Below are 72,089 nucleotides of genomic sequence, written 5' to 3'. Positions count from 1 at the left end.
ACCAGAATTTCAATAATCAATCACGCCATGGTAGCAACCGAAACCAAAATCGTGGAGCTGCACAGAATCAGACACAACAGATGCGTGATGTTATCCCTCCATGTGCAACTTGTGGAAAACCTCATAGGGGAGTATGCCGCCGAGCCGAAGGCCTTTGTTTCTGATGTGGAGAGGGTGGACACTTGGTTAGGGAGTGCCCTCAACGTGACCCTCGAGCTAATACCAGGGGAGACGCTAGGCCTGCTGCAGGAGGACGAGTTTTTGCTCTTGCGGCTAATGATGCAACTAATGCCCCTGGTACGAAACCTTTGATCTTTTCAACGTGATATGTTTGGCCATTCGTTTTCAGTTTTAATATCATAAGTTGCGTGTCTCGGTTTACCAAATAAGTTACTCTTTTCTATTCGGCATTATAATGACTATGAATTTCCTCATTTGTTTGTTTTATCGCTCCGAAATTCTGAGTATGATTAGGTTTCATTCTATGTTTATCTCTCATGTTAGAGACTTCATATTTTAGTGTGTCGTATTCGTATACGTGTACTTAAGAAGTTTAAGATATGATATGTTGTGCATCCGTTACATCCGTTTTGACTCACTTATGTTTCGAAATTTCGAGGACGAAATTTTTTTTAAAAGGGTAATATTGTAATATTCGTAAATTTGAAAAATTAAACAAATAAATAAGTAAATAAATAGAATGAAACAAGAATAATAATAAAATAAAGGGATTTATAATTATGGCCAACTATTTTGACTTTTGACTTTTCGATCATTATCCGAATTCCATTCGTTATCAACTTATCACCAACTAAATTCAAATTTTGATTTCATTCAAATCAAACTAACCAAAGATTTGACGATTTGCACAAACCATTAAGCCTTTTTAAACACTAGAATGCCTAATTGAAGAGTTATTCTGAACCGTTTCTCAATCTTAAATTTCACAGTGTTTCGCCGAGACGCCACCACGTGCTGTTGCCCTGAGCCACCGCTTGCCGTCGGTGAACCATCACTTTCGCACTTCTCTGCCTTGGCCATCAATCTGAAGTAGCCGTTATCCCGCATACGTGCGCCATCGCTCGTCTCACACTTTGATTGTTTGGTTCGACTATTAAGGCACCGAATAGAAACCTCCGTCTGATTTAAACTTAAAGATAGAAATTTTGGTATCCCTTTGATTGGTTCCGGCGACCGTGGTTTCATTTAGTTTTAGTTCAACGAAGAACATGTGTGTGTTGGATGGGTGCGGTGTGTGATGCATGTGTTTATCATGTTTGAGTATGGTATGTGTGTGGTGATAAGTGTATGTGTGTGTTAGCATGTGTGTAAATGCATGTGTATACTGTGTGTGCATGGTTTTGTTCAAAAGTGTGGGGTTGTGTGCATGGTGATTGTATGTATATAGAGTTGTGTCTAGGTGTGTATTTGATTGTGTGTTTTGGTTTTCTATCTATACAATCAAATTAAATAATGATAAAATAGTTTATTTTATCAACTACTGTGAATCTGATTTTAAGAATTTAATAAGTTGCTTCACACCTTTTTAACAAAAAAATCGTTTGTGATGTATTCTTTTGTTAATATTGATATTGTAGGTCTTTTGGGGAACTTCAAATCATAAATGTTTTTTTTAAACACTTCAGTCAACATACTTTATTAGTGGCACTTAATGTATAGATGAAATAAATTGTGGAACTTTCAACCATCATGACAAAGAAAAAATTTTAAACGCCTTCGTCGCCAGAGAGGAAAGGTACCAACGAATAAAACAACTAAACTAAGTTTTGTAAATTTAATTCAAACTATAAATAAAATGTAGGTGCTAGTACAAGTTAGCGTGGCTCGACTTTGCGTGCTTACTTATTGACAACTTAAGGTTTCTGGTTTCTTTCACTCATAGTATTGATTATATTCTGTTACTTCGTAGTACGGTTTCTGTTTTCGTTTACTTACAGTATTGACTCTATCCCGTTATTTTGTAGTACGGATTTTCGTTACGCGTCAGTTATATTTTGAGTTCAGTGATTTTATGTAATATATTTTTGTAGCATGCAATAGATTATTTATTTTGTACTCTTTATTGCATGTTCCGGTTTTAAATATATTTAGTTATATGCTTTTAGCTTTAGTACTCCGTTACCCGAGCATTTTCTGACTTGTTGTTGGGGCGTCAACGGCATAGCACTTGTTGTGACAATGCGTAATAAAAGTTCACGGCGTCTCTAACTAGTACTTGTGTAGTATTAGAGCCACTTAGGGGCGTATGGATCGATCCTAGTTATGTTCTAACTTCTAACTTCTGATTTATGGGGGATGGAACAATGCGTCTACGCCACACGTACCATCTTATCGGTGCATGGATTAGCTAACTGTGTACCCCTCTATTTCTGGCTCTAATGCTTCTGTGCACACGACTTATTTTGTGGATATATCATTGTCGTGTAGTTTGATATATGTTTCTGCATATGTTTCTATAATGATTATTATTATTGTTTTATATCCGAATATGTTATTTAATTTAGTAGATTAGGTTATATCGGCATCTGTATTAGCATTATATCTAGTATCTGTTTCAGTTAGTTCAGTTATGGTTCTAGTGCTTGTTCTATTTCTTTTGCTTTTTCGTAAGCTCGTCTTCACATGTACTATTATTCTATTCGTTACTGGGCAATTTTTGGCTCAGTCGTGTTTTCTTTGTCTGTGTTTTACTTATTTGTTCACAGGTAATCCGGGAAATCAGGGAAATCAGTAATGAGAGTAAAATGAAGTTCAGGAATAAAGACTTATTTATTTTGTTTATTTCAGAATTTAATAAAATTTGACTTATGAGTTTCTTTTGGTTGTTTTTAACTCGTTGGTTGTTCTTGGATTATAATCTTTCTTTTAAATGGATTGTGTTTGATGGTGACACGTCAGCCTGCTCGGGTTGTGGTGTTACAGTTAATCTGGCATCATGTGATGGCGTTGATGGCCGAAAGAAAAATGTACATGCACCAATCAGCTGGTGTCCGAATGGTTGAGTGTTATGTGTCTTATGTCCAAGGCTTGATGCAAAACTACTATCAAGCCGTTGGTCTCACCGGAAGCAGCCTCTCTATTCCTAGGGGGTAGAGGTTAAGCTGTCTACATTTTACCCTCCTCAAACCCTACCATAGCTTTGGTATTTGTGTGATTTACTGAGTACGATGATGATGATGTTTTATTTAGTTTACTTATAACACATAAGGTAAATCATGTATCGGTCGTGACCAAGATAGATTGATGGTTCATTAGAATTCTTCCTTCTTCCGTCTCGAATATCATCAACGTGTTTTGATGGGCTCAGTTGATTGCAGAGTAGATGAAATTATTGAAAGAGCTAAGTAGAAAATGTATGTGTTGAATCTATTATGATATTAAAATCCTTTTGTGGTTCAATACAAAGATACTAATTCATATATACTTTATGTGTCTTTATATCTCCTCCCCTGCCAATCCTTGTTATTTGTTGAGATCATTATTCGTCAACCATCCACCTCATGAACTACTAAAACATTCGAAATCAGTCACCAGAAACTATTTTCAAGTTGCAACCAATTTTGACATTCGCAATTCATTACCCAACTTGTGGCCGGTATGTTTTGCGACCATCTGTGACAGAATCACTTCACAACCAAGCAATCTGGCTCTACATTTGCCACGATCGATATAAGATCAATTCTTTATAATATTTAGTTTTTACACTGCACCAATGTGCGATTGTCGACGTTTGTGACTGAGTTTTGGTTCTTTATTTTGAATTATTCCTGACCAGTTAAAAACATTCTGTATCGCGACGATCAAAAACAATACTCTAGTTATTTGTTTCTTATAGTTCTGTTTATTTGAATCGACCCGAATTTGAATTTCTATATTAAAATCGGTTTTTCAAACTCCCATTTGATCGAATCTAATTTAAGTGCAATGTAAAAACTTTCAAACTTGAATAATAACCCGAATTAAACAATCAACCGAATAACTCGAATTTGACCCTAAGCAGACCTGCAACGCAATTGTGGGAGTTTGGAATTTTATTTGAGGAGGGGGTGGGAGTTGTTTGGTGATGGTTTGTAATTTTGATTGCAAAGATAATAATTGTAGATTTAAGGAGGCCAAAATTTGTCTACAATATCAAATTTGACCTTAAAAACTTGGTTGAGGTAATTTCATGAAATATGAAAAGGAATCCCGAGTTTATTAACTACATTATTTGAAATATACTCCGTAACAGTTATGATTTAAAGTCGATCAATGTTCAGTAACTAATTAGATATCACTTTCATATTTTAAGTCATATCAGAAAATGACACTTTCAACCATTTAGTTTGTTGTTTTATATATACATTTATTCAACAAAACACCACTACTTTCCCATTTTATATCGTCCATTCGATCACATAAAAAATATTTTAAAAAATGTAGCCATGCTCAACACATTCGAAATTTTAAATGAATATTTTTAATGTCTTACCCGCTAAATTGGACCAATAATTTAGAACAAAAATAATAATAATACAATAAATAAAGAAAATAATTAATTTTCATGGAGGTCAATTTTGATTTTAGACTTTCAGTCATTATTCCTACATGAACATTATGATCAAGAACAACAATATAAAGTAAAAAAATCAGTTTATGTACAAAAAAAAATCGGATTTAGATAGCAAAGGAAAATCAACCCGAATTATGAGTACTTGATCGAATCACCATGAAATTAATATTTGTAATAACAGAAGTTGTACAAACCCTAAACCCATATTAAAAGCCATTGTTATGGACAATAGCTTTGATCTTGAGCAGATGCAAACTCTGATTGTCTGTAGAGATTAAGAGCGTTGTGACATAGAGATGGAGCCGAAGGTGGCACCGGGCCTCGTGGTAGTCGGTTTTTCAACAACCGTTCATATTTTTCCAACCAGTCATCTTGTTTGAGTACCCGAGCGGCATCCGTTGTTAAAGATGTACCAAAGATTGATAGTAGAATGATCATAAGAGTTAGAAAAAGCTTTAGATGCCTCAAAACCTGCATCCTCGTACTTCTTCTTCTTGTTCGGATGATATCGATCGATTCAAGATCTTGATCATGCCCGCATGTCTATCTCTTGTGAGTTATATAGAAACAAATTAATTTTATGTGGTAGTTGATTGGAGAGCTTCTGTTTCTGTTTATGTGTCTCTCCATGGATCCAAATGTGAGAGTGGTTGAACTTAAAAGTTTTATATATACACACACATAAATATATATAGATAATATTGTGTATATGTATGTGTTGTGTACACAATAGTTGAATTTTAACGGCGTTCTAATTTGCATGTGTAAAATATCGTAGTAAGACTCTGATTTCTTTTTTGTGAGTTTTAATTAACTTTGAAAATGGCAGTTATCCCTCTGGCATGGGACAGACGAGTGATGGTTAAAGTTTAGGATTTTACAATTTTAGGTTCGGAACCTAATTTAAGAGAGTTTTCTTCTTGGGTGAGTCAAACTTGGTGCGTCAAAACCTATATAAATGGTTGATATCCCGTATTAAAAAGCTAGGCTCACTCGTATATTGCAGTAGTTATAAAAGCTGTTGAAATAAAAATTAACTTTGAAAATGAATTGACTTTAATTTGTTTGCGGCAGGCCAAATTGGACAAAGAGAATGACATGATTTAACCGATAACGTATTTTAGACAATAAAAAACTATAGATAAACAACTAGTGTAAAGTTTGATTACGCAAATTCGTTATAATTGCTAGTTAGTAATAAACTTTGGAATTAAAAGTTTTAGATCACTTGGCATTGGGGCTAAGCCACTTTAATTTGATATGCCATCATAGACTTTTTATACATAAAGAGGAAAATCTTCAAAGTATTGAAGAACTTGTTGAAAATATGCAAATTGAATGTGAATGCCATTAATTACATATATATGAATATCCGCAAGTTTATATATAAGTAAATATAAATATAATGTTTTTTATATGTTAACATTATTTATCATACTTTTATATAGCGAAAAATATTGCTTGTGAAAAGTAGTTACATATTTAGTTTGGATATTTATTAATTAACATGATAAGCGCGGTGGTTTGTTAAAGACTAACATACACACCGTCTAATCAAACTATTAAATCCAACCATTTTTTCATTACGAGATTCGAATCCTCAACCTTTTAAGAAATGACACCATATGACATAAATTGATAGCGCTAAGCATGAGGCCTTTTAATATCAAGGTGATTACACATTGCTTTTCTTAAAGGTGACATAAAATGTTAATTTTACTAAATTATTATTTTAATTTAGCTTTGCTCAATGTTATAATCAACACGAGAAACATTTCGTGGAGATTAGAATCAGAAAGGACACTCTTGTGAATATGAATCAATTTGGATTCATGCAAGGACAGTCCGCTATAGAGGCGATAGAGTTTAAAACTAGTATCAGTCAACCTTTTGTAAATTAATATTTCGTTATAAAGTTAAAAAAACGATGACAAATTTGGATAATTTCTCTATAATATTTTGATAATTTTGATAAAAGAAGCTTGATGGAAGGGAGATAGAGATTAGATATTTGGTGACGTACATTTTCGGTATTAATCCACGTGAATCGATCTATGTAAGATTTTATCAAGTAAAAAAAGTTAGAAAAGAGGGGGGGGGGAGAAAGAAGATAAAACTAGTGTTAAAAGACTTTAAATATATAATATTTTACTAATAATTAGTTACTGATAATCAAACATCAAAATATTTATTGAGGAATTAACACACATTGTTTACTATGGTTGTCGTGTAAGAGTATACTAAAAACTCAAAAAAATATACCTTAATAGTTAAAAAAAAATTTAAAAAGGTATTTTTAACTTAATAGTTAAAATTTAAAACAAAGGTCATCATTTGTCGGAAAGTTGAATTTATCTATAAAATATAAAATTGTACTAAACTTAATAGTTAATATATAAAATATATAAAATAATATAAAATATAAAATAAAATAAAATATAAAATAAATTGTACTTGTTTGTAGTGAGGGTAATATTAAATTGAGAATGACATATTTTTGTTATATATGATTTCATCATGTGGGTTTCACGGGACAATATATTAGTCAAGCTTCTAGCAAACCAGGCGTACGTGTTATTATTCAATTCTGACTTTTGCCTTTGTGCATGTTTTTATGTATCAACAAAAAGTTTTATTTTTACCCAGCATTTCAATTTTCAATCACAATACAAAATATATTTTTTTAATATATCAATCAATCATTTCAATTTCAATTTTCAATTTTATATTTTTTTGTGCATGTTTTTATGTATCAACAAAAAGTTTTGCCTTTGTGCATGTTTTGATTGATTTTTTTAATATATATAAAGATAAACTGAACTGGTATATAGTATTACCAATTTTATTTAATATAATTGTTAACACGTAAATAGATAATTTAAGATCAAATATTTATACTAAAAAGATGGATATATATGTTTTGAGTATTCACATTTCATAAATTTTAATATATGTATTTGCTTAAATGCTCCAAAAAAGTTATAATTTATAATGATAACAAGAAATAGGAATTATTGTGTGAAGTGCGGGGAGAAAATAACGCAGTGGCGTTTGGTAAATGCACAAACAACGTAATTATTCTACAACACCATGTATAGCTAGCATAGGAAAGTTACACTATGGTATTTACAGTTAGCATAATTTTGTTACGCTAATGTTTTATTAGAAACGTAATTTTTATGACGTTACTCGTAATAGTCTAGCGTAATAAAATTACGTTAGTTGTAAATACTAATTACACTATATATTTACTATATATTGTGTTAGGAGCATATATTATGTTTTTTATTAAATTGCCATCGTATATTTTCTCTTCATTCGTACACGTTAAATGTTAAATTGATACGTACGTACGTGAACTCGATCTTATATATTATGATATCATATTCTTTTATGCATTAAAATCTTACAATCCATATCAGAAAGAAAAACATACAGGAATATTATTTTTTGGTTAACATAAAATAAAAATAAAATACTTTTTCTAGAAGATATAAACATCTGTTGTCACGTCTTCTGAATCCGTTCAAATAGTTATTCCAATCCAACTTTACAAAACGACACTTTAAATTTTTCACCGTAAGTCTGTGGTGCCAATAGCCCAATATTAATCATAAAACTGATAAAAAGCATTTTGTTCCTTCTTGATGTAAAAGTCACCACAAAAGGCAATTTCTTTTTGCCAATTGTTTAAAGTTCCTTTTTATGTTGAAAATACTAGGGGTGCGCATGGGTCGGTTTGGGACGGTTTTTGGTCAAACCCATAACCATAACCGATATAGCGGTTAATAGATAAGCATAACCATAACCGATCCGTCATGGCGGTTTCGGTTAATCGGTTATAACGGTTATAACGGTTCGGTTATGGGTCGGTTAACCGTGATTAAAATAAACAATCCTTCCGTATGATTGTGAACACTGAGTAGTCGCTAATTGTATTGTAGAATTCAAATATATTTTTCTTTTACTGCAATTTATGAAATATACATATCTTATTGACATATTAAATAATTGAAATGACAATTTGGACGGAAATTTAGAATGACAATTATGTAACATTAGAATGAATAGGGTAACCAGTATTACCAATATTATTATTATTATTGGCCTAAATCCTAGTAGGTCCGGATAACTCTTTTCTGTAACGGAAATAAGTGTAAAAGTGTAAAAATATCCTGCTCATGCATTAATTCTAATTTTCAAACCCTTATATTTTGATTAACAAATACATAAATGGGGCGGTTCGGTTATGGTGGGTTTTGAATTAACATTAACCAAAACCGACCCACGTTTGGCGGTTTTCAAAAATTCATTAAACTGACCCATCGGTTATCGGTTAAAATCGGTTCGGTTATGTCGGTTATGGTTCGGTTTGCGGTTATGACGGTTAATTTGCTCACCCCTAGAAAATACATATACCCTTAAATGGTTATTAGTTTTACTTGTTTTGTATATTAACTGAGCTAAAAAGATATGGTGAAACTCTAATTACTCTTCATCAAATCGATTTAGGGATTATTCGATTTATTTGAATCGGTTTCATAAATTTGAAAATTTTGAAAGTGAGGTAAAATTCAAACTAACTCGAATTAGAATTAGAAAAACCGATTCGAAATTGAAACATGAATTAGGTTGGAAGTTTGGTTGATTGAAATATAAACGAATTATAAAAGTGAAACAATTACAAAATAGGCAAATGATCTCAAGCATACCACTAACGGTGAATCAAGATCAATTTTCGAAATGTATATGTATAGTATTAAAATTTGACCCCCTACTTTTTCAAACGTTAACCCATCTAAGTCATCAGTGAAGGTTTTTTTTAAAGTCTCTTGACATAAATAGCCCATTTTTAGATTGGGAATGCTAAATAACCCAAATTATTGAACTTTTCATAAAAGTCAATCCGAAACCGTTGGAAAAGAAAATTTTGAACCAAATCCGTCTTCGCCGACGGGTTTCACTTGAGCCAATCAAAACCATCCGTGTGTTCCAAACCCATCAGCTAAGGCAACTTTTGAACCAAACTCATTGACTCAGACAACTTTTGAACCAAATCCGTGGAAGACATAGTTTCCACCAAATTCGTCTTGTGAAAACCTGTCCCCCTCAATACCCACTAACTCTCCACTATTACTTCAAGCTCCTCCGGCGACACAATTTTTTCCGACCACCTGCAACTTCTGGCGACGCCATTTTTTCGGACACCATTTAACCTCAGATTCAGAAGCACCAGGATGTATACTCAAAGTTCTATATGGATCTGACGTAACCAGACTGGTTGAAACACACGTAACCTCATATTCAGAACTCGAAGGCACCACACTCAATGTTTTATGGCGTCCACCGGAAGTTGCAGGTGGTCAAAAAAAATGTGTCGGAGGAGGGGCTTGAAGAGGAATGATGGAGAGCTAGTGGGCGTTAAGGGAGACAAGTTTTCACAAGACAGATTTTGTGAAAACTTTGTCTTTCACGAATTTCATAAACGAGGGGTTTGATTCAAAATTTGTCTGAGATGACGGGTTTGGTTCAAAAGTTGTCCGAGTCAACAGATTTGGAATATGTGGCCGATGTTGATTGGCTCAAACGAAACCCGTTGGTGAAGACGGATTTGGTTCAAAACTTGTTTTTTCGACTAGGTTTAACCCAAGGGAGGGTCTAGGAGGGCGATGGCCCAAGGCCCAGTCATTCCAAGAGCCTGAAACTTTTTTCAATTATTATATATAACATTGAGGACTTTGGTGCTGCAAAGCATCCCATTGGGCCACTTTGCGGCACCTTAGAGGTGCAAGTATTTTTTTTTTGTTTAGGTTTCGGTGTGCAACAAATGTAACGAAAACCGACCGAATGTTAATTTTGTTTTCTTTTAGTAATGGTACCATAACGAACTTAACGAAACCGACCAATTTCGCGTAGATTCATCACCTTTTGCTTTAGTTTCAGTGGGCGAATGTAACGAAAACCGACCGAATGTCAATTTTGTTTTGTTTAGTAATGGTACCATAACGACGTAACGAAACCGACCAATTTCGCGTAGATTCATCGCCTTTTGCTTTAGTTCCAGTGGGCATAACGAGCGTAACAAAAACCGACTAATGCTGATTTTTTTTGTTTGTTTTAGTTCTGGTACCGTAACAAGGGTGATTGAAACTAGCCCAATTTGCGTTGACAGGCTGCCTCAACGCACTAAATCGAGTTTTACCGACCAACTTCACCCCCCATTGGTCCACCTTAATTTTTATAGTTTCTTTAGTTTTACTTTTTTGTTTTAGTTCCGATACAATATCGCGCGTAACTGAAACTGACCGAATTCGCATCAACTTACCACCTCAACGCTAGAGACCGACAACGTTTGGGTTTTACCACCGTCCGGGTTTTACCAACCTGCACCGGCGCAACCACCGTGTAAACCACTAGTATATATATAAAATCTGTTTTGGACAAATAAATCTAAGGAATGTAAATGGTGGACTGGGAAAGGATATTTGTTTGTTACTTCCTTTAGGTAGCGTTTGGTATGGAGAAATGAATGGTAGAATTGAATGACCCATTGTGAGGGAATGAAGAAAAATGTGTTTGGTTGATCAAATAAATGTAAACCAAAAATACCCCTAAAATACCCATTACCTAGCTAGCCCATTCCATTCCCTATAAAATACCTCAATTTCATTCCATCCATACCTCATATTATTTTTTTTCATTTCATACTCTCTTTCACCCTACATCACCTCCACCACCCTCCCAACACCATCAACACCCACCACCCACCATGTAACACCCCTAAATTCATGTAAACCGAAAGACACGAGTGTAGAGTTTGTAAATTAATTTCTCAAGTTTCGCTTGAGGGCTCGACGACCCATGGACATGTCCAATAAGTGTTATATTCAGTTTTGGAAAAAGGAGGATGAGATTACAAAGTGCAAGGGCCAAAGGATAACATTTGAAGATTATAACATAACCCTCCCCCTTCCCATAACCTAGCTTGCGGCCGCAAGTTTTCCAGCTAACACACCCTTCATTTTTTATCAAACTAAATCGATTCCAAACTCCTAGAGGTCATTCAAGGTGTGTACTATACTCTCATATTCTTTAATTGTATAACTTACGTCGTTATAATGGTCAATTAATCCGTTTCTTGAACTAGGGACAGATTTGGATTGATATCATTTGGCACGCTTATCGAGGTCCAAATTTGGGTTTTTGGTGTCAAAAGATTCTCAGGTACGTCTAGTATATCATACTAAAATTTCATGACCATTGGAGTTGTTTTGATAGGTCAACTGATAAAAACCGATTTCTAGGGTTCTTGAATGTTGAAATCGTTAATTGTTGTCATTCGGGTATTATTTGAAGGAATGGCCAACTCGATCAGTTTGAGGGGTCTTATATTAGTGTAAGAATAGTATAAAAATTATTTTTTTGGTTATAGGGGTTGGTTTAGTTGGTTATTCCTTAATCGGTTTGTAAGAGCGCGTAAAATCCGTTAATTGCTAATTAATGAGGTAAATGATGAGATTTCAAATCCCATAAACTTGGGTGGTTAAATATTGATGGGTAGGCTGTAATAATGTCAAATGTTATCAAAATGGGGTTGGTTTGGTTGGTTAATCGGTTCGTTAATTCACGAATTCGACTCAATTAACGTAAAACGAGCATAGTTTGGGAACCATTTGTGGTGATTATATTGGAAGGGAGTTTTGGGTAATTTAAGGACTTCGGGGGCTGATCTGGATGAATATGAACATTGGGTGAGGTCATGGGTCAATCCAATCCCGTTAGGACGTCTCGTAGAGTAAGCGAGTCGTCGCGGTCTAGTTAGTTATTGTTGTGTGCTTTAACTTGACAGGCTTGTGAATTGTGAGTGATTAGCTAGAGGATCCAATTGTGATATTTTTTTGATTCATTTCTGGTGAGTTTCATGATGCCCCTTTTGAATTGTTTTACGTTTTGGGCTAACATGCATGCTTTATGACGATTTTACCCTTTTGAACCGTTTGAATGATATTGCATAGTTTATGCTATTTTTACTATCTATTCTTGGAAGTTTGTATGATTTATGATTGTTTTATTTGGATGTGTGTGTTTGGCCACCACAAGGATTTTTTTGTTAAGCCGTGACCGGGTCAAAGAGATGTTTTAAAATTCCTTGGGGTTAAGGCGGAGGTGTCCCGGGATAGTTTGACTGTCCTTGGGGCAAATGGATGTTTAAAAATCCCCTAACAGTTTATCTGTCCTTGGGGTGAAGTTTATTCGGGTCCTTAACATTGAGTTTTGGACTTGAGAGGATGTGACCAGTGTTATGTGCTTAACTGAGGAAAATTTATTTATTTATTTATATTTATGGAAGTCTATGTTGAATGTCTTGATCGTTCTTTGATAACTTTCAATTATAAAAATATGAACTCACTCAGCTCAAGCTAACTTTGTGTGTATGTTAGATTGATTTCAGGTTGAATGTGGATGTAGCTTACTGCTTGGAGGTGCTGAAGACTACCCGAGGTCCCGAGGCAATTCTAGTCGAAGCTCTTTATCATTTTAATAATTAAGACAATCATAAACTACTTTGCTCGTCTTAAGAACAGTGTTTGGATGTTTTGTTAACTTTTACGCTACAAGAATACTCTGTGTTGAATTTTTGAATTACATGAAACTGGTTTATCTTTTAAATTAGACTTTGCTTGGAATGATTGTCAACTGTAGGACTCCCGGGTTTTGAGGTCTTACAAGTTGGTATCAGATCCAACGTTCTAAAGATCCGGGTATCCGTCGGTGCTTGGACTTGAACAACTACGAGAGGGACTAGAATTGTCAATCGCGGTAGCGCACTCCAAGAGGTAACCTTTCATTTTACAAGTATTAGAAGTTATGTTAAGTGTTTACAATTTGCTTTGAGTGTCGGGTAGAATGTTGATATGAATAGGATGGGCGGGTAAAGTAAACAACTAACCATATGTGCTCAATGTTATTAGCAGTTACCATTACTTTCCATATTCTAGACACTACTTGTGCTTAATTTTATTAAAATTCTATCCGTGTAGGGATAAGGCATGGCCAACACTCGATCGACTAGAAGGGGTCGTCCCAGCAGACGTCGTCGTAGACCTCGCGCTGAGGCTGAAAGGGAAAATTCAAGTCTTGTGCGGGAAGAAACCCCGGTTCGCGAAGATGGGGAGAATACCGCCTTAGACCCGTCGATGCACGCGACAATTATGGACAACGTCTACCAGGTTCTTCATAGTGCTATTCCCGAGATTGTTGCTGAGGTTATTAAAGCCTTAGAGGAGACGTTTTTGGCGAAGGGTTCTGGTCAGGGAGATAGGGCTAAGAGGGGCCGAACGGAGACCGAATTGATCGAGTTGAGTGAAGACGATGGCAGGGTTCGAACTGCTAGAGCTACTGCAAGGGGTTGTTCATATGGAGATTTTAAACTTTTGATGGTACCAAGGATGCGTCCGCAACGCACCAATGGGTGCGGGAGATGGAAGTAGTTTTGAAGATCAGTAAGTGTAAGGGGGAAGACATGGTTACCTTTGCTACAGGCTCGTTCGGTTCTGAGGCATTATGCTGGTGGGATAATTTGACCCAGACCATGGGAGATAGGGTAGTGAGAAGGATGACTTGGGGGGAATTGAAGCAGCTGATTACCGATCAGTTTTGTCCTCCGCATGAATTAGATAAAATTGAACAGGAATTCCTAACCCTGGATAGGGGGCTTTGACCCATTGGGAGTATACCACCAAGTTTAATCAAATGGCTTGATTGAGTCCGAATCTGGTTACTCCTGAGAGCAAGAGAATCAAGAAGTACGTGAAAGGTCTTCCGGTGGATATCTGGAGGGAAGTGATGACCACTGACATGAGCACCTTCCACTCGGTGGTTACCCTGGCCAGTACGTTATATGAGCAATAGGAGGTCGTGAAGTCGACCGAACCTAAAAAGCGTTGGAACTCGAATATTGACTCCAATGGCAAACGGTTTTGGGGGGCACTAGTTTTTCATCGGGGGAAAAGAAAGCAAAGACCGAGGGAGACAATCCTAAGGGGGGGAGTGAAGTACGATAAATGCAAGAAGTGTGGGAAAGGGCATAGGGGAGAGTGCAAGATGGGGTCTTCAGCTTGTTTCCGTTGTGGGAAGACGGGACATTTTCACTATGAGTGTCCATCCTTGGCGTGCTTTTGGTGTAAGGGGTCTGAGCATTTGGAATTTGGTTGTCCTGAAGTGAAGGCGGAGAGTTTCGAGGGGTGTAATTCTTCTAAAGCAAAGGTGAATGACAAGCCGAGAGCCAAGGCTAGGGCGTTCAATATTTCAATGAAGGAAGCAAGGGAGGACGCGAACGTTGTTTCAGGTACTCTAATTTTTTTACTTTTAAACATTTAAAACTTTGTCGATACATTTATTTTGCGTGCTTGATTAGTTAAGAATTAGTACATTAGTACACTACCTCTCTAGGTACCTTTTCACATAATGAACTACAGGCTTCGGTCCTGTTCGACTCGGGTGTTAGTAGGAGTTTCGTTTCTACCATGTTTTGTGCCACGTTATATAAATCACCCGAGCACGTAGATGATGTGTTCGAAGTCGAAGTTGCTGTAGGGAATTCTGTTATCGTGTCTAGGGCCATTCAGGGTTGTCATATCGAGTTGTCCGAATATAGGTTTCCAGTGCGGTTATATCTAATGCCTTTAGGTTGTTTTCATGTGATTCTTGGGATGGACTGGCTCTCCAGTGTGGATGCTCATATTATTTGTGGTCAAAAACTCGTACGTCTCAGGGCTCCGGATGGGAGTGAGATCACTGTTCACGGGGACATGAGTGGTGCAGCGCCACCCCTTATATCGATGTTAAAGGCGGCAAAGTGGATGCAGCAGGGTTGTGGGGCATATATGGCCTATGCTTTGAATGTGAAGGCCGATGTTATTAGTATAGGGGAGTTCCTATTGTTCGGGACTACCCGGATGTATTTCCTGATAATTTGTCAGATGTGCCGCCGAGTCACAAGGTTGAATTTCATATCGACCTTGTGCCTGACTCCAAACCTGTTGCACGAGCTCTCTACCGCCTAGCTCCTAATGAAATGAAAGAACTCATTGCTCAGCTGGAAGACCTACTCGATAAGGGTTTCATCCGTCCGGGCATTTCACCTTGGGGTTCCCCGGTCCTCTTCGTTAAAAAGAAATATGGTAGTATGCGTAGGTGTATCGATTACCTAGGGTTGAATAAACTCACGGTGAAGAATAGGTACCCCCTCCCGAGAATCGATGACTTTTTTTTATCAACTCCAGGGAGCTAGTTGGCTCTCAAGAATCGATCTTAGGTCGGGGTATCACCAATTGAAGATTAGAGAAGAAGATATTTCAAAACTGCGTTCCTCATATGTTACGGGCACTATGAGTTTCTGGTGATGTCTTTCGGATTGACTAACGCGCCGGCCGCTTTCATGGATCTCATGAACCGAGTGTGCAGGCCGATGCTTGACCGTTCCGTTATTGTTTTCATTGATGATATTCTGGTGTATTCTAGGAGTGAGAATGAGCATGCCCGCAATCTTAGGGAAGTTTTGGAAGTCCTGAGAAAGGAAAAACTTTTTGAAAAGTTCTATAAGTGTGCTTTTTGGTTACACGAGGTGCAACTTTTGGGTCATGTCATAAACCCAAACAGTATTTTAGTAGATCCCGCAAATGTGGAAGCAGTGATGAAGTGGGAACCTCCCAAATCTCCGACAGAGATTCGCAGCTTCTCGGGTTTAGCTGGGTATTACCAGCGGTTTTTCCAGAACTTCTCTAGTATTACATTGTCATTGACTAAGTTGACCAAAAAGGGTGTCAATTTTTTTGGGGAGTTGACTAGGAGAAAGCTTTTCAGGAGTTAAAGGAGAGATTAACGCACGCCCCGGTACTTGATCTGCCAGATGGTACCAATGATTTGGTTGTTTATTCTAATGCGTCGTATCAGGGGTTGGGATGTGTTCTTATGCAGTGTGGCCGAGTTATCGCGTATGCCTATCGTCAAGTAAAGTCTAATGAAGTAAACTTTCTTACTCATGATCTTGAGTTGGCGGCCGTCGTTTTTGCTCTAAAAATATAGCGGCACTACTTGTATGGCGTTTCCTGTGTTATTTACGCCGAACATAAGAGCTTGAAATACTTTCTCGAACAAAAATAGTTAAACATGAGGCAGCGACTTATGCTAGAGTTGATCAAGGACTACAATTTGGAGATTATGTACCACATGGGTAAGGCAAACGTTGTGGGAGACGCGTTAAGTAGGTAGGAGAGGCCGAAACCTATCCGTGTTAAGTCCTATCAGCTCATTCTCAAACCCGAGGTCTCGAGGCAATTGTAGTCGAAGCTCTTTATCATTTTAATAATTAAGACAATCATAAACTACGTTGCTCGTCTTAAGAACAGTGTTTGATGTTTTGTTAACTTTTCCGCCATAAGAATACTCTGTGTTGAATTTTTGAATTACATGAAACTGGTTTATCTTTTAAATTTGAATTTGCTTGGAATGATTACCAATTGTAGAACTCCTGGGTTTTGGGGTCTTACACACCACAACCACCAACCACCGGCCACCACCACCACCGTTGCTGCCATCAACCACCACCATTGCCGTTCACCACCGCCGTTAGCGCCACCACCACCAACCATCGCCATCAGTGCCAGTCGCCCACCACCGCCATACGCCGGCCCCCGCCCACCATCACCGCTACCCACCACCGCCTGCCACATCCACTGTTACCGCCATCACCCACCCCAACCCCACCACCCACCTTTAACCACCATTATCTCCCGTCGCCCACCACCACCCACCATCGCCCACCACCACCCGCCACCGCCAACCACCGTCACCGCCCACCAATGCCACGACCGCCATCTGCCTCCCACCACCACCATCACTCACTACCATTTTAATTTTATTTTTTCTTTTTTCCGTACCTACCAAATAACGCAAAGTAATCATTCATGGCATTCCCATGTGGTAACCAAACATCTCATTGGAATGGTAATAACTCATTCCATTAGGTAGCGTTTGGTATGCATGAATGACAAAGGGAATGAAATGATTCATTACGTGGGAATGAAGAAAGTGGTGTTTGGTTGCTCAATGAAATGGAATAATCCATTACACATGGAATCTCATTCCATCAAAACCTTTCCTTCCGACCCCCCTTCTTTTTTTTTCCATTCCATTCCTCCCTCACCCTACTTTTTCAACACCACCACCACCTAACAACAACTACCACCACTACCATTGCCACCACCACCACCTGAATGTCACCGTCATCGTCGCCACCACCTTCTCCATTACCATCGCCGCCACCACCACCACCACCACCTTACCACCAGCGTTGTCACCGCCACCTGATCATAACCACCACCACCACTGTCGCTGCATGACCACCACCTCTGTCGTTGCCACCCTACCATCGCCATCACTACCGATGCTGCCACCGCCACCCCCACCACCACAACCACCCCGCCTGACCGGCACCACCACCATTTTCGTCTCCAGAGTTACCACCACCACCATCGCCATTTCATTTTTTTTTTTATTTTTTTTAGTAAAAAATATATATTTTGGGATAGAAATATTTTTATTATTTATATTTCATTCCTACAATTTTTTGGATACCAAACAACATAAAGTAATTATTCATTTCATTCTCATAGGTTAACCAAATAAGACAAATGAATGATAATGATTTATTTCATTCCCTTGTTCATTTCATTTCTTCTCTAATTCAATTCCCTGTTCATTCCATTACTTCCAACCAAACATACCCTTACTTTGTCCATTCCATTACCACGTTCATTCCATTACGCCGTCCATTCAATTGCTCAGGTTCTAATCCCCTTTCATGTAAATTTTTATAACCTTTTTTAACAAAAAAAAAAGACCTAATTTATATCCCAAAAAACTAGTCTTCGTTTTTAGTCCTATAACATATTTTTATTAAATAGCTTAACCGGTGACTACACATACAAAGAAAATCATACAAATTGGCATTTGAAACCCTCTAGCTATATTTACTAAATTAAGTTGTTTGAAATCCAAATTTTATGAAAACTAAGTTGTAGTTATCATGTAATAACAAATTTAGCTCTCCTACTACTTAGAGAAAATCTATATTCGTACAAATGAAATGAAGTTATTAAATTCATATCTTTATTGTTTTTTAGTTGTTGATTATGTATTTAGTTATATGTGATTTGTTTTATGTAATCATGCTGACTCTTTAGCCCACTTAAATCATAATTTTATCATTATCATTAGTAAATTTAAATCATTATTGTCGTTGAGAATAATATATCGGAGAGTATGAATTACAAAAAGTTGATCGAGGCCTTTACTTCCAATAATACTAGGGGAAGTTCATGATTCCTTTAAGTTTATAATGAGATCATTTTGCTATGATGTTTTTATTCCGTCTATTGTTATCACAATTATATATGAGTATTGAGGTTATATTTTAGAATTTTTATGGATTCTCGGGGACGGCCCTGTTTCCAACGGATTTAGATGGTCATTTGTAGAATTTATACAATTTATACAATATTTCAATAATTTGGATCATTTGGGTTCTCTCTTAAAAAAGGATTATTTAGTTTTTTTTTTTAATTTATGACACGTTTCAACCGGTAAAACGAAATCTGTTACAAATCTAGGTCTTAAAGTTACGATACCGATAAAACAAAGCATTAACTTTATCAAAATATAAAGTGAACAAATTACAATAATATTAAAGATATTGTTATAACACAACATTATAACACAACAAAGTTGACATTAATGAATATGGAAACAATCACTTTTTCATATATCGGCACATTAATAAACCATCACTAGTCTTTCAAATTAGGTTAGATCAATGGTTGCAATACCAAACTATAAAAAATGGCATCTGAAAGTGACAGAAGGTAATCAAGTGGCAAAAACCTAGCATTTTATCACAAAAGTAAGAAAACATTAAACAAGTATTAGCTAAGTATCTGTTTAGAGAAAAACTGATAACCACATTAGGAAGAGAGAAGTATCAAAAGAAAAACAAAAATTGAAATACTCTATACTCATACAGTAACTGTATTGTACAATTATACGACATGTATGAATAGTCTTCTACTCCTCTAAACATACCGACAACGGCCACGATTTATTTGAAAGTTGTTTGAACTTTTGCACACAAAGGGATGACATGGGCTACAAGTGTCGTGTAGGGTCTGAAACATCCGCACGCCGCACGCTGAGAGACAAACTTATGATATAGCGTTTAGGAAAAGAGCTTGTATATTATATATTACTAGTCAGCTGCCCGCGCTATGCAGCGGAGTACGTGCCCGATAACGGTGCTTTCGTAACTCGAAATTGGACGCATAACACGTGAAAAGCCAGTACGTGTGTAACTGACAGTTGAACACGCATAACCGGCACCTGAATGCATGTTACATGCATTAAACATGCTTAACCGACATTATGTGTGTAACTCACGTTGATTACTTGTGCGTTACGTGGTGTTGGGCGCTTACCAAGGTTGGGTAATGCTCATTACGTGGTGTTGGACACGTGTTTTATCAGGTATGGTACGTGTAAACAATGTCATCACGGAACTGATGCCTAAAATGTACAACAAATTTAAATAAATTGATTTTCAAACCAACCCGTATTGACCCGAAACCCATCTGGACCGGACACCGTTTTAACTCGAAACTCGTTTCGACCCGATACCTTTTTGACATGACCCCTTTTGACCTAAACCCATCCCGACCCGAACCAAATTAACCAGCTTTTGTATTGACATGTTCCGACTCTAAATCATTTTGACCCATGATTCGAACTGCCTGACCTGACACATTGTCGTTACAAACCGGTAATCACGTAAATGTTAAGTTTTTTAAATTAATAAACTCTAGCAATATCATACTCAAAATAAAGAGAATAAAATGTTCGTTTTTATAGTATAATTTTCTTAAAAATAATATTAACGTGTGAAAAAATTATGAGCTTTTAAAAGTCGTGAAGGTAGTTTGTTTTAAATAAGGGGTAGATGTGTAACTATCTTATAAATTAACAAAATTTTATTAAAGTTAGAGGACTAAAATTGAAACTATTATGTAAGAAACTAAAGTAACCGTACATGTAGATGTTGTGATATAAAGACAACATTACCCTTGAAATTTCTTAAATCTATGCATAATATGCTGTACAATAAGCAACAAGTTAGATACCTCTTAAAATTTAAGAGGTCCCTAACTCATGCTTGATATATAGTAAAGATATAGAACACTCAGATTGTAGAAACCTAAATGCATTTTAGTTCGTTTTGAAGATAACAAATTCAAATTGTTAAACAACCAAATTCAAAAGTTCTTACTTTTTTTAAGGATCATTTTTAATTAATAAACACCCATACCCTTAATAAATGAAAAACATTGCTAGGGTTGTAAATGAGTCGTACATTTCAAGCTTGACTCGTTTTGACATTCTAGAGCCCTAGTTCAACCAGTTTCAAGCTCTCTTTTCTAAAACTCAAACTCGGCTCGTGAATTGTGTTTTCAAGTTTGTACTATGCTAGTTTACCAGTAATTAAATTATTCATGTTTTTTTATTAACTTTATATATTCTATAAAAACCTTAAACGAGTCTAATCAAGTTTGTGTGGTACCTTAAACGAGCCAAAACTCAATTTGAGCTCAACTATGTAGTGTGAAATTTATACATAGAACTCCAAAATAAAAAAAAGATAAAACTTAAAAATACACAAGGCTCGACAAGCTAAACAAGCTTTTTATATAAAGCTCGAGCTCGGTCTCGATAACCAAACACGATTTATTTTAGGCTTGAGCTCGAAAAAGTAGAGTTTGAGTGGCTCGCTAGCAGCTCGTAGTCTCTAAAAAGTAGAGTTTGAGTGGCTCGCTAGCAGCTCGTAGTATGGATGAGCAAAATCGGTATTGGTACCGGTATCGAAATTGGTACCGATTTGGTACCGTCGGTACCAAAGTTTTGAGTTTCGATACCGGTACCAAAAATTTGTGATTTTCGGAACCGGTCCCGATCTCATCCCTAACTCGTAGGGACTATAAGCAAAATATTAGAAGAATTACATGGACTAGATTGTATCTTGTTAGCTTTAAACACCACTCCTAAAAATTGGTACCCGCAAAAAAGAATAAAAAGGTTCTTCAAATTGCTTTCGAAGCTTCTTCATAATCAAAATTGTGAGTTATTTTTTTGTTAATTAGTTAATTTGTTGTGTATTATTGCAGATTCAATAGATGTTGGGAATTTGTAACTCGCAGTTAGTTGCACCTGCTACTCTACTTGTTGCTTCTTCAAGGTTTCATTGACTGATTTCATTTTATTCAATTACTTATTATTTCATTCATATACAATTTCATGATTTATGTTTACTGTATGTAAACTAGGGCTTGACCTCCGCTCGTTTATTATTTATTAATAATGAACTAGTTAACAAAACCCGTGCGTTGCGGCAACGAAGCGACGTCAATCTAGTCGGTATTGATTATAAACATTAATTTGTTAATAAACGCCCATCAAAATAACAATTTTTTTTCAAGAAAAGCGATGCGGGAAACAAAAGGGAAAAACACCCAGCACTGATACTAAAAAGAAACGCCCAAAATAGTATCGGCACTCGTATAAGTTATGTTGACCCTAGGGCTGCCAGTCTGCCACGCGAACCAATGAACTTTCTGCGCAGGCACCAACATTGGTTTTTAATACCAAGTATAATTTACATACATTTTTCGTTATTTTTGTACATTTTTAGTTGTGCAGTGTGATATTAACACATAGAAGTCCAAAAAAATATACACCATGCTTGTTAAGGCTCGACGAGCCCAAACGATCTTCCCAGAGCTCGAGCTCAATAAGCATCAGCTCGTTTCGAGCTTTTTATTGATCCGATCTCTCGAGTAGCTCGGCTCTTTTATTGTGTATGAAACTATGGTTTTTTTTGGGTGATATAGGTGTTGCTCCAGAAACAGACTGGTTGTTAAAATGACAGCAACTACAAGCATGAACCATGTAAAATCAGTTGAGCCAGTTATTGTGAAGCCTCCTGTTCACCCGACTTATGATTTGAAGGGTGTCATTAAGCTAGCCCTTTCTGAAGATGCTGGAGATAAAGGTTTGATTTTTATTGACTTTTTGTTCATTTTTCAATAATTGCCAAGAATATTGTTACATAGTTTCATTTAGCGATAGTTTGTGCTCGTTTATGCAGGGGATGTCACCTGTTTGGCCACCATACCGACTGAAATGGAAGTTGACGCTTATTTTCTAGCAAAGGATAATGGAATTGTTGCAGGGATCGCACTTGCTGAGATGGTATTTAATGAAGTTGATCCTACCTTAAAGGTATTGGTTGGCAAACAATACACCGTACCAAAATATAATAACTTGTGTGAATTTACTGAATATAAAAAGGTGTCAGGTGGAATGGTTTCAAAGAGATGGAGATAATGTTGTTAGAGGATTGAAGTTTGGCAAAGTGCATGGTAAGCAATAGACATGATCAAGCAATATTTGTTCTTTGAAATTCAAAATTAATTTGATTAAAACTATTTTTGTGTTTCGTCTCTGAACTTAATAGGAAGGGCACACAGTATTGTTGTAGCCGAAAGAGTCGCTCTCAATTTTATGCAGAGGATGAGTGGCATAGCCACACTCACAAAGGTGCGAATATTAAGCTTTGTTGACTATTTTTTAATCATTTGTTAGAAAGGTTTTCTTAAATGTGCAATTTTGTTACAGGCCATGGCGGATGCGGCCCACCCGGCAGTTATTCTGGAAACAAGAAAAACTGCTCCGGCTTTGCGTTTGGTGGATAAGTGGGCGGTGTAGTTCACTTATTTCTATTTTATTTTATTCACATAAACTCTTAAATATTTATTTTTTGTGTGCATTTTTTTCCCTGATAATATGCATTTTTACTTAACAGGTACTTATAGGTGGAGGCCAAAATCACAGGATGGGTTTATTTGATATGGTGATGATAAAAGATAATCATATTTCTGTAGCTGGAGGTGTTTCGAATGCCCTCAAATCTGTTGACTTGTATCTAAAGAAAAATAATCTTCAGATGGGTGTTGAGGTAACTAACTAACTAACTTAGAAATTTATCTTTCAAATCTCAATGAATAAATTCCTGTAATTGTTTAAACAGGTGGAGACTAGGACATTTGAAGAAATACATGAGGTCCTGAATTATGCTTCCAAAAACGAAACTTTGTTAAGCAGAATAATGCTGGATAACATGGTTATGCCGCAACCTGATGGAGATATTGATGTATCCATGCTTAAACAAGCTGTAGAGATTATTAATGGCAAGTTTGAGACCGAGGTAAAACTCTAAAACATCATTTTTATAATTAATTAATTATTATATTACTTTCTATAATCAAATGTATTGCAGGCGTCTGGAAATGTTACCCTGGAAACGGTACACAAGATTGGGCAAACTGGAGTGACATACATATCCAGGTAAAAAACCTTTTAAATTTTTTTGTACCCATCCTTCTATTAAGTACTAGTTTGATTATAATTAACAAAATTACGTGATTTCTATAGAAAGCATTCTGATTTATTGTGTTATGTATGCAGTGGGGCGCTGACACACTCGGTGAAAGCACTTGACATATCCCTGAAAATTGATACCGAGCTGGCGCTTGAAGTTGGAAGGCGCACAAAACGAGCGTAGTCATTGTTAAAAACTTAAAATGAGAGTCGTTTTTACCCTTCTGCAGGTGTTTCGTTTCATAATTATGATATGATTTTCTCTACTTTGGTTGTAGAACAAATTCAAGGAATAAAGTCAGAGCATGACCTGTCAAATTTCAAAAAGAAATTATATTTTTCTAACATATGTTTTCTTTCCTTTTCTAACAAACAAATATCCATTGATAATTTGGTTTGTAATCTTATATTTAATAAAAAATTTATTAATATCAATTGTAACCACTTTATCAATTGTGCAAATGATTAGATAATGTATTAAGATTTAGTTTCTTGAAGAGCTAGCAAATAATTTGAATGTATTTCAGTTTAGAAGAGAGAAGAAATCCAAACAAAAAGACATTTAATAAATAAATGGGTTAAACAAGACAATTTGCTAGGCAAACCCAAACCCATTTGTTTAAATGTGGTTACTGGTTTGACCAGAAACTAATCCATTTATACTAAGCTCCAACCCAATAATTTGTAAAGACATGCAATCTTTATACACCACTCTTGATCGTTTATACGGCTTGTATAGGTCTATACGAGTCATATAGGCCTTGGATCGTGTCATTTTTGTTTATGGTGCCTCGTATAAACCTATACGAGTTGTATAGGCCTATACGGGCCGTAAAGGCACTTTTTATGTCTAATTAAAATTGTAAATAAGTAGATAACATCAAAAATAGTTATAGATTACAAAACACGTTAAGTTAAAATTACACGAGTGTTTCTGGGTACCGACCTTCTAAAAGTCGTCATGCGATCCGTGCCGGTAGCTTTTTGAAATATAGGTGTTATATAATACGGGTGGTTAGCTTTTGAAATATAAACGTTTTAAGCTTAAATCCCGATATTACATTCAGTCAAACTGCTTTCGACACAATCTTAAAAATCATCACACAAATCTTTCATGTTTTAAGCTTAGAAACTTGAAAAGTCTGCCTATACGGCTATTATAGGCTCGTAACGCGTATCAGTCAAAGTGCATTATGACGTGTTCTGAAAAGATTCTATACGGTCGTATAGACGCTACGCTATACGAGTCTTATAGGTTTTATGTTATGTAAGGCTCTGTACGAGCGTATAGGGCTATACAGGTCGTATAGACTGCAAAAAGTTATTTTCTTGTTCCCTCCGTACACTTGTAAGTCACGCGTGTCCTATACGACTGAAAAGGTGGCATCCATTTGTAAAATATCACACCATTAGTTTACCGATATAAACCCCCATGCAATAATTTATTAAAAAGACAGAATAAAAAAGATTGCAATAATCATTATGCAGGCATTACTGCATTAGACAAGCATAGCATACAGCATATAAGAAATGTATAATAACGCAATCAAGTGTATAAAAATTTAAATATTTGGTATAAATACATCTGTAATGAAATACAATCGTTATCTCAAATGTAAATCAAACAATAACAAAAAAAATCAAATCAAATGAATTTGCAGAAGACTATAAACCAAGAAGAACACACAAAGAAAGCACAAGAAGTTGCTTCAGCTCTCTGTTTTTCTTCATAAACCGAAAAAAATGTGTATAAATAAAAATCAAGAATCAAGAATAAGATAAACCAATTACCAGAAAAAGTTAGTCATCACTCATCAACATGTTGAAATTGTTGTTGAGACCTTTGAAGATACCCCAATAACAAATTAGCCTTCCGTTTAGCCCGTTCGGTACCATTATTGGCAAGCTCCATTAACGGTGCTAAAACCCCGAGCCTGCTTATAAGCCCAAGATTCTCATCATCTCTTTTACATAACGAAAGCAAAATCAAAATAGCATTCTCTTGGTTTCTTGAATTGCCAGCTGTCATATGTTGAACCAAATTAGGAATAATGCAAGCACTTAACATAGCAGCTTTAGCTTCTTGATGACTAGCAAGAATTGAAAGAATAGTCAAAGCTTCATCAGCCATTGAACCACCCGAATCAGTCAACATGTTGACCAACACAGAAACAATTCCCGCTCGAACCGCCCTCCCTTTATTCCCTTGATAAATACACAAGTTAAATAAAGCCGTTGCAGCATCATTTTTTCCTCTTTTGCTTCCATTTGCGAGAAGTTGAACCAATAACGGAATCGCACCCGATGCACCGATTATTATCTTGTTTTCATCAGCAAGTGATAAACTAAAAAGGGTAGCAGCTGCATTTTCCCTTGTTTCCATGGTTCCTGTTTGAAGAACTTGCACAATTGAAGGTACCGCATTTGCAAGCATTATGAGTTCCCGATTGTTTTCATATATCGAGAGGTTGAGAATTGAAGTAACCGCTTGCTGTTGTGTAATATCATCTTCAGAAGATAATAAACCAACAAGAATTGGAATGGCTCCCGCTTCAGCAATGAGTATTCGGTTATCCGTGCTTCTTTTAGATAAACTTTATTGCAGCAACAGCTACTCTTTGTTCTTCAATAGATTGGCTTGTGAGATTATGAACAACTGTTTCAATTGCATCAATATATGATTTGTCAATATTTGTCAATATTGACTTTGTTATTAAAGTTCGGTGATCAACATTGTGAAGGGTACACCACTGAGTGATTAAACTTTTTAGAACATAGTTGGGAGTAAGTGTGAGGTTTTGAAGCTTTTGCTGAGTTTTTGGGCATGTTGTATTCCCACTATTTATCCATCTTTGTATGTATGATCTCTCATAAGTCTGCAAAATAATATAAACATTTCAATACATAGCAGCAATAACAGTAATAATAATAATGCTATAACCGCCATACCTGTCCTGTGGACACAATAACAGGATCTTTGATAAGCTCTAGTGAAATCGGGCAAAGGAAGTCATCTGGAGTCATAGGCTTCTTATTCTCCTCAATGTTGTTTACATCATCAGCAGGTTTTAACAGACGTGATGCATCAGATGAAGCAGTTGCAGGCTCATCACTAAGTTCATCAGAATCAATTAAAACACTTTCATTCGAAACATTTCCCTCTTTTGATTCAACTTCATGGTGATTATGGTTGATAGGATGACCAGAATCAGACTCTTTCGCCAGTGAATCGGATAAGCTGCTAGATAACATGGTCAAATCTTGTGATCCAGTGTATCGTTCTAGGGCTCGCTTTAACTGAATTCTCACTAGATCAACCTATAAAATCAGATGCATCAAAAATAGAATACCTAGTCAATAACTAAATAAGCATATGCATACACAATCATGCTTGTATAATTGCACGTCTTACTTGTTCTTTTACTTCTTCTGATATGTCAAAATGATCATACGGCAAGCTGGATAATGCGTTTTCCAACTTTAAAGTAACGCAATGGAATTGGAATGCGATTTGCTCGGCTGATCCGTCCTTTAATTAATTTAAAACATGAAGAATACTAATGAACATTCGATGCGATAATAAATAATCTCTTTATAGTAGTACAGTAAAGATAATAACAATAATTAAATATCACACCTAGGGTAGACAATTTTTGACACAAACCTATTAACATGACGCGAAAAGACACGGAATTAAGTAAGTTTGGGTTAGGGCTTAACAGGTTTCATGTCTTATACAGGTCAACACGTTTAAGACCTGTTTAAATTCGTGTCTAAACAAGCTAAACGCCTCTTATTAATGACATGTTTAAAGTTTAAACCTGTTTATACATTTTAATTTTTCTAAAAAAAGAAACAAATATATGACCTACTTAGTTTTCCGTACCCTTAGCCTTAGTGTCTTCAACTTTAGACAATACTCGATAAGCAATATTAGGTCGTGTCATGTGTATGCTCGTGTTTGGAAAAATGACATGCTTATTAATCGTATGGTGTTCGTGTCTTATCGTGCCTAATTAAATTATATTTATGGTAATTATATAACAATAAACCCTAACAATATACTCCCTCTGACACACTGAATTCTAAAATTGGAAAATTCAGTTTGAGTAGTTAAATGCAGTGTTCTAGATTCAGATTTATTAACCGGTTCACCAACAGACTAAATCTAAAATGCATTTAATTACCGCAACATTAATATTGTGATCGAAGCTTCCTGCGAACAGAATCAACCGTTTCGCAGCCTTAAGCGCCTCCGTGAGCTCACACAACGAAGACAACGACGAAGAAGTCGAAGCCGATAAATCCAACGGCCTCAAATCGCCTTCATAATCTCTAATTTCTTCCAGCAAATGCGACAGCAAGGCAACTCTTCTACAGAGGTCCGTACAGTCCTTTTTAAAGGTTCCGGTGAATCCGGAAGCGGATCTCCGAGCAACGTCTCGGACTAGCCGGAGAAGAGACTGGATTCCGGCCACAATGGCGGCGGTGGAATTGTCTCCGGCCATGGAGTAACAGTAATGGTGATGAATTGAGAGCTAGCTAGCTAGGGTTTATAGAATCTGATATTAATAATAATAATAATGAGAAATGTGTTGTGATGAATGATTGAAAGTTGAAGCGTGTTTCTGGTGAAAGGAAAGAGGGGGAGAAGACAGTTGTATTATTATGATTTATGAACAAGAGAAGAGAATATAAGTTTGTTGGTTGGTTAGGTAGTCTTATTGCATATAAAACATATCTTTAATTATTATTACTGGAATAATTAATTTATTTGCCTTCTTATTTTTTAAAGATAAAGACAAAAGTTTTCTAAAAATAACATTTTTTTTATAAAATATAACTTTAATGAAAGAAAATAACACCTCTTTAAAATTTTCCTTCATTTTTCTTTCTTAAATGAAACTCGGGAACACAACATATTTTTTCCAACCCTTCTTTTCCTTTTCTTTCATCAGTTAAATGAAACTCGGGAATATGGAGATTTCATGTTCAATTTTATAAAATATTAAATTGAGCATGGTATAGTAAATATATTACTGTACTTCTAAAATATGTCAACCATTCATTCAATGGTTGTATACGTAGGATTTGGATAAGATAAAACTGGTTTTCGCATGAGATGTGGAGTGTTGGGTGTGCATGTTTTTGAATTGGTGATTACGAAAATATAAGCTGAATGTTATTGATGAGGTGTTAGCGACCTTAGAGTTGGTGCTGAAGGGATTGTTTATTGGTATTTAGTATCGCGAGAGTTTACCATTGTCGAGTAGCTACCGATGTGTTTAATGAGTTGCTATTGCTTATCTTGAAAACGTAACTACATACAAGTTTGAATAATTCTTATTATGAGAGATGTGAAGTAAAGTTGATAAACAAGTTGTTACATGTGACAACTTGCTACTACATGGGTAAAGTTACAACTGCGTGGGGGGGTGGGGGGGGGGGGTATTGAGCTTGGTTACCATTAATGAGATACTATTGACATTCAATTGCTAGTTACGAGACACAACCAATCAGTATTCTATCAAGATCAAACTACAATGGAGTTATGATTCTTAACTTCCTATTAAGATCAAATTGTTACTATGCCAAACAACTACTAAAGATTGTAGTTACCGTTGATGTGTTACTATGCCAACTTGCTACTAAAGATTGTAGTTACCGTTGATGTGTTACTATGTCAACTTGCTACTAAATATTCTAGTTATCATTGATGTTGGCTTACAGATGACCATAAAGTTCAAACCAAATATAAAACTATCCACTGACGATGTGTTTTCAAAGTCAGTTCAAAGAAGTTACAAAGAATCATTAAATGGCGTCAATAGTGGCATATAAGGAAGGTTTATAGATTAAATCAAGAACGATTGACATAAATATCGCGTAATTGAGTTAAATCGGAGAAATGTCCAATTATTGTTTTTATGATTTTGTAATTGATATCGAGAATATAATGTAGATTTTGTTTCAGGTTGATGTTATTGGTTCCAAAATTTTGTAACGTACGACAAATGATCAAGAGTAGTTTAAAAGATATTCTTTGTGTGTTCTTGCGTTCATTCATTGTTCTTCAACCAAATAATAACTAAAAACCCTGACCGTGTTTCCGGTGCCTAATTGATTTGATTCAATCAATTTTGTTAGTATGATTGCGAACCGGTCTTGACTCGAAGGAAGTGACTAGATGCTAATCTCACTATTCTAATGAATAAGATTGAGGCGAATCCAAAATAATATAAAGTAAGAAGTTAAAATAAAGTGAAATGGTAAAATAAACAAAAAAGGCATGAGAAAAATGCTAATTTTTCTTCTTAGATCCAGTTTCATTAACAACTTTTGATAAACTTATTTTTAAAAATTGTAATATAAAAAGAAGAGTTACATTTACATTATCTTTAATTTGAGTATATTATTACCACATCTGAAAATTAAGGTTTTATCATGATGATGCAATTCGCGGCAAATGTTTATCTAAACTCGTTATAACAGTGCACCTTTCATAAATGATGAGTTTAAGCTGTCAAGATCTAACGTATGAACAATCTTTTTGACAACCATTGAAACGCTCCACATTCTTAAATACACCGAGTCTTAAATACATGTGTCGCATTCTGGATAATTGTAATACTTCGTCCACTTAAAAAATCAAGTTTTTACATATGTACTTTCGTTATTATGATGTGAGCATTTCACTTTTAGATCATAATATTATTCGTGCAAAATGATTATTATTATTATTATTATTATTATTATTATTAACAAACTATTTAAATTTCGTATTAATTTCCAGTCGACATATTGATATTGTTGAGCAACTTGATCCTCATCGTTTATGGCAAGTTGCCAATTGCAACATGAAGACGAAATGGTCATTTTCATTTGTTCTCCGGCTTTCGACAATTATCTTCAAGTATAACTTTATCTATACTTTTTAATAATATAATAATATAAACTTAATAAAGGAAAAGATAATCGAATTCTATTCACGGATCTAAATTCTAAGCAAAGGGCCAAAAGAGAGCACCAAAAAACAAACATAAGTTGAATATTCACTATATTGTTTAAATAGCGTGTAACCTAGGGTTGTCCAAACTGCTCGTCGCTCGTTCTTCGTTCGCTCGAAAATTGTTCGAAAAATGCTCGTTCGATTTCGGCTTGGTTTGGAAGTGAGCCGTTCGGCTTAGTTTGGTTTAAAAGCAATCCAAGCACGAGCAAAGCCTCGCTCTGTTTGGTTCGGTTCGTTTTGCTCGAATTATTTTTTATTTATTAGTTTTATATGTATAAGTATACTATTTTTTAAAGTTTTTAAAATTTCCCTCTTTTGTGTTGAATTCAAACTTCAAATTTAAACCATAGCCACTTGTTTTATATATGTTTTGTTGTTAACTATGAGCTTTATACATTTTAAAGGTGAAAGTTTAGACAATTTAGAGTTGAAAGTCTTGAATTAATGATATTTTGAAGTTTTAGAAATTTAAAATTTGAAACTTTGTACGAAATCAAGCAAAACCAAACCGAACCAAGCCGCTCGGTTTCGAAAACAAACCAAGTTCAAGCATAAAGATATCGCTCATTTCTTTAAATTCAATCCGCTCGGTTCAGCTCGCTTTCAAACCAAACCAAGTATGAGCATGTCCGCGTTCGGTTCGGTTCAATCCGGTAACAGCCCTAGTGTAACATGAAGTTAGATGAAAAATGTTTTTAGATAAACTCGTTCAAATGACATATATAATTTTGGTGCTGAACTGAACCGATGCGTATAAATTTTGTAGTGGGGCTCAAGCCACGATGAACTCGGTTGAATAAAAAAATAAAAGCCCACCTAAGTTTATTATGTTTTTATAATTTATAATGTACCAACATAAGAAGTCCAAGATCATTGGTGAAAGTCTAAAAGACAAGATGAACTCGGTTATAAATTTGGATGCCGGTGGTCCCCGCCACCACACAGGTGGACCTTCCCTGGTTCACGACGTTGACCAATACGCCAACTCCCATGTGCACGATACATGAGGGAGCGATGGTGAGTGCTAGGATGAGCCGTTTATTGTCGTTCCCTGATTTGGAGCCATACTACGAGAAACCAAACAAAAGTAAGTCTATTATTACCTTTTGTTTTTAATGTTCCTCCTGAGTTCTGACATCTATTCATGTTTATACAGGCGAGGGCTCCGTCTTTAGTACGCTCCTAGACCGTGAGGAGGGTCTGATGGTGCGTCGACCGATTGATCCAAAGGACGCACCTATCTTGGAGCGTACCCACAATAATTTTCTATTTTCCACCGCACTCCGCCCGGAACCTGTGGTTTCCGAGGCGATGTATGCTAAAGGTGAGGAATTTGTTCTGAAAGGTGAGGGCATTTTACAACCCCGACCAATTACTGCTGCCACTTCTAGCGGGGTGATTGTACTTCTTTCGTCTAGCGAAGAGTCATCACTCTGTGAAGGAGGGTTATCAGTTGATGCTACTAATACCCTACATTAGACTGTAGGTCTGACCCGCAAGCAAGACCAGAAAACAACCACCAGCCAGGTGGCGGGTGATTAAGGTGCTGACGTCACCGCCGGAAATGAACATCGAGCCACTGACGATGTCATCAACGAAGGTGATTATCTAGCCGTTGATGCGGGTGCCTCCAAGGTATCTGGGAAACGGAAGGTGCAATCTACTAAGCCTGCCGGTACCCAGAAACACAAGAAGACGAAGTCTTCTAAGGATCTTTTTGATCCACGGGGCTCAACACCACCTGCTACACCGCCAACGTCTTCGACGACAGGTGTTCAGGATCCAATTGCTATTGTGGATACCCCTCCTTCTGGAGGTAAGAAAGACGGTAATCCTGAGGACCCCTTCATTTCTTCACCTTTCCAGTTTTCCTACTGTTTTAGGGATCAAGGAGGGGTTAGTGCCTTTGGCCGCGGCCCACAAACGTTTTAGTCCCAGCACGAGGAAGACTCTTCAATGTATCGTCCGCGTTGGTCCTTACGCCAGGATTCAACTTTTTCCGACGCGGTTGTCTGCATGGAATACCTGCAGGGAAGTCTTCCTCCCGCAGAAAGGGAACGCCAGCGCGGGCGTCCGCGCCAAGAATTACTAAACTCCTCCTATAGCCTAGCCAACACTATCTCCACCACTCAAGAATTATGTCGGGACTGGCTAGGTATGAATGAGGAATGGAAGGAGTTAGAGATTAAGGTGTCCGAGGCGAAGAAGGAGGCCCTAGGGGCTATGAATAAAGCCAGGGACAGCCGCCTGGCTGCTGAGACTGCAGAACGGAAATTGGCGGATGCCAAGACAGCGCTAGAGGCCGAGAAAGCTCGTCGATCTGTTGCTGAGGAAGCCAATATTGCTTTACAGCAACAATTGAATGAACGCGACAAGCTGATAAAAACTCTGAATGCTGAATCAGCAGCCAAGCATGAACGCCTTGCCGCCCTTGCGACCAAGAACAGGGAGCAAGCCTTGGAATGTGCTGAGCACAAGATGGAAATTTTCCGAGCCAAGGTGGACAAAAAATGGCTACTGGCGGAAGGGGTTCCCCAGGTAGTTCTTACTCCGCGAATTCTTTTTAAGGTAAAAAATTATAGTCAAAACAAGTGCTCATATTTTAGGCTTGACAGGTTATTGCCCATATTCGGGAAGACGATGAACTTGGGAATTGCCTTGCCGCACTTTTAAACGCATCCTCTCAAGCCGGCCGTCAGACGGGTTTCCAGGAAGGCTATAAATTTGCTGAAGAAGGTAGGCTTCCAGAGGAATTCGTCTTGCACGGCCAGGATACTGCTAAGATTCTTAATGAGAAGACGAAGACTTTTGATAATTTGGAATTCACTATTGAAATTCATATCGTAAGGAGGATGGGATTGAGAAGTTGAAGGGACTTCTTGCAGCTGTTAATGATGATCAAGAGGAGGAAGAAGACAATGCAGCATTGTAGCTTTATATTTTTGTAGCTCGCATAAATCTGTCTTCCTTGTAATCTTTTGTAATCCCATTTGCACATATATAAAAAGTTTGTTTATCCGGTACACTTTGTCTTATGTTTCATAATATAAGTGTTTGTAGGATCTTCTTATTTGTTAATAAAGGATTGCATCACTCTTGTTGTATAGACGTAAGAATCCCATCTGGTATGCGGGCTAGAGCATATATGTTACATAAAACTAGAATGTGGTAGTAACAGTACTTTTCATAAAAAAGGCATACGCCAAAAGAAATTACAAGAAATGATAGTACATGTCCTTCACTAGCTATTAGGCACGCAGGCCAGAAATAAAAAGTAAGCAACATGTTAAATGTAACATTTCCTCAACTGTGCCACATTCCAGGTTCTAGGGATCTCAGTCCCATCCAACTTTCCTAACTTGTATGCGCCCTTAGATAACATTGCTTTTATCTTATAAGAGCCTTCCCAAGTTGGAGCTAACTTGCCCGGAGGTTCCTGTCCGGAAGCCTCGTTACTGCCGAAGACAAAATCTCCCTTATCAAATGTGCATTTTCGAATCCACGAGTCATAATATTCCTGTAGCTGGCGTTTATAGTTATGCTCGCGGATTGATGCCAAATCCCTCCTTTCTTCAAGAAGGTCAAGATTCATCCACAACTCTTTATCATTATCACTATTCATTAAGATTCGTGCGGATGGGATCCCAATTTCGGTTGGGATCATGGCTTAAGTGCCACAAGTTAAACTGAATGGCGTTTCAGAATTGTTGGAATTCTTTTGGGTGCGAAAGGCCCAAAGTACATGGGGTAATTCGTCGACCCAACCGGCTCGTTTAGTGCCTAGTCCTGCCTTGATCCCTTCCTTAATCATTCGGTTGGTCCGCTCGACCTGACCGTTAGCTTGCAGATAAGTTATGGATGTGAAGATTTGAGTGACATGAAGTTCTTTCAGCCACTCCTGTAATCCGGTATCCACAAACTGAGTTCCATTGTCACTCACAAATTCTTGCGAAAGGCCAAACCGGTAGATTATGAATTCCCAAAGGAATTTTTTGACACTTGATGCCGAAATGGATGCGACTGGTTTAGCTTCCACCCACTTGGTGAAGTAATCAATAGCCACGATCAAAAATTTGACCCGTCCTGGGGCTTCTGGGAAAGGTCCCATATTGTCGATAGCCCATTTTTGGAACGGCCAAGCGGATGTTACTGGAACAAGTTCGTTTTTTGGACGCAACGTGTTGGGAGCATGACGCTGACAATAATCACACTTCCTGATTTCTTGCACAACATCCATATGCATCCCTGGCCAGTAATATCCCGCATTCATAAGCTTTGCTACCACTATCCTTGGGCCTGCGTGTAAGCGACAAATGCCTTCATGAACTTCCCTTATCAGGTAGTTCGCATCTTCCGCATCTACACATCGTAACAGTGGGCCCAGGAAGGATCTCCAGTACAAAACACCCTCATTCATTTGGTAATTCAAGGCCTTGTGTTTAATTTTTCGAGCCGCGATCTGCTCTCCTGGCAAAATTCCTGACGACAAATAGGCTATAATCGGTGTCATCCAGGATTCTATGCCAGTCTGAATTACCAGAACTTGATTTTGTGGAATAGACGGGTGATCAAGGACTTCAACATGAATATCCTTAGCGAAGTGCTCAAAATTTGTTGAAGCCAACTTGCTAAGGGCATCCGCTGACTTGTTCTCGCTCCTCTTGATGTGAATAACTTTGAAAGAGGAAAATTGAAGAATCAAGTCCTTTGCTTGCGACAGGTATGAAGCCATGACGTCATTTTTTGCTTCGTAAGTTCCATTAATCTGTCCCGCAATCAACATAGAATCCACCCGTGCCTCCAAATGCCTCACCCCAAGCTTTTTGGCTATCCGCAAGCCTGCCAGAAAAGTTTCATATTACGCCTCGTTGTTAGTACTTTTAAAGTCAACTTTATGGCTTATGTGAACTCATGGCCCTCGGAAATGAGTAGCCTGAGGCCTGCGCCAGATCCCTCACTTCTTGAAGCTCCATCCGTAAACAATGACCAAATTTGTCCCTGTTCAGGAGGTGCTTGGGGTTGCTGCTCAATCAAACATTCTTTTTCTTTGTGCTGCGGAACTTCAGTGACGAAGTCCGCCAACACCTGCCACTGAATTGCTGGTCTGGGTTTATATTCGATCGCGTGTTCACCCAGCTCAATGTCCCACTTTGCCAATCGTCTAGACAATTTCGGCTTACTCAGCACGTTCTTGAGCTTGTATCCAGTTAACACATTGATGGGATGACCTTGAAAATACATGCGGAGACGATGGGCAGCATAAACCAGTGCCAAGACTAGTTTTTTGAGCATCGAGTATCTGGTCTCCAGGTCTGACAATGTTCTACTGACATAATAATTGGTGTTTGAACATTTTTTCTATCCTTCAGTAGTACTGCCCCAATGGCAATATCAAACGCCGACAGGTATAGTGTCAAAGGTTCTCTTGCGTATGGTGCTGTCAAGGTGGGTAATTCCATCAAACAGTTCTTGACTTCTAGGAATGCTTGTTCATCTTCCGCGGTCCACTTGAATTGTGCCTTTTTAAGGCAATTTCTCAATGTTGAAACGAACGGGTAAGATTTGGCTGCATGATTTGCTAAGAATCGATTTAGTGCAACTAATCTCCCGTTAAGTATCTGAACCTCTTTGAGGGAAGAAGGAGAAGGCATGCGGGCTACGCTTGAACCTTGTCCGGGTTAGCCTTGAAACCCTCACCCGTACCGAATACACCGAGGAATTTTTCTTCTTCCATCCCAAAAGAACATTTAGTTGGATTCAGCTTCATATTGATGCTTCTTAAGGTTTCAAATGTTTCTCGGATGTCTCTCAACATCTGATCTTCCTCAATGCTTTTGATCACGAGATCATCCATATAAACTTCCAAGTTTCGACCAATCTGTTTTTTAAATGCCACGTCCATTAGGCGTTGATACGTAGCACCAGCGTTCTTTATACCAAAGGGAATCATCTTATAGCAGAATGTGCCCTGGTCTGTGCAAAACGTTGTCTTGTCTTCATCGCCTGCCGCCATGCGGGGTAGCCTTTGTAGGCATCAGAAAGCATTTAAATTTAAATGGGGCTACGGCATCAACTTTGAGATCGATCTCCGGTAATGGATAACAGTCCTTGGGACAAACCTTGTTCAGATCCTTGAAATCTATGCACATCCGCCATGTCCAATTTCTTTTAGGGACAATCAATGGATTGGCGACCCAGGTCTGGTATTGGATTGGGCGGATGATTCCAGCATGAAGGAGGTCTTGTACTTGCTCATTCATAGCTTTGGTTTGTTCAGGGCCCATCTTTCACTTCTTTTGAAAAATTGGTGTAAACATCGGGTTTACCCTCAATTTGTGTTCCTCAATGTTCCGTGGGACACCAATAATGTCCGCGGGTTGCCAAGCGAAGATTTCCATATTCTTGGTTAGCAATTGATTCAAGAAAGTTCTCACTATCTCTGAGATAACTGGTCCAATTACGACTGTTTGATCTGGAAATTTCTTGTTTAAAACCCATTTCTCTGGTTCGGTCCTCTGAGTTTGCTTTGGAACTTTGCTAAGCTTTGAACTTTCTGTTGCGAAGCAATGTCGATTGACATGAATAATTGCTATGCCGGTGCGGGTTGGAATTCCTACCGCATCGTGAGCTGTGGACGGGTGAGCGTTAAAGTCACCGATTGCTTCCCGCCCCAAAATGATGTCATGTTTGGAAGTTGCTGGTAGAACCAAAAACTCAACTTCCTCAGTTCTTGAATGAATTCCATCACCAAGAGTGACTGGAAAAGATATAACCCCTCGCGGATGCATCACCTCACCTCCAAAGCCTGAAACAGGCGCATGAATTGGTTTTAACCGCTCTTTGTCTTCCTCATCCAGTTGTTCGAAGCATTGTCCGTACATAATTCAGATGTACTACCCGTGTCGAAAAAAACATACTTCAATCGATAGTGACCAAAGAGGGCGGTGATTATTAAAGGATTTTTATTCCACGTCCACCTTTGACTTGGGGAAAAATCACAGGTTCGTTTTTCCATTCCTCGTCCAGGAACTCTCTCCTCTTTCCTCCAACCCTATGCCCACCTTGAATCATGTGGACGTTCAAATCGTTAACTTGTTTTTTTGGACGGACCCTGGTTGTCTCGCGCGGGAGCTTTATCAATCCCTGGCTTTGCGCCTTGACCAAATGTTCATGTATGCCAGACTTCACGGTTGCTTCAATTTCATTTTTCAAGGCCACACACTCGTGAAATGAGCAGTGCTTCTTGGTATCAAGGAACGATTTCCTCGGTAGTGGTTGGGGTTTTCTGAAATTCACGTTTTCAGTCGTAAGAATTTCTAAGGGTGTTTTTGAAAATGGAGTCCAACTATTGGAAGACCGTGCTGAAGAATTCTGCTTATTCTTGTTACCAATCAAAGATTTGGCATCGAATTGCTTTGATGGTTCTGCTGACGGTTGGAGTCTTGACCAAATCGTCCCTTTCGCTTGTTTGTTCGTCCGCGGAGTCTGGAATTCAACCTTAAGGTTTTGTTTCTGACCAATATTCTCCAAGGTTATCTGAGTCCTTGCAAACAGTTTCGTTGCGGTCATGATATCATTCCAAGACGTCGATATTCCGTCTCTGCACATCAGAGTCCAAATTAACTTATCACTCTTCACATTTTTGCGGAAAGCTCCCCACAACATGTCCTCGCTTGAGCCACCGATATTGAGACTTTCATTGTTAAAGTGGGTTATAAAGTCATCAATGGATTCATTGTTCCGCCTAACCACATCTACTATCTCAGACGGGTCACGAGTGTGTTTCCGCTGTTGACTGAAATGTTGGGAGAATTTGGCAACAAAATCATCCCAACTCGTAATTTGTTCGTCCGGTAACTTTTCAAACCATTCACGTGCTGTACCAGTGAATGTTAAAGCGAACATGTGACACCAGTAGGGAAGAGTCTAGCCGTTGACTCCTCCCACGGCCACAAAGTTCATTAAATGATCGCTAGGATCAGTCATTCCATCATACTTTCCAACAGATGTTGGGATCTTTGCGATGACCGGAAACGGAGCTGTTGCAATTTGTGCAATGAATTTTGACTTTTCAGCAAACGCAGCTGGGCGGTAAGGCTACGAGAAGTCTACCTCAGCATTGCTGTGTTACTCCGCATGGCGGACAACTGGTCGCAGGTAGCTGGTTCCTCCACGTAGATGAAGTCTGCTATCACCGCTGTAATAACTGCCATTTGGATGATATGTTGAATCATGACTTTCAAATTCTTCCACATAGGCAGGTACACGCAAAATCCTGCGAGGACGTTCACACCTTTCCCAAGCCTCCGCCGGATCTCTTTCCGTCTGAACACTTTGACGAATCTGGCTTCTCCTCACCGTTGGAGGAGGAGAAAGAGACCTCGTGGGAGATTCGTCATAAGTCAGAGTTCGAGCATAGAGTCGCGCTTCGCGCACCCTACGCTCGTACTCGGCTGCAACACTTTCTTGTTGAATACAAAGCCACTCATCCGGTGATACGAGTCCCTTAGACCTGGAACTATGGTGATGAGTTCTCGCCAGTTCAGAATCACCGGAATCTTCTTCCAGACCCAATTCTGAGCGAGTCCGGCGAGTTTCTCTCATAATTCGTCCCAAGTCTCCCCAATTAGAACCTTCTGGTGTCGTGACGTGTCCTAAATCATTTGGAGTAGGACCGGCTGGTGCTGTAACACGCTCTAAGGTGAAACCTCCAGGTGTTACATTAGCAGTTCGTGAAACAGGAGCCGTGATACGTGCAAAAACACTTGAAGCGAACCCTTCAGGTGCTTCCGTATCAGTGACACGTGAAATAGGCGCAGGAGTTCCCATCGGCCCTTCAGGAAACTGGCTCATATCGTACAACGAACTAAAAACGAAGAATTATTGCTGTTCTAACAAAAGCACGGATGGCGCCAATGAAGAAACACGGATCTAATCCCCTTGACGGGTCCTAGATCCAATGAGTCCACATGGTAGAATACAATAACAACCAATACAATACGAGCACAATTCCCCAAAGTCCAATGGCCGGAACCTGCAAAACAGACACCGTGAGCTCGTTACGGGAAGGACAAGGTGGGGGGGGGCTTCCCCTAACCACCCTCCGGCGTGAGAATAAGTACAGTTCTTAAGAAGAGAAAGTACTTGAATATTGAGAGTAGATAGTGGGGAGTGAATGAATATCTCATGCAGATGAAGAGAGTATTTATAGCCGAAGGAAGTGGGAATATAATTGGGCCAGCTGTCCCATTCTAGAAGACCTCTCGTAACCGTCTGGACACGTGCCCTCTTATGATAGGTTGAGCTATATGTTGCATGTGCAAGGGTATAACAACCTGGACACGTGTTGATCCATGATAGGACGAGTTATTCCCTGGCCATGTGCACGGTTATAACAACCTGTCCAGGTGTCCTTCATTCATTGGCCGACAGGTCACGTATTCTCCAAGTAACAATCGTGGTAGTTCTTCTAGAAGGTAGTTGGTTAATTACAGCTGTCCTGTTGGCACTGCCTCCTAGTCATTTTGGCGGGTATATGTGCTATCACGCGGATGACGTATGAGGGTGCCTAGATGCTTCCGCATGATATGGGAATGTTCTTCCTTTAAAGGTTTATGCGGGTTGATCCATATGTCCCGCCGGTGGCTTGAAGGAAGCTTCCTGTTGACCTGCGGGTGATACTTAAAGGTATTTGAGTCTTTCTGGTACCCTACCTCTATAGTGGGTAAAAAGCAAAAGATGCAAGGTACGTGCCATTAAATTGTCAATCGCCATTATTATAGATTTATAGGTGACCACTAGTGTTTACATGTTATCATTACTTTTGTTGCTAGATATTTGAAAAATTAACACCAATTTGTATTTTGTTACCTTAAATTGGATTACAATGTTAGTGCCATTTGCGTTGTTTGACGCCATTAGCGGTTTTAAGTTGTTATACTAGATACTTGTTTTAACAATAGCTAATAAGTTGTGAGACTCGATACTTATTTAAAAAGATATATAATTCACTCGTTAGTGACTACAAATTAATAAACATTCAAATAGAATTCCGAGTGTGATGTGGCCACAACTTTTTCGTGATCGATTAAAAATTCAGTCGGTATCGGTCAGCAGGTATACCGTATGTATATGTGTGGATATAACACAAAAGACAAGGAAAGGAATCTAATCATGTATTGGTTTAATACATGTATATAAGTACGCGTTTTAGAATATACCGGGGTTCCTAAAATAAACAAAGGATAGGAATTTATATAACTACATTCGTTAATTAATTAACTTGGTTTAGTAATTTAAATTGAGGTAACTAATACAAACTCGAGTTTTCATAAAACTTAAATGGGTTGATAACTCCATCCGTGTGTGGTTGTAAAAATCACGTCTAGGCGCCAAGTATTCAACGAGTAATCCCTGCCTAAGTCGAGTTTTCGGTGAGCCATCCCTGAGTATTCTCCGACTAAGGATGAGTACTCACCAACTAAAGCCGAGTACTCCCAACTCCCCAGTTGAACGCCTAGGGTCTGCCTAGCGATTTTTGCAACCTTGCATCTGTGTGACCCAAATATCACAAATGGGTTAAAATGGACTTAAATTGGGCCGACTAAAATTTAGCATAATTAGGTATTCGTAGGGCCGTCCAAACCACTCGTCGCTCGAACTCCCTCGCCGCTCGCTCAGAAATTGCTCGAAAAATGCTCGCTCGTTTTTTCACTTGATTGAAAACGAGTCGCTCTGCTTGGTTCGGTTTGTAAACGAGCCAAGCAACGAGCAAAGGTCTGCTCGGTTCGGTTCGCCTCGAATATTTTTAATTTATTTTATATATAATTTTATATGAACAAATATATTAATATATAGACAAAACACATAAATATAAGCTTACAATTATTTTTATCCCTTTAAAATTTCTTATTCCGTCATTTTTTAGTATTATTTCAATCAATCATACCCAATGAAGTCTCACCAACAGCAAAGCTATAAGTAGGGTATGAGGAGGGTGAGATGTATGCACACTGTACCTCTATCCAAAGGGATAGAGATGTGGCTTCTAGAGATACTCTCAGCTCTAAAATACATATGTATGAGACAATATAAAGGAAATCAAAGTTCAACAATAAAGGAAAATAATAATAATAATAATAATAATAATAATAATATATGGAAAGAAAATATCGTTATGGTGTGTGACCAAAATAAGGTAAATAGAAGCCCTAAAGTATTCATTTCTCTCTAAAAATCCTTAACTTTAATTCATCTTCTTCAAAAGTTCAAATCCTCAACCATGTCCTCGGAGAGGTGTAGGTCTATCAAATCATGCCTAATCCTCTCATCCCAAGTCAATTTAGGTCATCTTGCTACCCCTCCTACCCTCTATAATAATGTTTTTTACGGAACTAACAGGGTTCGTCGTCTGCCTTCTCTTCACATTTTTAGAATACTAGAAGTTTGTTTACATGAACATTATATCTCACTTCAAACTTACTTTTAATAAAAATTTACAATATATTACACGTTTGTCTAAAAACTACTAATTTATACAATATAATATTTACAACCTTTATATTTGTTTCTTATTGAAAATTTTAAAGTGAAAAAGAAATAAATAATGCTCGAAATTGCTTGATGTTCAATCGAAAAATGCTCGATTCAATTTTGGCTCGTTTCGATTTTCGCACGGTTCGAATTTCATCCGTTCGGTTCGGTTCGATTTTAAACAAGCCAAGCAACGAGCAAGCCTTTGCTCGGCTCGGTTCAGCTCGGCTCGGCTTGTGAACAGTCCTAGGTATTCGGGTTAAGTTGGGCTAATATTAACTATCGGCTAAATGGGCCGAAATACATAAAATGCAATTGGGCTATGGTTTAGCTAATCGAAGGGAGCTACTAACAACCCGATCAAATTGGCCCGGATAAATGTAGAATGTCGGGCTTCAATGGATTTCAAGTAACTTGTGACTAAACTAAATTATTTGAATTGGGCCGAATATATAGCGTTCGGGTTGGGGCAGGTCCAAAAGCCTACATAGATCACGGTTGGGTTTGATCAATGTCACGTGACTATGTAACATTTTTATAAAATATATGCATGTGCAATGTTGTAAAAATGGGGGCCAGACAGGGATTAATCACCTGGTACCCCTAGCTGATGAATTTTTAGCTAATTAGCAATAAACGGTAGTTGGATACTTGGACCTAGCCGGCCCACATCAAACCCAAATCAGAACAATCGGGCCAAATAAGACCAAATCGGATATTTTTTATATAATTTCTGGCATTCATCTATAACTAATCTTTAATGTGTTTAGAAAAGTTTGAATGTATGCTTATAATTAATCTAGTATACTTAACTAGATCATAACATAAATCATATGTTACAAGTAATACACACAACTCTTTAGTTATCAACATTATATTTTGCTTATTATGTTTTTGTCACCCACATTTGTAATGCTAAAACACACAGTAACCTTCTTTAAAACCCCAAACTATTTATTCATTCATTTCACCATTTTTAAGGGCCTCATCATCACATTATCTTCATGATCCAAAATCTGCAACAAAAAAAAAAACCAGATAAATAAAATTACAAAATAACAAGAAACAAAACCAATTACCATCATCTAGTTGACATACTTACATGACAATGGTATACATATCCCGGCTCCGCAGTTGCATCAAAGGGGTATGACGCGTTTGTATGTATATAAGCGAACTTCACAATAATCTTCGTGACGTATCCGGGTTGCATCTTATACACATTCTTCCATCCTTTCTCATACGGTTCCACACTCAACTTTGCACCACGAGCATATTTTTCAATTTGGCATTTTTCAGCATTATTATATTTATTCATACAGTCTCTAAAGTCATCTATATTTGTTATATTTGTTTGATCCAAAACTTTAAAGAGTCCAAGATGAATATGCAAAGGGTGATTATCCTCCGTTAGATTAATCACATTCCAAATCTCCGTGGACCCCACCTTGGGTTTCTCGGTAACCGGTTCGTCATACGACTTCCCGTTTATATACAAATGAATCGGCTCATCGGCTGGACTCGTGTATTCATACATAGCAATGTAACGAGTTTTTGACACTTCCGATAAACTCGGTGTCGGGTATTTTAACAACTTTTGTGGGACCCGTGATGAGTCAAACTCACGGTGGCGGCTGATGATGAACTTCATGACTTTACCGTTACTCTCGTTGACCGGATCTCCACCGGGGTAAGGGTACGCCGCACCATTGTGTAAAATAGCTGAATCTGTCGTTGACTTTGAAAAGTCAACGACCACGTCAGCTATTTCAGATGGGCCCACAAGTATCTCCTTCACCAATACCGACTCTTCGCTATAGACGGAGTCTGATCCCACGTGGAAAAATCGTAGACCGTTGCCGAATAAGAATTTAAAAAACCGGGCGTTACTAGCATTAATGATACGAAACCGGTATTTTCTTCGACGAACATTCATGTACGGCCACGCTTTGCCGTTAACGAGAATAACGTCACCAAAATACTCTGGTTGCCACTGCGGGTGTATCTCTGGGTTGTTTCCAGTGGGGTCCATGTAAATGGACCCATTTGTTCGAAAACTACGATCAAATACAACCAAGGGCCTATCAAATTCGTCACCACATGGAAGCCCCAGTGGAGCTTCCACATTGGGGTCACGGATAATATAGGACCCAAACAAGCCTGCCAGAAGGTTGACTCTAGTCAACCCCATGGCGTGGTCATGATAATATAAGTTTCCGGGTTGTTGTTGGTTGTGGTAGTGATATGTTTTTTTTGTCCAGTAGGGCCCAACATCTTGGAATCTAGCGGTGAACCATGCGTGTGAGTTTCCGTCACTTTCTGGTTCGTCAATTCCCCCGTGGAGGTGTACCACTGTCGGTACACCTTTGTTGTTACGGGGGATGGCTGTTGGGATGGTGCGGTCCCACGGGAGGATGTGCTTTGAAGGGAGGCGATTTTGCCACCTCACGTGAGTGCTGACACCGTGGACAGCTTCGATTGTAGGACCGGGAACGGTTGCGGTTGGCTTCGTTTGACCGTATGCAAATACCTTTGTGGGTGGAAGATCCTTGTGAAATTTCTGTAAATACAGTTTATAAAACATTCAAGGTTAGTTTATGTAATTGTAAATATAACAAAAAGAAAAATTAAAATTTAGTTTAACTTCTATTTATTTATTTATTTAATTAGTTGATTAAAATACAAACGATTTTTAATTATAATACGAAAATAGTTGTGATGCGACAACTTTTTAAGTTTTGGCCTTTTGGTCTCTTTGTTATGAATGGTATTACACTACTTTAGAATGAATGAGAAAAAAAGAAAAAAGAAAAAAGAAAAAAGAAAAAATTAGGTGGTCGGGACCCACTTTTAAATTTACTCTTTGAACAACTAAATTAACATTAACAATTCACAATATATTAATACATGCAATAAAGTTTATTTTTAACTATAACTTAAAAGTCACAAACCATTAATAACAATTAGTCCCACTAGATACCCACTTTCAGATGGTGCTATTCACGAACCGAACGCGAGCGTGCTCATACTTGGTTTGGTTTGAAAGCAAGCTGAACCGATTGGATTGAATTTAAAGAAACAAACGATATCTTTATGCTTGAACTTGGTTTGGTTTTGAAACCGAGCGGCTTGGTTCGGTTTGGTTTTGCTTGATTTCGTACAAAGCTTCCAATTTTAAATTTCCAAAACTTCAAAATATCATTAATTCAAGACTTTCAATTCTAAATTGTCTAAACTTTCACATTTAAAATGTATAAAACTCATAGTTAACAACAAAAAATATACAAACAAGTGTCTACGGTTTAAATTTGAACTTTAAATTCAACACAAAAGAGAGATATTTTTAAAACTTAACAAAGTAGTATGCTTATCTATATATACACACACATAAAGTTTATATATAAAACTAATAAATAAAAAATAATTCGAGCAAAACGAACCGAACCAAACCAAACCGAGCGAGGCTTTGCTCGTGTTTGGATTGCTTTTAAACCGAACCGAGCCGAACGGCTCACTTCCAAACCGAGCTGAAATCAAACGAGCATTTTTCGAACGAACGACGAACGAGCGGCGAACGGCGAGCAGTTTGAACAGCCCTACTTTGTTATACTCAATTTACACAGAATAACTAAATTAACTCAATGTTAATAAATGCATTAAATATTAAGATCACTAAAACCTTAATTATATTTTATATTCAGTCACCATTAAATGATCCTATATACATGTGATATATACTTGGTTTTTTTAGAATAACAACTCTCTCATAATTCTACACTACAATCTAAACCGCACTTGTACATTCGACCTTAGGCCACCCATAGTGGGTGAGGTCCACGGGCTATAGGGGCAAGCACCGCACCCACCCCCTTCGGGGCCGAAATGTGGGGCGAGGGGGGGGGAGTGGTCAACCTTTTGTTGCCGGAGATATAATGAAAATAATAATATAATAATAAGACCGTTAGAACGGTCAAATTTAAAAAAAAAACAAATTTAATTTAAACAATATATATATATATATATATATATACTCTTCTTCTCCAAACTCATATCCATTTAGGGCTGTTCACGAACCGAACCGAACCGAATGCGGGCATGCTCATACTTGGTTTGGTTTTAAAGCGAGCCGAACCGAGCGAATTGAATTTAAAGAAACGAGCAATATCTTTATGCTTGAACTTGGTTTGGTTTTGAAACCGAGCGGCTTGGTTCGGTTTGGTTTTGCTTGATTTCGTACAAATTTCCAATTTTAAATTTCAAAAACTTCAAAATATTATTAATTCAAAATTTTCAACTCTAAATTGTCTAAACTTTCACCTTTAAAATGTATTAAACTAATAGTTAACAACAAAACATATATAAAACGAGTGGCTATGGTTTAAATTTGAATTTTGAATTAACACAAAAGAGGAAAATTTTAAAAACTTTAAAAAATAATATACTTTTATATATATACATAAAGTTTATATATAAAATAATAAATAAAAAATAATTCGAGCAAAACGAACCGAACCAAACCGAGCGAGGCTTTGCTCGTGCTTGGATTGCTTTTAAACCGAACGGCTCACTTCCAAACCGAGCCGAAATCGAACGAGCATTTTTCGAGCAAAAATCAAGCGAACGACGAACGAGCGACGAGCAGTTTGGACAGCCCTATATCCATTTCATACATACACATAACCAAAGTCTTCAAAATACACAAAAATGAATCCTAAAAACAACCTGAACCAACCGAAACACCCATTCCCTTCTTTCGAAACCCATGCCGTGGAACTCACCGCTACCATGAGAGAAACCAACAAACAACACGAAAAGTTTGCCGCTATGTTAAAATTGCGGGAAATGAATAAAGACTAAGAATCCATCAAAGCGGTCGGGTTACACGAAAATGCCGCATTATTGCAACGACGATGAGTTGAAAAAATGCACGAATATTATGGATATTATTTTTTTTATTATTTTCGTTATGCATTTTTTTTAATGTTTCTTTTTTTTAATTTTAATGTAGTTTTATTTAATTATTTAATTTAATGAGTTATTATTTGTTTAGTTTAATTATTAAAAAAATTATAAAAATGGTGACGTGGCACTGGATGGGGCTATAACACCATTGCACCTAAAAAACAAATTCTTACCCTTTACTAACTGAGGGTCACGTGTCACAATTCGCTCTATTTATAGCCCCTCCACTGCACATAACCTCAGTAGTGAGGGAAGCCATTTAAAGTACTAAATGTAATTTTTTTTAAATGAGCAAACGTGACAAGAACTATCACTATCACTTTTAAAAATAGCATATGCGCATTCATATAAAGTTGTTTCAACCAATCAGTGAATAAAATCTCTTAATTTCTTTTCAAATACATTCATGGTTTTTTTAAGTTTATATAATTTCATTTATACGAGGACATAAAATTCTCAATTGTATTAATTAAAATTTAAACCAAGTAACCAACTAATAATATAAGTTCAAATTATTCATGATAAAACTATTTTCATCCAAATAAAATTATAAAAAAAATTATAAATAAGGAATGCATTTACGTTTTTGTTTGATAATGAATAAAAAAGAATCACAAGACACACTTCAGTCTGAAAAGGAGCAAGAAAAAACAAAAGTGGGGCCTAGTAAAACGGAAATTGTTTTTTTTTTTTTTAAGTCTTGAGATATCCATGAGTTGTATCTCGACCAAAAATAAAGCGAGCATTTAATTTAAGATCGTCAATATTCCACATTACAACAACTTCATATCAAATATCAGGTTTAGCAATAATGATAATGATTTTGGGAGTTTGGGTTAATCATAAATTTTATGGATTATATTATGTAAAAATGTAAAATTTTACGTTAGTTGAATATTCTACATAGAAGCAGGAGCGGACCCAGCTTATAAAAAACGTGAGCTGTCCACCTTAATTTTTTTAACGTTATTCGTATGTGAAAACCTCAATCGCCCACCTTAAAATTAGTGTTCTCAATGTGCGGCCCATCCAAAAAGTTCTAAGCCCGCCACTACATACATAGAAACCAATGTTGTTGAGACCGGACCGGACCGGCCGGTCGGACTGGTTCGACCGGGATTTGGTCCACCGACCGGTCCGGTTATGTGTAGTTCACTCGGCTCCCAGTGAACCGGCCGGTCCGAACCGGTTCAACTGGTTCGACCGGAAACCGGACCGGTTGAACCGGTTTTCTATAAAAAAAAATATTTTTTTTTCTAAAAACTGTTTTTCTGCCTTTCCCGTCATTTTTTTCCCTGAAATTGTTTGGCCGGTCCGACCGGTCAAACCGGTGACCCGGTAGCCTGTCCGGTTCAACGTCCGATCCGGTTATGAAAACATTGATAGAAACTTAACAATTGCATCTTGTATTGCCCAAGTATAATTTACAATTAAAGTATCTTAAATATATTTAATTATAATTAAAGCGTTGTACAACTATTTATTTTCAGGCAAATTGATAAACACAATAAATGACTTTGTAAATGAAAATCAACAATATTGAGACAGGACAAACAAGTGACATTGGAACAAACAAATTACAAAGCATGTATGTAAAAGTTGCATTAATCAAATTAAAAACTTCTATAATTCTATCTGAAATATATTTTTTCCTAAATTCAGAAGACCCTTATTATAGAAAAAAAAAATCAATAATCAAAGCAGCCAAGGTGGTTAAGAGTTTTAATCTCACACAAATATCAGTGTAGATTAATGGTGGTTTAATAAGAAAATCAATATATAATATAATTAAATTTAGGTTGAATAGGTTGTTGGAAAAGAAACATAAACTTCTAAAATATGCATCTTAGAAAGCTGTTGCAGACTTTTGAGTTCCTAAGACTAAAAACTAGTACAAACAATGAAGCTACATGTACAAACAAGCAAAGAACCATATAAAAGAAAGACATACCCAGTACTTTTGAAACATGGTGATCTTGAGAGCCTTGGGAACAGTAACACCATGAACAACATCATAGCCTTTGATGCGGGGCATATCTGGTAATTCATCCACAAACACGTCCAACTGCGATGGACTAACGAGCCCACCGCCACCACAAACAACCGCAAGTAGTCCCAAAATATGAACCAGAATCAGAGTATAAATCATTGTTAATTCCAGTTCTGCCCTTCTCTGTAATCTTCCTGCATGTACATTAACACACACTTAGTATGTGTATGTGTGAAAAAGAGAGAGGAAATGAAGGTTTTGTGTGCAATAATGAATGGAATTAGATTCATATATATTGTGTGTGACTGGGATAATGATTGGGTGGTGTGTGTAATGTGTAATAAAGTAATTAGTTGTAGTATATAAATATAATACACTAACTTTTCTATTTTCATTAAAGTATTTATTTAAAGTTCTATAATTTTTTAATGATAATTTTCTTGTGTGTTAAACTATCGCACTCCTTAATTTTAGAAAATTTCGTCACTTCATTAAGCTATGCGTAGTGAAGGGGCTACAAATTGAGACGAATTGCGACACGTGACGCCCAGTCAGCAAGTGATGAGAATTTGTTTTTGAGGTGTAATGGTGTAGGGGCTACAAATAGTAATATATATATAACACATATTAATAAAATAATAATAATATTTGTTTCTTCCTTCCAGCGAAAAATCCCTCTCGCCCCCGCCCCTTATCGCCCCAATATCTCCGGGGAGGGTGGTGTTCTCCCCTAAAATCGCCCCTTTCGCCTCTCAGATTCGCCCACTACGTTCGGCCTTATGGCCAGACTATGTTGTCTTAACCGGGTTTACGCTGATTTCAGCGGTTGGCTTGGCCGTTCCTCATGAAAACCATACCGTCGGCTGCCACTTGACAGTCATTGTGCCACCATAAGAGTGAAACTCTTTGACATAACACACGGGAAACGAAAACCGAGCGGGGCTCGGGATTATAATTGATAACCTCGCAAGGCTTAATTCAAATCCTTCATTGCCATAATCCACCAAAAGTTACACAAGTAAGGATTAAACTTGGGTCTCCATTGACCATCTAAGAACAATACCAATAGACCACAAGTTGGGACTTTAAACAGCTACCAAATATATTTTCTTTGTTAAAACACGTTATCCAGGTTTGAAGGTAAACGTAACCCCCTCCCTTTTATTTTATTAAATGTATGCACTTTCTTGAGTATAACATTAATATGATTTAAACTTTTGTTGTTTTTTTTTTTTTCATTTTTATATCTTTTATTACTTGTATTTTTAAAACTATTTTTAGATTTTTTTTACAATTTTTTAAAATGGCTTTTATTTTTAAAGTAACAAGCATTTTTTTCATATTTAATATAAAAAAATTTATTTTTAGAAATAAGATTTTCTTTAATTGTTTTATTTTTTAAGAGGTTGTATTTTTAAATACTCCAGTTTTTAAAGATAGTTTGCATTGTTAATACAAATTCCACAATGTTTGTTAATTAAAAAAACTAGTGTATTTATATAATAAACTACACAAAGTTTATGAACTGAGAAAAAAAATATTTGATGCTATGTGATATTTAATATATTAACATAGAACTAGTGGTAGAGAAAGTAATATGTTAAATAAAACTTTTAATATAATTGAAATTTTAGGGAGGAGGTATGACATATAAAAAAGAGGGTACATTTAGTCTAACCCGACTTCAACTTGAATTTTCATTAAATAAATTTTGCCTCCTACCATACATACCATCTAACTACAACCCAAATGACATTTAAAAGTATTTAACTATTTAAGGCTTTATAATATTTTATTTGATTCATTGTAAATCTGATAACTTTTTTTCTTTTTCATTGGTTGGTACTAATTACTTTATACTCCATTTTGATGTTTTTAGCTAGCTTTATTCCACATACTTTAGAGTTTAAACAGTTTCGAATATCCATACACTATTGTAATTTTGCAACGAAGGAGTAAATACTATTTCTATTTTGAGATTTTTCAGGGAATCTTCATTTTGGAAAGTTTATGATGATATTTTGTGATATATAAGGAAAAGACTTTATAAAAATAAAGACACTCTTATATATTTATATTTATATTTAATCTATTTACATAATGTATATTATCATCTATCTTAATTGTACATATGCGTATAAAGAATAATATGTATAAAATTTAAAAATAAGTATTATACATGTACGCATAATTTTGCTAAACCGATATTTTTTTTGAAATCGAGATGAAAGATACATTTTTTTTTGGTTTTTTTACTTTATTTTATTTTCGCATTTTGTTTTGTTCTATAATTTTTTTTATTTTTCTTAAAAAGAGATTTTTTTGTTCAAAACAATTCTCAAAGTTCTCAATTTTAAAATAGTTCTCACACGATTTCAATCTAAATTGAGAACTTTGTTTCATAATTTTTTTAATATTATAAAGGGTTTTTTTATAATAGTTCTCAATTTCTAAACGATGTCTTTTTTGAGAACTTGATGAGTCACACAATCATTTAAATGGGTATAGAATATGTGTGATATTAAATTTAATTAAAAAATGAATTAAGAGACAGAATAAGGATGTTGATGATTACACTAGCGTAAACGTTAGTTACACATATATAAAAAGTCAATTCGGTGTGTAAAATATACTGCAATTATTTTGCGTACATGAACCTACATATTACATATATGTAAAAAAATTCAAAATTCTTTTTGTTACGTTGAGTTATTTCGAGTTCTTAAACTTAAAGTGGTTCTCAAAAGAAATCAAGTATATATATATATATAAATATATATATATGTTAGTTTGACCCTCCCGTGTTACGGGAGTTTATTTAAAGTTTGTTTTTAATCATTTTGTTTGATGATTATTTAATTTTTTAACATAGTTTTGTTTTAATTTAATACATATGCATTAGTTTGTTATCATATTTTTTAATGTTTGGGTTTTATCAGTTGAGATGTTCAGGTTTTTTAGATTTTTAACGAACAAATATAAACGAACACCATGTTGATTTTTTTAAATGTACAAACATGAACACAAATAGTTGTCTAATGAAAAAAGAGGCGTTGATGTAGTTGACGATGGTGAGTGGTATTGGAAGTTAACCGACGATGGAGATAATAGACCAGCAACGAAGAACATGTAAAGTAGATAAATTAAATTAGGGTTTGATAATGAAAGTATTTATCAATAAATAAGATCTTATAACCCATCTGAGGGCTATTAGAGTTTGGTAAGACACATAACCCGTAAAAATTATTCTTTTATAATTAAGGGGTTATTTTACCAAAAAAATGAGATGTTATAACCCGTTTAAGGGTTATCCGGGTTTGGTGAGACCCATGACCCGTGAAAACTATTGTTTGCTTATGAAATAGTTTTACAAATAGATGAGATGTTATAACCCATTTAAAGACTACCCGGGTTTGGTGAGACCCATACCCGCGAATTCGGGTGAAATGCATGAGAAGCCTCAATTTATAAATCAAACAATCTGATGGCTCTAGAGAATGGGAGGAACAACCTGATAGTGACACCTAGGATTTTGTAGTAGGCAATTATATAGATAGTTAGATTAGATATATATATATATAGGATCAGGATCATGAAAGAACCTTTTTGAAATTGAAAACTATGAGAACCATTTTGAACCACAAAAACCCAAAAATAAAAAAAAATTCATAAAATAAAAAAAAAACACAAAAATCAAAAAAGTAAAAAAACCAAAATTCTTATTTTATCATCCCGGTTTCATAAAAAAATAAAAAAAAATAACTCGGTTTAGCTAAATTATATACACATATGTATACTATATACATATATGTACATTTACATGATTTTTTTGTACACATGTGTATAATTTAAGATAAATGATACTGTACATATGTGTATATTACGTAACTAAAGATTATATAAAACTATACATATGTGTATAATACGACGTTTTTTTTAATTTTTTAATTTTTGTCATTTTTTTTAATGAAACCGGAATTAAATATAAGAATTTTGGTTTTTTTTTTTTACTTTTTTAAAATTTTTATTATTTTTTGTTTTATGATTTTTTTAAATATTTTTTTAAAGGTGTTTTTAGTGGTCCAAAATGGTTCTCAAAGTTCTCAATTTACAAAGGGTACTCAAAAATAAAAAAAATCACAAAATAAAATAAAACATAAAAAACAAAAAAGTAAAAAAACCAAAATTCTTATTTTATCATCCCGGTCTCATAAAAAAAACTCGGTTTAGCTAAATTATATACACATGTGTATAATATATACATATATATACATTTACATGTTTTTTTGTACACATGTGTATAATTTAAAATAAATGATGCTGTACATATGTGTATATTACGTAACTAAAGATTAAATAAAATTATACATATGTGTATAATACAACGTTTTTTATATTTTTTTCTATTTTTTTTATTTCTTTTAATGAAACCGGAATGATATATAAGACTTTTGGTTTTTTTACTTTTTTAAAATTTTTATTATTTTTTGTTTTATGATTTTTTTAAATATTTTTTTAAAGGTGTTTTTAGTGGTCCAAAATGGTTCTCAAAGTTCTCAATTTGCAAAGGGTTCTCTTAGGATCCTTACCCTATATATATATATATATATATATAATTATTGATAATACTTTTTACAATAGCTTAGCTATAAATAATATATTTGTTAAAAGAAAAAAAACAGTAAATAATTTGCAAAATGTTTTTCACTAAAAATGCATGAACATGTGATAATTCAAAAAACAATTACTTTTTTTAAAGACAAAAAACAATAGTACACGTAAATAGGGAATAATAAAATCGAATGAACTAAAAAACTAATAGAATCTTTAACACCAAGATTCAAACAGACTTGATGCCGACGTGCCTGAATGAGCGCATTGAAGAAGATGTGTGTGCCCAGCCGACGGGTGCAATGTTCATATACAATGTTCATATAAACTATAACACACGTGTGCATGAACACACACACATAAAAAACATTTATTCATATATTTGTTTGTATATGTTTTTGGACTTAATGGATCGATCACACGAAATAACAACCGGGTTTTGCGACCCAAGTCAGGGATACGACTCTTTTATATTTATTAAGAGCAAAACAACGCAAAAAACAATACCCTAACATCTATATTTATAGTAACAATAATTCGTATTATACTCAAAACTCTAATTCTTAATAATACAAACAACTAATAAATGAACTCTATTTTTATCTCTAACAAGTAATATTTATATATAAAACTCTACCATTATTTCTTTTTTTTTCTTTCGATATATATCTTGATATAGTTACAGGTCTTTTTACGTGTGAACCACTAGGATTAACCGATTAACCCTTCATATATATAAAAATAAAAGTTTATAATTGTAATTTTATTTATATTAATAGTTTTTATAAGTTTATGTACCTTTAAGTTTCAAATATATTCTATGTTTGAATAATGAATGAAAATTGATTTGATAAATCTGAAATCATTAATAATCAATCTTATTTATTCACATGCTGATAATACAAAGTAACGTATATAATTTTGGCTAAATTATTGTCCCAGGACTTCCAGATATAGGGGATGAATTAGATGAAATTAGAAACCTTCACCTAGCTTGCAAACATCCGAGATTACAGCCGTGTATGGACCACTTAGAATGGGCATTGGATGTTCATGGTGGATTCTTAGTCAGGAGCCTAAAAGACAGTAAGCGAAACGAGCTTCAAAATGAGTTGGGTTATTTGTTTCAGAGGAATAGTTGGGTGCTAAAAAAGGTCGGGAGTTTTGAGTTGAGGGCTGAAATGAAAAGAGTTCCGTCACTTTTCGCATTGTTAAAACGCAACGTTATTTTTCAATCCGCCATTTGTCTGATTTATGGTGAAGAGTCCGCATTAGGAAACATCTTTTGGTTTCTTGTAGTTTTGTTCAAGTGGTGTGACAGCCTATTAGTTAATGGCGTAAGGTGACAAATATATTCGCCTTTTGTACTCGAGATTTGTTGGAACTATATAAATGCTTATAGATGCCAAATATTTTCTATGTCTGTCACATTCCGACTTATGGCCTAAAAGTTTGATCAATAGTTGGTACCATTTTTGTAAATATATTAGAGTTGCGGGTTATTTTAACAAAAGACTTTGTTTACAAAATACTTATTTATCTTGAAAAACTTCTCGGATAATCAAATTTGAGTGTTTTGATTAACAATCCTGATTAATTTTTTTAATCTATCTATTTTAATAAAGTAAAATAACCGTGAACACTTGTCATGTTTTAGTTAATTCTCATAATTTTTTCCCTCTAAAACTAATATATTAATTAACCCATAATATATGTAATAGATCAATAATTATTCACTTTCCTTTTAAACTCTTTTCATATTATGGGTCAAGTTATTCTACAAAGGAGAACAAAAATAAAAAGGATGAGAATGATTTCTGCCACACAAAAAACCCCTAAAAAAAATTAAAAATAAATAAATAAAAAAATCATAACTCAAAATATAATAAAAAACGAAATAAGTAAAAACACAAAAATGTTTCCACCGTCTTTCTCGTTCTCATAAAAAAAACACAATGGTAAATAAAAAAGTCGTGTCTTTTTGTTTATCATTGTGTTTTGTGCTTATTTTCGTTATTGATTGTGTCTTTTTTTCTTTGATATTGTGTCTTTTTTCTTTATATTGTGTTATATTACTCAACATTGTGTAATATTTTGCTATCTATTGTGTCATTTTTAGTTATAATTGTGTCTTTGATCACACCATTGTGTTTTTCGTCAATTTTTTAAAATTTTTTTGTATTTTTTTAATTTGTTTTTTGAACGGGAATGATGACGGAAACATTTTATTTTTTTAATTTTTTTGTTTTTTATTTATATTTTGAGTTATGATTTTTGTATTATTTTGTTTGAATTTATTTTTAAGGGGTTTTTTTGTGTGGTCAAAAATCATTCTCACACCTCTCATTTTTATGTCCCTTTGTATTCTAACTTTACTCTTTATATTGTATGTATACATTTTTATAGAAATCAATATTAACATATTATTTTACTATATATTCCAAAATACTTGACGAAATCCAAAAATGAACAGCAAACCATGTTTGTCAAAGATTGAAAAGAATATAATTTCAGATGTTATTATTAACACATTGTACCATGTATAAGAAAAACAAAACTCGAATATGATTTCAATTTACAAAGTAATTTTTTTAATCATTAAATTATAAATATATGCTTAAAAGTCGATCCATTTTTTTTAAATCAATCCATTTTTTTAAATCAACCCATTTATCTATTATTATTGTAAATTGTCATAAAAATTTTAAATTATAAATATATGTTTTTAAATCTATCAATTTATTTTTAGTCAATTTAGCAAACTATATATATATATATATATATGTTAAATATGTAATGATAGTATATACTAATAACTTTCAAACATAACAAAGTTTATGATATTAATTTTTTTAGTTTTTTTATCAACGATTGTTTTGGTTTTTTGTAGAACATAAAATTGATTTTTATGGGTCAAAACTTGGTAAATATATTGTTTGGTACAAGTTTACTACATTTATGCCAAAGTTTATTACGAGTAAAAAATGAGAAATCTGAGTATTTTTAAAAGTTTGAGAATGCAAATATATTTATCGTCATATTTGTTACGGGTTCAAAGTTTTGACTTTTAAATGTCAAACGGATGAAGTTATAAATTTTAACATGATTCGGTTCAAATTTATTTTCAAATGCATTTTTGGAAATAATAAAAAGGTTCGGGACTTGGCAACTTGACTATTTTTCCTTCGAGTGTAAAAATTTAAGAAAAGATCGCGAATAGTTTCGACATGCCACCCTCGGCCTATCACTGCTTCTAACTTTTATCAATTTTGAAATATTTGTGTCACAATTAACTTTTTCTTCAATTGTGATATGAAAACGTTGCATGGGAAGCATGCAATGCAAAACTATGCTCAAATGAAGCAAAATATTCACAAAATTGTATGGGTTAACATGTTATTTTTATGTTGTTATTATAACAAAATCGAGAAACCTCCTGAAACTTATCAAAATCTTTTTCATGGTTTGGCTTAAAAAAATATAGTTATTGAAAAACATCCGTCGTTACAATTGAATGTTCTCATTTCCTTTTATGAGTTGTAAACTAAAAAATATCAATAAAGGTAAACACTCTTTCTGCATTTAGGCTGAGAGGTTAGAACTAATATCGTATGAGAAATCTTATTTCCTAAATTGGTTCATAACCAAAAATTTTTAAATTATACATATATGAAACTAAGAATGCAATTTTCAAAAGAAAGAACGTTCTCTGGTACGAGCATCTAGCTCCATGGGTAACTCTAATTCCTTACTATATGCTGGTGAACACGTTGACATAAAATATTTTAATACTTAACTATCCCCTCAAGACATAACTTAGGTCTCGGCTAAGCGTGGCTTAGGAAACAATCAAGTTCTAAAATCTGAATAACAATTACAAACTTCAGCTCAACTCGAAACCGCTTAGCAAACACCGCATCGCTCGAGATTACTTAGCTACTACCAATATACACAAGAAAATCCCCACTCGAACATTACTTAGGTCCGGCCCAACGTGGCATAGGCATTATCAAGCGTGGTGCGGTGTGCCCACCGTGTACCCACATATGCAAGGATCCAGACAAATGTATTCGATAGCCTGAGAGCCGATTACCTTTGTTTATAACATTTAAGGGATACACAATCCCATGTAATCATTTATAAGATTCGATTAATAAAGTTGTAAAGAGTTTGGACGTATTCAAGCCTCTAGAAAGTTTAGACGTATTCCCGCCTGTTATGATCAGTGCAGTTCACTAATTTATGCCTGAGCATTACCTCATACCTATAGTACAATACTAGATCAATGATCTAGCTTTAGACATTTAGTCTGTTTTGCATAGCTTTAACCTTGATACATCATTTGCTTTTATAAAACATTTGGACCATTAAGTCCTTTTGTTTATTTATCCCTTATATGCTACGTTTCTTCTTCACGAAGAATGTATTTTGTTTACGTTTCTTCATCTTCAAGAAAAAATATCAATATGACCATAACCTTTGTATATAAAACTTTATTTTTCTTAATCATGAATAAACACTATTTTGACTATAATCACTTATATGTAAAATCTTATGTTTTTTTAATCATGAAGAAACATTGTTTTAGCTATACCCTTTATATATTTAAACTTTATGTTTCTTAGTTATAAAGAAACAATATTTTGTCTATAACCATGGCTTATGAAAAGCTATGCTTAACTTATAATTGATCAATGTCTGAGCTATACTCTCGAATAGGATCTAAGCCATATTAATAAATAACTTGAGTGGAACCCTTACCTCAACACGGGCATTTGGAGTTAAATGCCTGATGTGCTAAAAGTAGTTATAAAATAAATAACTAAAATTATACTAATCTAGACACTAAGTAATACTCTAGACCCTTAAACTTAACTTAAACTACTAACCGGCAAGTGAACCGATCAACTCTAGTATAGCTAAGTAAGTCCGGATATAGAAACCACAGGACTCTTTAAATCACGAAACTAGCAAATTAGACTCAACTACAAGACACGACTATTTATTAATAATATTTGAGGGGGGCTTTAATACTAATTAATTAAAACTCTAGAAATAATTAACTAATGATTACTTTAATTAAACAATTAATAAACTAATTAATATAATAATAAAACATAATCATTACTTAAACTTAATTAAGTAATTAAACTTAAACCCTAATTAGTTTTAACTAATAAACAATTTAGAAAACTTGGATTGATTCAGATGATTAAAATAACTACCCAGGCCGGAATCCCCAAAGTTACGGTTATTAATTAAATGGAAAACGCAAGTTATGGAACCGGGATCATAAAATAGATCCTTGACAGAAAACCCGAACAGGACCCCTTGAACTTCAAGAAGACGCCTATGGATTTCTAACAAGTTTTAAGACTCACCAGTTTTATATTAAACTTCCTTACGGTTATTTAAACGCTTATGTCTAAGTATCTTTTATGACGAAAACCTACCTTACAGTGCGAAATTCAAAAGATAGAAAAGCAGACTCAATTAACTTAATAGACTAAGCTGACAATCAAACCTAGACGAACTCCCTACGAAGAACTAAATCTAGCAATCCCGACAAGCAAAGATCTATCAAAAACCTATCAACTTACAGCTTTCTAGGCTGGCAGTTCACTTTTATCTATTTACTTGATTTTATTGTTTCTATGATTTTTAATCGATATTAATCACAAACTAGTCAAGAACACTCAGTAAATGACCTAACAAAACCCTATCCTATGAAACAATCAGCAAGGACAATGTGAAACAATAAATTCAAGTAAACAAAACCAAGCAATCATACGCATTAATTAAATCAAACTCAACCGTTTACTTAGAACATAAAATCCATAACGAAACGAAATCCAAATAAAAATCAAACCGAACTAAGGTTCATCACGACCTAAGCAGTCTATGAAATTTAGCCTAGCATCATAAAGTCTAAATCAAACAAAACAAATAATAACGAAAACATGGTGAAAATCTAAAGAACGAAGGATTAAAGGCGATAAAACCCGTAAAACTTCAAACGTAAACGTGTAGCTCTTCACCGGCTGTCCTCTTGCCTTCAAAATCACCAAGAAATTCGTAAAATAGCTCCAAGAACTCTCCAAAATCGGCTAGGGTTTTCAGGTTATGTCAGGTTTAAGTTAAACGTGTTTAAATAACCAAAACAAGGCCCGACATTAAGCGAAAACGAAATTAATTAAGCCCAGTGTTGCCTAGGCGCCGCGCGGAGGGCATTTGGCCTTCCCCTTCGCGCGGCGCGGCGTGCTTTTTTATGGGGGCCGGTCAGACTGGCCCGGTCTGACCGGTTCTCTGTTCTGGTTCTTCCTGACGCGTTCCGGATCTCCGTTTTAGCTCGTTTTTCGCCCTTTTTAATCACGATCAAATCCCGGAACCTACGAAACATAAAAGCGTTAGTAGTATACAAATCTCGACTAAAAACGAATAAAAACTATTAAAATATTAAATAAAATAAACAAGGGAAACATATATATTGAGCATTATATCAAATATCCCCACACCTATTCTTTTTTCGTCCCTGAAAAAAGTTTGATGCAGTTGGATCAGAATCGAAAAATTACAGTCTAACAAAAATATAGGTTAATTTTTAAAGCTCAGAAAACCGCAAAAACTGCGATCACCGATATTGTTGTCCACTTAAACCCATGCCATAATCTTTACCGGGACAAAGAAGATCCGACAATTTTTTTACTAGTGGTTTACACAATTAAGACCCGCTTATTTTCAGCTTTTACCAGACCAGACCACCCCAACTTGACTTAAACCTCAAAATTAGCAGATTTAAAACTTTTGTTGCTCTATTTTTTATGAATAGTTAAGACGATCAAGGGTATTGTTTATCCACCTAAGCTTAAGCATCAAAGTCTACCAAGCAGCCATTAGATATTATTAAGGTTCAATTAATTTATAGCTAGTGTTCCCCACAACATGACATACCCCCGTTGTCAAGCAATACACCGAACCATTACCATAGGTGAGTATGCAAAATTTCATCTATAGGGCTTACATGTGGCGTGTCCCTTATGGTCCGTTTCATAATGGGACGCGAGCAAGGGGACCCCACATGGCTAACAGCGTGGACGATTAAGTCTGTAATGCATTTGTACTTTTGTACCTTTTGTGATTATGTTTAAAGACTTATGTGGCAGAAATCTGCGGGTTTGCTCTTTTTTAGCTTTATTTTAAATATTCACAACCCCATTTGGAATTGTGAATACCCAGATGAATAATCGGCATACAGACCCATAGTCTCCGGACCCGGGGCATCCCATCAATACAAGATTTAAGGTTATAAAACCATACGCCAATGATGTGTAAAACACTAAAGCTAAGAAGTTTAAGTTTATATCACAAGCTACACGGCATACTCTAACGTTAAACCTACCCAAGTATCATATTGCGCATGAAGCCGGGAGGGTATTACCTACGGAATGGACCATGCCTGACCTGGTTCGGATGATGGTTGGGGATGAAGCTCTTCAGAGAGACTTTCTGACGGATGCCTACTTTGATGTGATGTTTTGTGGCATTCGTAGTTGGGGATGCGAGGAGCTGCTGAATCTACTGGATCTAATGATAACGTATTCAATTTTTTAAACTTTTCAAACTTTATAATATTTCCACTTTTCATACAAGAATTGAGGCTTGAGTATGGCTGACCTTTCATTACTTATTTTCTACGGACAAAACGCTTTACCCACAAGAGATTTCCGACCTATTTTATCAAATTTGCCCTTTCATTTTCAAGGCTGAGCCTACCGACACATCCCAAGTTAAGTGTGCTTTCTTTTATTTATCTCATTTTATTAGTAGTTTGAAAAACCAATTTCCGATAAGCATCATCATCTCCCACTTTAACGCAAAAAACTATATTCAAGGGACATTTTTAAAGCATTTTTTCAATTTTTTTATTTTTTTATTTTTCTTAATTTAAAGCAAAATTAAACTACGACTCAAATATCCTATCCCCACACTTAAATTTTGCATTGTTCTCAATGCAAGGATAAGGACGACTTACAATAAAAATAAAATTAAAATAAAGTCGGACTACAAAAACTATTAAAAACCTAAAAATTAAAAACAAAAGCAAACTAAAAAGTTAATAAGATAGATAATGGAAAAGACTTAGCCGGTAATATGCGAATGAAACATGATGCCAAAGTCTTCTTCCATGAATGCCCTCCAACTACGAACGTGCTCAGCAAATAGTAACTCCTTCTTTCACGAACGTAAGCGGCCAAACAAAACAAACAAACATATCTAAAAATATATCTTATCAAACATGATAGATATTATGCAATTAAAGTATTTCAATCAACCCACAAATATATAAAACATGAATAATTAGAAGCAAATAATAATATACATAAAGTATACGGCTCCACTGCAACTCCATCCCCACACTTGTCTTTTTATATATACTCTTCCTTGGAGATCTTCTCTTTATCTCACTCAATCTTCAATCTAGCAAAACTCAAAAACAACGAAGACAAAGTCGAACTACAAAAACTACGTTAGTGACTCGATGACTTTTACAAAACTCGTAAATCCTCTACACACTTGAACTTAATAAGGAGGTTTCTCCTTGATCTGGACCCTGTCCAACCCGTTTAGTTCCCCCTGGAATTTATCAAACAGTAATATATCAATTGTGGAATCGCAAAATATTAAATTAGAATTAAAAATCAGTAACGGGTCAGACCACCTATATTTAAACTTACCTGGCAAGAGCCGTATGCGTTGTAAGTATCGAGAAGACTGGTCGTTCTTAAACTTCAATGTCTTCTTCTGCCCTGTAGACCATCCTCTGACGTGAAAATAGTTCCGATTCGCAAATACTCTTTTCTTCGCCTTCTCCCGTGGTTTTGATTTTTGAGCGACATTTATTATAACTTCCACGGGCCAGCTGTGGTGTTCTTCCTCCACCACCACTTCAATATCTTCTAGTAGGGCTTCAAAAAATGCTAAGTCACCCTCCGAATCGAACTCACCTATTTCATAATACTCGGGCAAACCTTCTAACTCTAAATCCAAAAAGTCATCCTCCTCACACAACTTATTCTCAACCTTTTTCTCAACACCAAACATCAACTCAAGTGAATCCCCCAAATCCACATCATCCTCTATCTCTTCTTTCTTCACTAACGACTTCTGATAAGCAAACCACTCTTCTTTATTTATTTCATCATCAGAGTCACTGTAACAACCTGCAAAATCAACAACGCATACCTGTGTGGCCAGAGGTGGGACTTTATTAGCCACTCGTGTCTCCATATCTGAAATGTTCTCCTGTGAATCATCTATATACTCCATGATTAGCTCTTTCCCTTCTTCTGGAAACATCGGGAACAACTCGCCCAACCGATTCATGTATCCCAAATAGTTTCCTTCCGCATCATACTTATAACCAGGTGTCGGTTGTTCCTCCAGCTGCACACTCTCCTCTTCAGTTTCTCGAATAAGTTCGCTATCCGACTCGTACACGCATTGGGAGATCTGCTTTGACCCTTCTTCCACCTTTGTCAGTATCCCGGAGATTTCTTTAACTGCATCTTGGAGACCTGCAAAAATAGATAGTTGATTTCTTAGCATAGCATCATGTTCAGCTAATGTTTGTTGGTATTGGGCATCCTTCTATAATAGTCGGGTCAACAACTCCTCAATCTTATTCAAATACTCCTCAGAACCCCTGTTGGGGTTGCTTTTGGAATGTTGACCATAATCTTGCCCTTGTTTGTATTGATATCCCCGATCCGGTTCGTTATCAAAATATGATGGGACCCCTGTGAAAGATAAGACTGTTGCTGCGCATAGGGGTTAGTACAATAATATGAACATCTATGAGTTAAATGAAGACCACCACACGTATCACAATTAGGGTGAGCACTATAGTATGGACATTTAACGGTAAAGTGAGGACCGTCACAAATTTCACACATAATTACAAGAATTTAAATAAGCAAAAGACACAGAAAATTAGACACCTACGACTCAAAGTAAAAAAATAAATACGTAAAAATCTAATTAACTAAAACCCTAAAAACTCAAAAGAAGAAAAAACATAATAGCACGTATATATCAAGTAAGTCCAATCAGAGCTAATAACACAATCGCTAAGAGTCCCCGGCAACGACGCCAAAAACTTGATGTGCTAAAAGTAGTTATAAAATAAATAACTAAAATTATACTAATCTAGACACTAAGTAATACTCTAGACCCTTAAACTACTAACCGGAAAGTGAACCGATCGACTCTAGTACAGCTAAGTAAGTCCGGATATAGAAACCACGGGACTCTTTAAATCACGAAACTAGCAAATTAGACTCAACTACAAGACACGACTATTTATTAATAATATTTGAGGGGGGCTTTAATACTAATTAATTAAAACTCTAGAAATAATTAACTAATGATTACTTTAATTAAACAATTAATAAACTAATTAATATAATAATAAAACATAATCATTACTTAAACTTAATTAAGTAATTAAACTTAAACCCTAATTAGTTTTAACTAATAAACAATTTAGAAAACTTGGATTGATTCAGATGATTAAAATAACTACCCAGGCCGGAATCCCCAAAGTTACGGTTATTAATTAAATGGAAAACGTAAGTTATGGAACCGGGATCATAAAATAGATCCTTGACAGAAAACCCGAACAGGACCCCTTGAACTTCAAGAAGACGCCTATGGATTTCTAACAAGTTTTAAGACTCACCAGTTTTATATTAAACTTCCTTACGGTTATTTAAACGCTTATGTCTAAGTATCTTTTATGACGAAAACCTACCTTACAGTGCAAAATTCAAAAGATAGAAAAGCAGAATCAATTAACTTAATAGACTAAGCTGACAATCAAACCTAGACGAACTACTTACGAAGAACTAAAGCTAGCAATCCCGACAAGCAAAGATCTATCAACAACCTATCAACTTATAGCTTTCTAGGCTGGCAGTTCACTTTTATCTATTTACTTGATTTTATTGTTTCTATGATTTTTAATCGATATTAATCACAAACTAGTCAAGAACACTCAGTAAATGACCTAACAAAACCCTATCCTATGAAACAATCAACAAGGACAATGTGGAACAATAAATTCAAGTAAACAAAACCAAGCAATCATACGCATTAATTAAATCAAACTCAACCGTTTACTTAGAACATAAAATCCATAACGAAACGAAATCCAAATAAAAATCAAACCGAACTAAGGTTCATCACGACCTAGGCAGTCTATGAAATTTAGCCTAGCATCATAAAGTCTAAATCAAACAAAACAAATAATAACGAAAATCTAAAGAACGAAGGATTAAAGGCGATAAAACCCGTAAAACTTCAAACGTAAACGTGTAGCTCTTCACCGGCTGTCCTCTTGCCTTCAAAATCACCAAGAAATTCGTAAAATAGCTCCAAGAACTCTCCAAAATCGGCTAGGGTTTTCAGGTTATGTCAGGTTTAAGTTAAACGTGTTTAAATAACCAAAACAAGGCCCGACATTAAGCGAAAACGAAATTAATTAAGCCCAGTGTTTCCTAGGCGCCGCGCGGAGGGCATTTGGCCTTCCCCTTCGCGCGGAGCGGCGTGCTTTTTTATGGGGGCCGGTCAGACTGGCCCGGTCTGACCGGTTCTCTGTTCTGGTTCTTCCTGACGCGTTCCGGATCTCCGTTTCAGCTCGTTTTAGCTCGTTTTTCTCCCTTTTTAATCACGATCAAATCCCGGAACCTACGAAACATAAAAGCGTTAGTAGTATACAAATCTCGACTAAAAACGAATAAAAACTAGGTTCTCTGTTCTGGTTCTTCCTGACGCGTTCCGGATATCCGTTTCAGCTCGTTTTAGCTCGTTTTTCGCCCTTTTTAATCACGATCAAATCCCGGAACCTACGTAACATAAAAATGTTAGTAGTATACAAATCTCGACTTAAAACGAATAAAAACTATTAAAATATTAAATAAAATAAACAAGGGAAACATATATATTGAGCATTATATCAATGCCTAACCTTGAACGAGCGGTACTTGTACTCTACATCATGTACTGGGGCTTAAACTGTCGAATCGTCAGCTTCAAAACGCGACATGATTCCCGTGGCTAAATATGTGTAAGAAGTGTGTTTTGTTTCTCTTGATCAGATTCGATATAACTAATTAACCGGTTAAATCATCGTCTCTCTCGACTTATATCTCTAAGTTTCATTTTTCATAAAACTATTATAATCTCCTTTGTGAATTATGAATTAGTGTGCGTATATATACTGAGCTAGAGAAGGAAAGGTGGCAAGATTATGACACTTCAATTATAAATTAAATGTTCATGCGCATAGTCTTAAATTTAGATACCCTTGATCAATTGATCATTTATATTATTAAAGATATTTATTGTATTAGTGCATAGATATATTTGATATTAACTAGTTGTTTATTTATATAAATCCTAAAACGATGTATGATATTTTTAAACGTTCCTCCACACGTAATCTTAAACGATCGTTTCTATACAAATGCTTAATAACAAAATTTTACATATAAGCTAAAATATATGTTATTATGCCCACTGCATAGTTTGCACCCACGCATGTCGGGTATTACACTTTGGCTTCTTTTATTTTATTTTTTACTTTTTTTCTTTAAAAAATTGACATGCAACACGAATTTTTGGTGGGTGTTACAATGCCGTTTGCCTCATTACGATTGGGTGTATTTAGAAGGTGAAAAAACAACATGGTGTTTAATTGGAAATCGGCTCAACTTCGAACCGTGATCGTGGAGATCAAAACTTTGGGATTTCTTTAGGTACGTAATAGATCGAAAGAGCAAAGTATTACATGGAAAAGTGGAGTTGCAAATATTTTAATTAAAGACTATAGTTAAGATCATGTGTGTGTGATGGTAACTAAGCACAAAAGAGCGTTTTGCGACACATGACGTTCTGTTCAGCATGACTATTTTTGCAAAAGGTAGTGCAGTGGTAAAATGCCCTATAACCCCCTTTCAATTATTACATAATTATTACATTTTTGAAATTTTAATATAAATACAAATAAAAATTAAAACACATAAAATGTTATTGGACAATAATCCACCCCCACACCGTCGTATACACAACATTTCAACCAAAAACTAAGCTCAAAACTAAGGGGGGGGGGGGTGGGGTGGTGTGTGTGTGTGTGGGGGGGGGGAGCTATGACCTCATTTCATCTTCAAAACGAGACCACTACGCATGGTTTTAATAGTAGGACTAAGAAAGTTCAAAGTTGTATGTAAAGTTTGTAAAGTTAAAATAGGTAAATTATTCACAAAATTAATATATATTATAAAGCAACATGTGAAATTCTGAGATTTGGATTTTGACTAACAAAGCTTCACAATTTTACATGCTAGGCCCCTTAATTTTGATAAACAAACTTTATCATTTTTAGCCTTTGAACTTTTTTTATTTACATTTTGATCCCTAAGTTTTTGCCTCTTTTGAACTTTTTTCATTTACATCTAGCCCCTCAACCATGATTAAAAACTCCTCCTTAATTAAATCAAGCTTAGTCCTTGCAAAACAAAGTTAGTGGTACAAGCAAAACATATATCCTAAACAAACAAGCACAACCAAATAGTCATGCCACAACACAAATGCATATGTGAATACATACAAGAAAACACATAAAATTCATACATAAACCTAACCGGGCTATACAAATCAGAATCTACAAGTTTAACAAGAAGGTTTTAAATCCTAACCCGCAACCTACAAGTGTTTTAAAAAAAAGTTTTAGGTTCAAACATAAAGACACACATAGCCAACAACACACCACCAAGTCTTGAACAATCAACCTTCTAAAACTCGAGCCTTCAAGCTTCCATCATTACATCCTAATCACTTGAGTGGCTAGAAGACGCAGATCCACACCTCGTTAAATAGCCTTTGCAAATTTCTTGACGAGCTTTTTAAGAAGCTTTGTATTTTCCTCAACACGTTTTCTTGGTCAAGAAATTCAAATCTTCCAACATTATCTCCATTTAGATGGTAACTCTCATGCTTAACATAGTAAGCTTGAGTATCTTCATGTTTGCACACAAATTTTTGTGATAATGGAGTAGGAGTGACATGAGGAGAAATATAATTTGCAAGTTCATGAAGCTCAATAAGTAGTTGATTTTTGGTTAGAGTACGATTGACATGCACGCAAGATTATGCAAATACGAGAACGAGAATCTTGAAAAGTTTGGTGAGGAGGATTCCATACTTCATGGAGGATTTGAGATATAATGGAATATTCACCATATTTTTCACTACATTGTTACTCAAGGTTGCAAGACTTAGATTTCTTGAGGCAATACAATACATAAGCATCTACTGCATAGGCCTTATGAATATCTTTCCTACACATGAAGAAGTTATGTGGAAGAATCTTATTCATACAACACACTATGGGAGGAGATCTTGTTGGCAAAGGTAATAAGCTCAAGAAGAGATTTTGTCACACCCCGACAAAAGGCATCAGAACATGCCGAGGCGTAACATATTGATTTGACAGTAGCTCAAAAGACACTAATTAAAACAACTATTTATTTAATTTCATTAACATTATACAAGTACACACATTTAATAATAAGAACAAATACTTCATGATTTTGTATTTTGAATAAATACTCTAAGGTAAAACTAATTTCTTCGATCTTAAACAATGCCAACTACTTGTACCTGTAGCATGTATGAAATAGATCTTGTCAACACGAATGTTAATGGGAATACATAAGTTTTAGTTGATATATATATATATATATATATATATATGTATGTATTGGATCATTTCAGAAGTTTTTTTACAGCGAGAAGTGAAGGTGTAATTCCATTAAACCCTAATTTCACTCCATTTCTTATGTGAATATATATAGATAAAAACCACAATTCATATGTTAATGATAAGCATTACAATTCTTATGGAAATATAAAGAATTAGGGGCTGTTTGGTTTATTCAGATATGAATGAGTAGTCAGATCTGAATGAGCCTCTGTCCCATTCAGCAACAACAAGTCTGAATGATTCAGACATAATTTTAACCATTCAGATGTTTTTCTGTTTGGAACCAAACAGTCTGAAGTCTGAATGAATCAGATGTTTACATCTGAATGGTTCCATTCAGATATAAACAAACAGCCCCTAAATAGATGTGGACACGTTCCTATTGATACAAATAAATGTACTTGGGTAAATGTATGATCATAGTAGATGATAATATATGAGGACGAGATACCAACCACAAACATAAAATAAATATTTAAGCACATAGGGCATCATCATAGAGCATGCAATAATCACACATAAACATATATTGAATTGTGTTTTGAATATATGTGAAAATAAAACATGAGTAAAATTGAATAAGGTATACATGTTACCCCCAAAATATAAAAGATGGAAAAAGGGGTATGTAAACTCACCTGAAATATAGAGGCGGTAATGGATAGTTAGTTCAAGCGAGTTGATAGGTCATGCGAGAAATCCCGACAACTTGTCCTAATTTAAAAGTACTTTCGAAGTAAACATCTTAATGATGATAACAAACAAGATAACGAGAATTTGGGATTTATAACAAATTTGGAGTCGTTCTAAGTTTATATGTAAACTTTTAGTTGGTGTAAACTTTTTATAAATAAATATAATAAAAATAAATTAACCAAATTTTCTTGCAATAAATTTTAAACTAATAAGAAAAATATTTTAGTGACGAGATAATTATAAAAAGTTTGATTATGTATGGTTTGATAAAATTGTTGGTATCGATTTGCCCAAGACACATATTTGAGTTGATGTTGCTAGTACGTTGTGATCCAAGTCGGGTCATACCCAATAACAAGCTAGACAAACGCCACGATAATTATTATTAGATATGATCTAAGTAGTAACAATCAACACTTATATTATTTGGAAAATGGGTTTTCTAAATATTTGCATTTGTGTGTTAAATAAATTATATGGATAATTTATATTTGAGAAAAATGTTATTTATTTGGATAAATAATAAATAATGTTTAAAAGAAATTAACAAAAATTGAGTTTGTGTTTTTGGGGGGAAAACCCACCCTTGGCCGGCCCCTCCATCTCTCTCTCTCTCTCTTTGTTATTTTCAATACATTGCATGTTGATCTTTTGGTAGATCACCTTTTTTTTTTGCACATTACACCTTCTCTCTCACACACATCTCTCTCTCTTCTTTCTCTCCATTGAAGCCGAGAACAAGAAGAAGAAGAACAAAAGGGGTTTTGTTCTTGCAAGAGTGTAAAAGACCCTAGAATCTTTGGTGTTTTGTTAGATCTCGTTGGGTATACAAGCTTGAGGTTTCCTCCTTTGGAAGCTAGCCATTCAACTCATTCATCCATTTCATTTTCGAACTTGAAGGTATGTATGTTAACACCCTATGGTTGTTTTGATAGTGTGTGAATCGTATATGGATCTTGGATTGGGTTTAACATAAACGGGTTTATGTGTTATGGTAAAACAAGATTTGAAACTTAATTCTTCCGCTGCGTTTCCTAATAAATGGTTTATTTTGGACTTTGATAATCTTGCTAAAACCCAACAATGGCATCAAGAGCCGCTTATACGATTACATGCTTCAAAATTGGGTCTAAAGTGCTCGATTTGATGGTATTTTTTACCATATAGGCTGAAAACTTTAGGTATTTTGGTTGCCCCTTGATTTTTCAAGATTGTACCATACATGCATGTGATAAAACTGGAAAAATTAGTTATTTGGTTGCCAAATTTGTTTGGGCTAAATCTGTGTTCTTCAGCTCTGGCCGAGAACACAATGGTTGGAAACCATGGTTCTCGGTCTTGCCGAAGACACCCGAAACCCTGTTCTCGGTTGGACCGAGAACTCATGGTTGAGAACCATAGTTCTCGGTTGACCAAAAACTAAGTTCTCGGTGTTAACCGAGAACACTAGGTTCTCTGTGGATCCAAGTTTTCGGACCGAAAACTCTGAAGCTTTGGTTTTGGCTGAGAACTCTGTGCTCTCTGTTTTAGGCCGAGAACTAAGGGTCTAAAGGGGAAACACTCTGGTCAAAGGTTGACCTGTTTGGTTAAAGGTTGACCTGTTTGTGTTGATGTTCATAACCTAGCCATGACCTTGTGTATATTGAAGAGACTTGTTGTGATTTATTCATTTGTTTGTAATATTCTTTATACGGGTTTGTAATCTATTTATTCTTTCAAATGGTTTGTAATAATAGTAGAATAGTTGTATTTCTTTTATTAGACAAAAATGTATTTCTTTTATTAGACAAATGGAAGGTACATTAAATAGTTTTCCAATCTAGAATTTTGAAAACTTAAATCCCTTTTAAAAACAAGTTGAACACCATCCTTTTATACGACACTCGAGTCACTTGGAGACTTGATGTGGGATAAAGGTCACCTAACCACATTTAAGAAAACTTGTGATCTTGAGGTGAATTTACAATACTTGTGGGATAAAGGTCACCTAACCACTTGTATGTGTAAACTCACACGTGTGTGTAAGTAGGACGACTTGATTTGGAAACCATGTGAATAGGGTCACCGAAGCATGGCGTACAAAGGTGTTGATGGGATTAAACATGCTAACTAAATATATGTTGTTTAACCGATCCCATAAAACTAGAAGTTGCAAAGGGTTGCAATCGTCAAACGTTGACTACCTTGCTAATTTGAATAGTAGGATAAAGGTCACCCAACTACTATTTGGATGAAACATTGGGTTCTAGATTTTAATCATTAATTGTCTTGGAGACATTAAAGGGTATTAACGATTAAAATTTATTGATATTGAAAATTCTAAATTGAACTTTGTTAAATTCTTTTATAGATGACC

At 35.7% G+C, this 72,089-nt stretch overlaps 3 protein-coding genes and 1 pseudogene across 4 annotated transcripts; 2 read left to right on the top strand and 2 right to left on the bottom strand.

Annotated features, from left to right (window-relative positions):
• Window positions 1–14,677: 14,677 nt before the first annotated feature.
• On the top strand, window positions 14,678–21,849 carry LOC143620283 (uncharacterized). Its single transcript, XM_077091991.1, has 6 exons — window positions 14,678–14,921; window positions 15,026–15,496; window positions 15,556–15,814; window positions 16,097–16,327; window positions 17,101–17,422; window positions 21,841–21,849. The coding sequence occupies exons 1-6, from the start codon at window positions 14,678–14,680 to the stop codon at window positions 21,847–21,849; spliced, it is 1,536 nt and encodes a 511-aa protein (XP_076948106.1).
• LOC143619687 (quinolinate phosphoribosyltransferase [decarboxylating] 1a-like) lies at window positions 21,831–24,446 on the top strand. The gene is made up of 10 exons (XM_077091563.1): window positions 21,831–21,911; window positions 22,564–22,724; window positions 22,821–22,954; window positions 23,031–23,094; window positions 23,190–23,272; window positions 23,351–23,434; window positions 23,538–23,690; window positions 23,763–23,939; window positions 24,012–24,079; window positions 24,200–24,446. The coding sequence occupies exons 1-10, from the start codon at window positions 21,850–21,852 to the stop codon at window positions 24,294–24,296; spliced, it is 1,083 nt and encodes a 360-aa protein (XP_076947678.1). The 5' UTR covers window positions 21,831–21,849; the 3' UTR covers window positions 24,297–24,446.
• Window positions 24,447–25,645: 1,199 nt separating this feature from the next.
• On the bottom strand, window positions 25,646–28,754 carry LOC143620715 (U-box domain-containing protein 11-like; annotated as a pseudogene). The gene is made up of 4 exons (XR_013151383.1): window positions 28,300–28,754; window positions 27,525–27,641; window positions 27,062–27,430; window positions 25,646–26,988 (listed from the first exon to the last, which is right to left on the bottom strand). The product of XR_013151383.1 is annotated as a U-box domain-containing protein 11-like (transcript).
• Window positions 28,755–43,469: 14,715 nt separating this feature from the next.
• On the bottom strand, window positions 43,470–49,976 carry LOC143620704 (multicopper oxidase LPR1-like). The gene is made up of 3 exons (XM_077092337.1): window positions 49,567–49,976; window positions 43,756–45,213; window positions 43,470–43,669 (listed from the first exon to the last, which is right to left on the bottom strand). The coding sequence occupies exons 1-3, from the start codon at window positions 49,762–49,764 to the stop codon at window positions 43,616–43,618; spliced, it is 1,710 nt and encodes a 569-aa protein (XP_076948452.1). The 5' UTR covers window positions 49,765–49,976; the 3' UTR covers window positions 43,470–43,615.
• Between the last annotated feature and the right edge of the window lie 22,113 nt (window positions 49,977–72,089).

Source organism: Bidens hawaiensis, unplaced genomic scaffold (genome assembly GCF_021521415.1).
Source record: "Bidens hawaiensis isolate Kalapana, Puna unplaced genomic scaffold, B.hawaiensis_p1.1 tig00000296_1, whole genome shotgun sequence".
NCBI lineage: Eukaryota > Viridiplantae > Streptophyta > Magnoliopsida > Asterales > Asteraceae > Bidens > Bidens hawaiensis.
Note: the sequence above shows the minus strand (reverse complement) of the source record. Positions and strands in the feature narration are given on the sequence as shown.

Bases quoted from the DNA above. Each gene is read 5' to 3' on its own strand.
- LOC143620283 (XM_077091991.1), top strand. From the start codon at position 14,678: ATGGGGTCTTCAGCTTGTTTCCGTTGTGGGAAGACGGGACATTTTCAC. The intron at 15,497-15,555 runs GTATAGGGGAGT...ATAATTTGTCAG, and splicing joins TGTGAAGGCCGATGTTATTA to ATGTGCCGCCGAGTCACAAG. The intron at 15,815-16,096 runs GTACCCCCTCCC...GGTGTATTCTAG, and splicing joins AAACTCACGGTGAAGAATAG to GAGTGAGAATGAGCATGCCC.
- LOC143619687 (XM_077091563.1), top strand. From the start codon at position 21,850: ATGTTGGGAATTTGTAACTCGCAGTTAGTTGCACCTGCTACTCTACTT. The intron at 23,273-23,350 runs GTGCGAATATTA...ATTTTGTTACAG, and splicing joins GCATAGCCACACTCACAAAG to GCCATGGCGGATGCGGCCCA. The intron at 23,691-23,762 runs GTAACTAACTAA...TTGTTTAAACAG, and splicing joins ATCTTCAGATGGGTGTTGAG to GTGGAGACTAGGACATTTGA.
- LOC143620704 (XM_077092337.1), bottom strand. From the start codon at position 49,764: ATGATTTATACTCTGATTCTGGTTCATATTTTGGGACTACTTGCGGTT. The intron at 45,214-49,566 runs GTATGTCTTTCT...CTGTATTTACAG, and splicing joins CCATGTTTCAAAAGTACTGG to AAATTTCACAAGGATCTTCC. The intron at 43,670-43,755 runs GTAAGTATGTCA...TTTTTGTTGCAG, and splicing joins GATATGTATACCATTGTCAT to ATTTTGGATCATGAAGATAA.